Source organism: Pimephales promelas, chromosome 1, assembly GCF_988280905.1.
Source record: "Pimephales promelas chromosome 1, fPimPro1.hap1.1, whole genome shotgun sequence".
In the NCBI taxonomy this organism is placed as follows: domain Eukaryota; kingdom Metazoa; phylum Chordata; class Actinopteri; order Cypriniformes; family Leuciscidae; genus Pimephales; species Pimephales promelas.
This window is the reverse complement of record NC_142769.1, coordinates 19,459,019-19,531,107: the sequence shown is the minus strand read 5'-3', so window position 1 is coordinate 19,531,107 and position 72,089 is coordinate 19,459,019. Positions and strand designations below refer to the sequence as shown.

Below are 72,089 nucleotides of genomic sequence, written 5' to 3'. Positions count from 1 at the left end.
AGTTCTAGCACTGCTAGATTTGACATTAGAAGTCGTCTCAGGTTACGTATGTAACCCTGGTTCCCTGAGAGGGAACGAGACGCTGCGTTTAAGAGGTGGTGGGAACGCTCTGCATGATTGCATCGTGAAGCATCTAATCAGTCCAATGGAAGAGCGAGACCTCATAGGCGGGTAACGTCATAGACCAAGAAACTATAAAGCACCCCCGAAAACAGACCGTAACAGCTTCTGAAGAAGCCCGAAGCAAGTCGATCAGGGCATGCAGGAAGTATGGCAGGCGAACGCAGCGTCTCATTACCTCTCAGGGAACCAGGGTTACATACGTAACCTGAGACATTGCCTTTCAAGGGAACTTGAGCTGCGTTTGAGACGCGGTGGGAACCCCATACCCACTACGCAATAATGAGAAATGCCCATTCTGTGCGAAGTCCTTGTGCACACTAAGAAACAAGAAACCTAGCCCCAGAAGTTGAGAGGTCTAGGTCATAAAATCTGACAAATGTATGAGATGAGGACCAACCTGCTGCATTACAAATGTCCTGAAGGGCAACACCTGAAATTAAAGCCATACTCCTAGTAGAATGGGCACATACGCCCATAGGCGAGGACCGTCCACCGCCTCATAAGCAATAGAGATAGTCTCAACTATCCACTTGCTCATTACTTGTTTCGATGCAGGGCAACCTTTCTTGGTCGAACCAAAACAGAAAAATAACTGCTCTCATCTATGCCACAGGGGAGCTATGTGAATGTAGGCATCCAATGCCTGAACTGGACATAACAGATTGAGACTTTCCTGATCTGTAGTATTAAAAGGTGGAGGACAGAAAGCCTGCAGCAAAATAGGACCCATCACATAAGTGGGGACCTTAGGAATGTGACCCTGCCTAGGGTATAAAAATGCCTTAACCATTGCAGGTGCAAATTCCAGGCATGAAGGAGCAACCGACAGGGCTTTCAAATCTCCAATTCTCTTAATGGAAGAAATAGGGAGAAGAAATAAAGTTTTTAAAGTGAGGTTTTTCTGAAACCTCTTCGATGGGCTCGAATGGAGCCAAAGCCAGACCCTCAAGTACAATGGCCAAATCCCAAATTCCTCGCCTGCTTTGGTCTGGAGTGCAAAGCAGGCGAGGGTCAAATATCGTGCCCCCCGCCTGGGATAGCAAGTCCCTCCTGACCGGAATCTCCATTGGAAAGACATCCAGTAGGGACACTAGGTCCGTGAACCACACTCTGGCCGGCCAGTGCGGGCTACTAATAACAGATGACCCCTTCCTGGCGAACCCTTTCCAGAACTCCCGGGAGCATCAATGTCGGGGGGAAAGCGTACAGGGGCAGCCTCAGCCACACCTGCACCATAGGGTCCAGTCCAAGAGGAGCTGGATATGTGAGGGAGAACCAAAGTGGACAATGGGTGGTATCGTAAGATGCGAACAGATCAACCTGGGCTTGACCGAAGTTCTCCCATAGCAGCTCCACCACCTTGGGGTGAAGTCTCCACTCCCTGCAATTACTATATGCCCCTTTTTACAAGATGTAATATTGGTCTCGGGTGTCCCCAGAATGTTTTTTTTTTTTTTTTTTTTTGTAATTCAACTTTTTTAATGTTCAACAGTCAAAACATCAGAGTACATCACAATATTCAGCACAAAATACCCCACAGTTAATTTATTATTACTATTTTAAAATGTCATTTTTGGGGCCTGTTTTAGAATTAGCTTTTTTGGTGTATACGACCTTAAATGCATATGAGCGGCATATCCCCACCCTGCAGTGCAGTCGGTAAGCAGAAGGGCTGAGAGAGTGAGAGACCCGCTGTTTTGAATGTCATTCAGCCGTACATGTTTGAATCAGAATATATAAATAGTCTCTGATCAGACCCAGATGACGAAGAGACTCCGGCAGAATAAAAACAAATGAGAATGGACCAGTACGTCTCGGTATGGTTATTTGATACATTTATGTACTTATAGAGTTGTAATCGCATCCCCTTTGAAATTTTGGATGTGCAACACTCACACACAGAGACACACAAACACTAACTATGGTGGAATTGTTTTTAACTACATACACATACTGTGATATAGTTTGCTACGTAAAAGCGAAATTACATTTATGCAAGGGAACAATTGCGTCATGTTTACATTACTTGTCATATAGGTGCTTCTGTGGCAAATGTGAGAAGATGGCTAACTAACAAGAACATATATGCAGTTTTAAAATTCAATATCTTAATATATATATATATATATATAAACGTGTGGTTGCACACTATACAAACAAGGTTTGAATTATATACAAAGGCATCCTACGACGACAACAACTTGCCGCAATTGTTGTTGAATTGGCTGACATCGACTGAAATGACTATTTGCTCAAAAATCATAAAATACATTTACTGGAGGTGACGTTGGATCGCAAACAGTAGACGACGATCCACAGTTGAGGATTAACGTTGAAGCAAGACCTGCTTTGAATTGACCCTCGTTTACAAAACAGTCAGTCAGAAAATGATTTGCTCAAACATAAACTTATCTACGAAGGAAAGGCGCCACTTATACTTCCAAAATACAATACATCCACTGTGTTGTCAGTGGCTCTGATATCGGAAATAAGTGAAAACGTGTGTCATTATTACATCCCATCCCACAACAGAACACTTATGATTCTAGGAGACATTACCGGCTGTCGTTGAAACAATGGAGGATGGTGTACAGATCACAGAGGGCGGGGTCTATGCCACAACCACACTGTCAATCAAACCCCTTGCTCAATTCTACGTCACAAAGCGCTGAATCTTAGAACAGCTCGTTCTGAGACAGTGAGATTGTAAAAAAAAAAACTCACACACTGCCAACACACATTTATGTTCAAACACCATATAAAAGTGAATTTAAGTGAATTTTGCATAATAGGCCTTGCCTTGCCTTGCCTATATATGTACAGTATGTATATGTATATGTATGAATAGTATATGTAATGCATTCATTGATATTTCACAGACATTTTGGATTTACCATTAATTATTTAAAATAATAATAATTAATCATGTATTAATAATAATAATAACAGTTTAGAATTAAATTTTAGTATTTGTTCAAGTAATACAAATGAATTGCATATTTATTGTAAATGCTATGCACTCATCTGTCAGACATTTTTCGGAGAAGATTGGATTCACAGCTGCTGCAGTGGAATGCTCCATATTCATCACACTCATAATTGCTCTCTGCATCAATTTTTCACCTCACTCACACTCTACAAAGCCTTTCACTGGATCAAATTTCAAGTCTCCTGAATCTAGACAGATCCAGCCCCCCCACTCCCTGTTCTTCAGTGTGTGATTTCAATGCCACCTCATTGCATGATCAGTCAAACAGAGAAGTGCCTTGTACATTAACCATATGCATGTGTGAACGTGTAAGTTGCATGATGCGTTCGCTACCTTCTATTCACAGTTCCACTGCAGGGCTTTTGTGCGACACACAGTAAAAGGTGTTGTGTTGCCTGAACAGCGACACTGCTGCAAGTGAGAGAGATTCACAGCCAGCCACTCCCTTCAGATAAGCTGCCGGGAACGCTAGAGAGAAGGATTTCCATTAAAATAATCAATGGGAGAGCAAAATATCTCTCTGTGTGCTGATGTCAGACATATGCATATCAGTAACACATTCTGATCTAGTCAAACTCAGACACACAGTGGGATAGATGGGAAATTCTTTGGGAGAATGAATGTAATCAATTCTAACACATTTTAGTTACATACTGAAAGATCTTGAGTTGGTCGTTTTAACAAAAAGCAATACGTTTGCATACTTCTGTGAACAGTTAAGTAAATTAATCAAATTTTAAATCAGAACATTAATCCAAATATAAGCGAAGTTGACAATAACAGGGTTCACAATTGTACAATATAGTCTACCAGCATTTTGCTGAATGAAGTCATGAAACTTAGAATTGAATGTCGATGTCCTCATTGTTACAGTTTTTCTGAATTGCTAAAACACATTTCTTGAAACCATCTGTCATTTTCTCAAAACCTTAAAACACAAAACCAAATTTTCAAACCACATTCAGGGAACCTCTGGACCTTCTAGAAAAATCAAACATTTGGCCTCAAAACCATTTGGTCTGTGCTCAAAATCAAACAACAATTCCAGATCATACACACAAGAAAACAGTCATTCATTAGACACTACATAAAAAAGGAGAACACATAATCCTAAGCATGCAGCTACAGAAAAAAAAGTATATTGTAACAAAGAAAACTCTATTTTGCATGTGTGTAAAAAAGTACAGTAATGACAACTTAACGAATACTGTATGCACTGCAAGTATAGTATTTTACTGTATGTTGTATAGTATTGAAAGTCTATTCAGCACTTGCTGTAATGAGGCTGTTCTATGTGGGGATTGAAACCGTGTTTCTCGTGTTGTAGATCTTCAACAAAAGACAATCTTTACTGATGAAAAGTACAACAAAACAAAGGAAGGCTTAAAACTATCCACAGACTTAAACTTCAACAGACTTAGCTTGCAACAGGTAGCATAGGTACAAGGCTAAACAATAAAGCATGGCACAAACCCACTTAAAGCAACACTAACTAAGATTTTTTACCTTAAAATAATGTTTTCAAAATCATTTCAGTGGTTCATCAAGTCATGACATGGTGAAATACACCACTTTGCGGTCCTTCATCTGATATATCCATGCTATGTAAAATTGGCAGATCGGGTCACATTTCTTTGGTGCGAATGAGACCTAAGAAAACTACAAATTTGACTTGCTTCATGGCAAGCGTTACAATTGCTGATAGGTGGAGCGTACTCGACAGTAGACTACAACTACACTTTTTATAAAATCATTCATCATGTCTGTGACAATTGTTGATTCCAAAGCCGGTGCCGGATAAACAGAGATCGTGTGTACGTGCAACAGTAGGATACAGTAGGCTAAATTATTTACGACAGCAGTAACAGACAATTCTGCTTCCAACCTGTAGGGCGGCCGCTGAGGAAAAGTCTCTCAATACCAAGTACGCAAACTTCGGACTTGCGTCCTTGGTAGTTCGGACTTGACAAGTTCGACTCAGGAGAACGAACTCACAAGGACGAGAGGACGCAAGTCTGGTTCTTCTGCAAATGGAACAGAGCGTACTTGATCGCGTCACTCAGCAGGCTCTGGCTACTCCGGTTATCTCTTTATATATATTTTAGGCAACAATAAAATGAAATATGATACAACTCTGCCTCTTTTCGTCAACAATAAAATGAAATATGTTATAAAACACCACTCTGCCTCTTTTCATTTAAAAAAAAATCAACATATGTGCCTAATGGTCATGTGGTTCAGGCAACACGATTATCTAAACTGCATATATTTATAACAAAATGAACATTATCTTTTTATTTTCATTTTAAAAATATGAAACATTGATATTTTTTTTTTACATTTATCAAACAGAAACAGGGTTGTGTCATTTTATTTTATTGTTCATATTGTGAAGATAATGTAAAAAAAAAAATGTTAAAGTTAAATAGCCTAAATATAAAGTTATGAAACTTCAAAAAACGATTTTTTATTATTTTTACTATTTTTTTTTTGCCATGGAACAAACTATAGTTTAATGAGACCAAAGATAGACTTATACACAAGACGACTTTTATGTTAAGTTTATCCACTAGACTCCACAGCGGCAAACGTCAGAGCACTAGCCGAGGATAAGCTGTTCCAGTCGGGGTTGATCTCGCTGAGTGTCCGCTGAAGGCTTTGATCAGAACTCCGAAAACTTCAGATGCATTTTTCAAATAGGTGCTATCTTTATAAATAAACTACAGATTTGAGATTTAAACAACCACATTTTCGCCTGAAACACTCTTAAAAGTACATTTAATGATGCAATAACAGTAGTATTTTGATATTTCACAGATTTTCTCCTTTCCTCTCAACGCTTGCTGGCTGACACGAGATGCATTCTGGGATACCTGGCTATCTTAAGTCCACACAAGTCACCTCTCAATGCATCCTCGGTAAACGGGGTGGATCAAGAACACATCTGGGGATTTGAAGTGGACTTGGTTAGATGTGAACTTGAATTGGAACAGTACTTGGGCAGTGACTGATGACGTTTCACAAGTCCACAAGAACAGACAAGAACACAAATTGAGAAACAGCTTTGGTGTTGCTTTAAATTGGGCAAGGCACAGGTGTGACACATTAAGCATAATGAGTGGTAGTGTTCAGCAGGAGCCTGGTGAGAGGCACCACCTGCCGACCAGGAGGAAAATAGCAGTCCAGTTCCTTACACTTGCATACAGATATAGTGACCCAACTGCAAAAGCTAAAAAGGTTACAGTAAAAAAAAAAAAAAAAAAAAAACTCTAAACGAAAATCATGTTACAGTACACTCAGAAGAGTTGTGAAACTGAAAATTTAAGGTCAGTTAGAGAGATTGTATTCAGCTTCAGCATCATGTCTTCATTTTGGGTCCAGTCGGAGATCTCTGCAGGCAAAGGGAAAAACCCTAAAGCCAGATCTATCCTTGACAACATTCTCCACACCTTGCTCTTTCTCGTCCTCTTTATCCTTGTTCACCGCCTATTCCAGATTTTATTTGTAAAGTATGCAAGTGCTGAATATACAGAAATTCAGTACTATACAATATTCAGTACAATACTATACTTGTGGTGCATACAGTATATAATTGATTCACCTTACCTTAAATTGTAATGACTATATATATGTATTTATTTTTTTTACGTAATTGAAAAATGTGTTTCCTTTGTCACAATATACTTTTTTTTCTGTAACTGCATTCTTTGGATTGTGTGTTCTCCGTTTTTGATGTATTGTCTAATGAATGATCTATAATGTTTTTAATATTGACTCATGTGTGTACCTGAAAGCACTGTTTGATTTTGCTAAAAGAGTCAGAGTCCTCTGAATGTGGTGTGAAAATCTGTTTTTTGTGTTTAAGGTATTGAGAAATGAGTGATGGTTTCAAGAAATGTGTTTACATCCATTGTTGGAATCAATATTCAGTGCAACATTTTGAGTAAAATTTGTCCATCGGTGTCTGTCGGTGCAGTGTCAACACTGCATTGGCTCCGTATTAAAAATTGTATCATTTTTTTTAAACATAACTGATTACTTACAAAGCACTAAATGGTTTAGCTCCCCTGTACTATAATGGATTAAGAGCAAGCTCTTAATGCATTATAGTCCTTCATGTCTATTGCAAACTTTTTCTATTTAGCACCAAAAATTTGGAAAAAAAAAATATTACTAACATTGTCTGGGAAGCAGACACCGTTTGTCAGTTCAAATCCAGACTAAAAACACATCTCTTTAGCCTGGCATACACATAACACATTGTGGACTTTTATAATTTAATGTCAGGCTGCATAGTTTAGCTTAGCCGGAACCGGGAACACTTCCCATAAATCCTGATGTACCTTGTACATCATAAGAAGGATGGCGTCTACTCTAATATTAGTCTCTCTGTTTATCCCGAGGTTTACCTCAGTCCACCGGATCCAGGCCATATCCAGATTTGATGAAGGACCATCGCCTGGACACGATGACAACGCAGTCCTGAAGTGTCAACTAGTATCTCTCCTGTGAAGGCCTTCCTCCCTTTACCTCTATACAGATAAAACCTTGTTGGAATAATTCTGTTTTGCGGTGGCTACGCAGACGCAACAAATATGTCTGTATTATACATTTTTAAGACCAGACAAGTTGTTGAGGGTTGATTTGTGAAGGACTACTTCTGCACACATACAGTATATATTCAAAACTCGCATCCCTATGGACTGAACAGGTGATGCGCATGTGTGTACTGTCTGCTTTTTCGTGGGTTTGCTTTTATTAAGGTATTAAGGTATTAATCACAGATATTAAGGGATAATCGTTTGCACCCTCTAACTTATTTCGGGGAGTGTGTTCTCGAGACAACAAGCACTGTTTTGTGGAGATGGGTGGCCGAAGCGCTTTAAGAGTTTTTCTGTTAGAATGGTGTGTCGCATTAGCTAGCGGCCCCTAAGTTAGTAACTAATGATCTTCGCAACGGAAGTGAATCAATCAAAACTAACTTCATTTGGACCATAACTTTATCCTAATGCTGTTGTAAAGCCTAAACAATCTGTTACAGTCATTTTAATTGTAAATCTGCTTTGAAACAATCCATACCGTCTCTTTATAAATGACGGTGACTTGACTTGACTAGGCCAGTAAGAGCGTGCATATAAACTTCACTCCCCTGGCCTCAATAAGCATGCTAGCGACTGACACTTGAGGCTGTAGTCTTAAGTGTCCTTGTTAGCGTACCTGCGTGCTATGCTAAAGACCCAGGTTCGATTGCTGCATGGAGAGAGTCAAGTAGGACTGGTCACACAGGGATATTTCCTAATATATGGCTCAATACAAAACAATGCATTAAAACTTCAAACTAACTCCCAACTTGATGATGGGAGAAGTTCAGAGAGTTCATGCATGAAAAGTTTCTAACACAGTTTTTTAAATCAGAAAAACTAATGCTTATAAAAAAAAGGGCTGACAAACGTCACTAAGCAAAGCAAACAACACTCATAACACGTCTGCACAATCTCTTTTGAAGGTTCACATTCCTGGAGATTCATCCACTGCCACCCCCCTCCTCCCTCCAGTTTGCCACTTCAAAAGAAGGAAGCTCAAGAATATGGTGTTCGGTTGCACAACATGGAGATGCGGCAAACAGACAGCTACTCTGTCATTCCTTCCTCTCACGTATACCATATATTCATTACTGTTGGAAAAGTCGAACAAGAGTGATTTTGTTAGTCTTACATATCAGAACAAATCTTCCAAGAACAATTCAGCTCTATTGAAGTATCATGACATATATGGGAAGTAAAATACACTCAATCCTCAATAGTTTCGGGGGAGAGGAAAATGAGTGTATGTTTCTTATAACTTTCATAAAGTACAACTACGATAAAAGGATTATCTTCCAACATATCCCTAGGGCTCCATTGTAGGCTCACTTTAAATCAGTTACATCTACAAGATTGTATAGACCAGTTTTTCCTTTAAATCTAAACCTTATACTATATTAAAAAACGAGTTGGATATTTTGAAAGACGTATCATCTTGGCTGCATAGTCAGAATATGACGTTGTAAAAGGTTTTCAAATAGCATGGAAGAAAGAGTTAGGCCATTTATGGCGGTTTGGATTCCAACACAATTCTGAAAATACATCCCAGCTGCAGTATTCTGTATCATCTTTGACCCATCAAAACTCTCACTGGTTTCCAAGACCCCACGGATATAAGAGGCCAAGGCATGAAGGGAGCCATGCATGTGAAGAGGGATTTTAGTTTACCACAGCTGGTGAAGTGCAAATTAAGGGCAAATCAGCTTAGAGTAATCCGCAGGACTGTTGTGTTGGATCATTCGATGCAACTTGACACCACTGATGCGCTTGTTAGTTTGATGTGAGCGGCTCGATTTTCAGCTGTCTAGAGAGAAGAATGAGTCTGCAGTATTTTAAGGCTGAGGTAATTGCGGCATTTTGAATATCTAGGACAAAAGTTCAGGTCGGACTCATCAGAGCCTTTGGGATTCATTTCATCTTTCTAACAATAGCAGTTTTACAAATTGTGTGCCAGTAAGGTGACTCGTCTCTTGACCGTTCATTCACTATGCTTAATCTTTCCATTATTAGGTACACAGAGGGGAGATTGTAGCTGTGTCGTGCTCTGGAGCTGAACATAAATATTTTATGGCCATCGAGCCTGATAAATATTTGTCTTGTGATGGCAGATACCGTGTGCGTTTTATAATCAGCATATATAAAGCACCGGGACTCTCTAATGTTTTACTCTTATGGTCAAACACAAGGCTATGTTTACATGAAACAGAAGGGAATTCCATCAGGCCCAATTTCCTGTGCATTTTGGATGAGCTATAAATGCACTCCTTTTTGCTTTTCTCTGATCCTTACATTTGAAGATTATTAATATGAGAAGCCTCTTACATTGATATTTGAGAGGGTTGAAAAGGGATATTTTGAAAGACATAAGTGCCCCGCTAATTTTCTTGCCTATGAAACACAATAAATTAAACATAACAGATGTATTGCTCACCAATTGTTTCTGATTAAAACCTCATGTACTGTATGCATGCCCCGAATTAATATATCTTGTTGAAAGACTCAAAACTAATTGAATGATAATTCTCTCAGTTAATTGAATATGGAAATGATCTTTTATTTGATTCTTATTTTTATTAAACATTGACATGTAGTTGTGCACAACACAATATTAATAAGCAAACCTGAATGAGGATGCAATCATGAATCATGGACAACTGCGCATTGAATTTTGCCACATTTAAGATGATAATGAAAATTAGGCGAGAGATAAATCAGATCTATTTGTAGTGTACATTTATTAAAGCAAACAAAAATAACTAAATAAAAACTAGAAAGGAAATGAAGGAACCTGAAACAGTGTGGTAATCCACTAACAACACATAGGCCTAACCTTGAACATACTGTAGCGAAATGAAGGCCCTATAAATACACAAGATAATGGACTCAATACAAAACAGTTGTGCACTAATCAATCGAACAGTTCTCACCAGACGAAAATTGGAAGAAAACAAGAAATACTGGAAACAAATGAAGAGTATGTGAAAATGAAACCAAAACACTGAAAAAATGTGACAGATTTTTTAAAGGGATAGTTCACTTTGAAATACATTTTTGATATGTTTTAGCTTACCTCAAGGGCATCAGCCTAAGACACAGTCACGTCCAAGTGATCTGAAGGCATGGGCACCGGAAGTGATCTCTTGCGTGGTCGCAAAAAAAAAAAAAAAAAAAAAAAAAAAAAATCAACGTTGTCTGTTGATATATCGAAATAGTCTTCCATTGCAATTTCCTGTATATCTAAATTTGTTTAGATCTTCACAGTGAAGGGTAACACTTCTAAAATCTTTGTGTAAACAATGAGTGACGCACACGCGCGAGAGATCACTTCCGGGGCTTTCCGGTGCTTGCGCAGAGAGAAGCGCCCTCGCCCTCAGAGTACTTGGACGTGACTACAATTACAAGAGGTAAAAACGATATAAATACTGTTCGTTTTCTCACACAAACCGCTCGTTTCGTGCCTTGGGCCATCAATGTGTACTTACAGACCTGAATAAAATACAAATATCATGTGAGCTTACCCAAGGGAAAAAAAAACCAGCTTTTATTTAGCCCGAGGTGTCTTGCTCAAGATAGAAAAGTAGTCAAATTTAAATTTTGAAGATTTACTTGAGCTTTCCCATTCACACTGGCATCTGAAATACGGTGTAATTAGATTCACTGAGAATCTGACATTGCTGTGAATTTCTGCACCTTTTTCCATCCTCCACTTATTTCAGCACACTCAAAAAGAGCAAAACTGAAGCTAGATCTAAAAATGATAGAACCATCCACAAGCAAATAAACTAAAGCACATAAACCAGTATGAAAAAGGGGAATTCTAGAGCTCATTTAGAGCTGCATAAAAATCCTAAACACGATGTAGAACAAATTAGCTTAGTGAGGTGGAAATATTAAAGCAGTTTCACACAAGCATATCAACTCTTTGACAGAACCTGGTACCAAAGCAGCCAGGATGAATATGCAATTTACTGCAGCTCACAAGACTCCATAAACAGCTTATGATGATACCAACTGAGCACTAGACATTCTTAAAAGTTTGCACAACTTGACAACTTAAGAATAACTCCAATAGCTTTTACACTCACTTCCAAAAGACATGAGAACAGATTTATTTTGAGGCACATAACAAATATATCTGCTTGCCTGCTTATCGGCAACCTCCAAAATCCCTACTCGCATTGCTGAACATCATCTGTCACTTAATGAATGTGCAATAATTAACAAATATAATGGAGAACAGCAATAATTTAATAAAATATCAGCTGGCAGATGACCTTCTGCCTAGCCCCAAATTGTGGAGCAGAAAGTGGTTACAAACATGTAATAACAAACAAATCACAAAGGCATCAGCTGGCATAGAGATTTGGAGGCTCAGGGGATGTGTGCCACAGATTTCCAGGTTAATAATCACTTGTTTGTGTGGATGTTAATGAACTCAACAGGGTTTACACCAATAAATGCCTCCAAGCCCCCACGGCACTTTATAGTTAGAGTCACAGCCTGGCGCCCTTCATGAATATACAGTGTACGGCTCCAAAAATGAGCCCTCTCCTCATTTAACTAATTAAACAGGGGAGAGAAAACAGTAAACAAAGCTCTCTGACCCTGTTATCTTTGAGGGGAAAGGGGAAAAAGAGGCTTTGAGGGAAAGGGTAGAAAGGGCTAAGGCCTCTGTGGAAATCTGAGAAGGCTTTCAGTCGACTGTTCTTGTTTGGTTCAAACCCTGGAGTACTATGTGACTTTGGGACGGTGCCCTCTTTGCTCGCATAGCTGCATACATCAGCATTGTTGGTGATTGTGTTTCGGGTCTGACTTGATTCGATAATGGTTTATTTTGATGACTTTGTTTATATATATATATATATATATATATATATATAAACATTTAAATTATTGCATGATTGTTTGTGGGGGGGCTTTACCCAGCCATGAATATATTGTTTTACCTGAAATGCTGCAGTCTTTCAAAGCTTATTAGTCAAGTGGTGTTACAAAAGTGCTGATATTACAGTCCAAGAACACTCTTCACTGTTTTTATCACTTCACTTGTCTATGTTGTACGTCTATGTGCATTCCAGACAGACTGTCAATTGTGGTGGGGATTGTTCAGTGGCTTTGTCCAAAATCACATACTCACTAATACTTTTTTTTTTTTAATGACTTCACAACCAGCAAAAAAAGTGTTGCAGTATGAATATGAGTAGTGTGATATAATCCGGACATGACGTTGTCATTGTCATGTGACCTACCAGCGTCAGTTACGTCACTTCACCTCTCCTGTGGGCTCATGGGATAGTAATCTGCCTTTTTATGAATACTGTGATTTCGTCATATACTCTTTTCACATACTATTTTTCGCCTACTATTTATATGAGGACTTAACAAATGTTATTTTTTAGTTTTATTTTTCTTTATTCATTTTCATAATAATTTCATAATGTATTTTGTGAAGTCAGACTATGTTTGTAAATATGTGCTGAGCAGAGTAAAGTGCAGTAAAGTAAATAAGTAAAGTGCAATGTTCGCTTAGCAGAAATGTTCCAATGATGATAATACTTGTATACAAATGTGTACAGTTGGTATGTACTTTGCAAAAAAAAAAAAAAACAATGTTTCAACTGATGCAAATGTACCATTTGTTTACCACTAATGGACTGTATACCATAGACTGAAAAAGATGGATGACACCCCTTTGCTCTTTTCCATCAGAGAGAACTGAAACCGCCGATGTCCCGATATTGGCGCTGAAATCTTGGAACTTGAGTCTGCGCACTTGCGTTTTTGGGAACAGTCATGCGCAGTCGTGAGCAGGAAGTAAAGCCATGAAATCAAGGCCGCGCCCTCGTTCTCGTTGAATCAAACGCAAGCACACGCCCCACACTTTTATTAAGTGGCCTCTGTCTACTCCGTTCTTCTCCAATGATGTCTGCTGATTTCAGTACCTCGTTAAAATAAGGTAAATTCAACTACCAACCACATAGTCAACATTATAAAAAAATGTCTGTTGGTGCTTCACTGACTACTTCGCACAGAGAACCTGTCAATCACAGCCAACGCATTCTCACCCCAAGGCGTCACCTTTGACCATGCTTCAATATTTGACGTTTTAGGTGCCCTTTAGCGTCACTTACAGTACATGACGCGATCCTACGGCGTCAGGTAGATGACGCGGTTAGGTTTAGGTCTGGGGTGGGGGTAGGGTTACACGCGATCCTAGGGGCGTCATCTAACTGACGCTAAAGGGCACCTAAAGCGTCAGATATTGAAGCATGGTCAAATGCTTCCCAAGGTCAGTTAGGTGACGCCTAGGGGGTGAGAATGGGCTGTCACAGCTGTCAATCATGATGTCACAGCACCGTTTTTATAGCATCACATAACGAACTAAAAACAAACTTATTTTAAGGACAAACTCTTGAAATTATATCAAAGTGATAGAAACTACAATAAATGACAGAAACTATCTTTGGAAAAAGGATATGTGAAGTGTATAAAGTGTATAAACATAAAGGCATGATGGGGTGAGAGGAAGGAGGAACATAGAGATGATAGGGGGGAAGGAAGGAGAAACCCAGAGAAACCCTTTACAGCAAGCATGATGGGATGAGAAGAAATCTGGAATGACCTCCCCTCACCCCTTATGCCTGTATGTGTTTCTCTCTGTCTGACACATGACACATGATACATAATACATATAAATATCTTGGTAAAGGTAACTAGCTTCCGTGATTCAACAATAATATGGGGGAAGCAGGATTTTTCAAATCTACAGAAGGGAAGTCCTATTCTGCCCAGATCAAAATATTGGAAGTTCCCTATTCAGTAGGTGAACAGTATGTGAAAATATGTGGAGCTGTTTTGGAGTGAAAATAGTGCTTTCCCTTGGGAGTGTTTCTGGTGTCTGCAAAGTCTTCACACAAAAAAAGGATGTGAAAAATACCAACTAGTTCCGCTGAGATTCCATCACATCTGATGGACACTTGGGGACTATTTTAAGAGGCCATGGGAGAGGAGTCATGGCACCCTAAGCCTACACAGTCTTCTTCTGTGTCCACACTTTCGTGATGTATTGCTTTTACTGTCGAGTAAAAGTATGCTGCAGAGCTTGCTCACATTTGAAAACAACTGAAAAACAGTGTGAGCTCACTCAAAAATTGCTTACGGCTAATTATTCAGATGACACAGCAGTGGCCTGTTGCATGAAGCCAGTTTCAGTTGTTACTCAGGTAAGTTTGAGATTAGTTTGAGCAAAGTCAGTTTTTTTTCAGGCTCAAGCTGGTTTTTAGCTGGTAACGTCACCATGGTAATTTACGCTAGACAGATTACCCACTCCGAAGTATCTTTTATTCTGGGTTTGAGATTGCAGAACAAAAACTGAACCTATCAGCTCAGAGTAAAGTGACATGTATCTGATGCAATAAAGCCAACTCTGTATCTGCTCCAAATTAAAGCAGTTTAGAGTAAAATAATTTTAGAGACCTTTGCTTCTAATCATTCATTATATTTATATTATATAAATTGGAATTATGTATTCACACATTTACATATTATTATAACAATTAAATTTACATATTCAAGCTTTAATACAGTATATAAGCTTATAAACAGATTAAGCTTAAGTGTATTCTTTTGAGACCTTTGAATATCAATTATAAGGCCTACAGTATTTATTTGATTCACTTGCATTGATATAGTGTTTAATCCTGCTATGTAAATGCATTTCATTTCATGATATTTTTCCATAATGATCTCTTAATCTTCATCAGAGAAGTGAGTTGTGTCAGCTCTCTTGCGAGAAGTGAATCAAACTGACGCTTTCCATGTTCCATGTGAATGGCTATTTGCCACACGTGTCAGACTCTCAGGAGTACACACTTCAGAGTTCATCACAAACTCTGGATTAAATCAGAGTTGACAAAGAACATTTACACTGAGCGTTGGGATCACATTGAACCTGATCTAAACCAGGTTGGATTTAAATGTATTTGTCAACTTTAAACCAACTCTGAAACTCTGAGAGTTTGTCCAACTAGCTTCATGAAACAGGCCTTAGGAGTTGAATAATCTCAACCTCTCAAAAAAAAATTATCCTTTTTCATTGTTTGTTCTCTGTGTTTTTAAGTAAAATATCTTGATACAGACTGAGAAACTGACTCAGAGAGAGCAGTCTAAATGATTGTGAAGCGATTGGAGTGTTATGCAAACCACTTTGACAGATTCACTGAAAAGAAAGAACCAACTTAAAAGAATTATCAATTCACAAATGATTGGCATTTGCTGGTTCAGTTGACAGAAACACAAGACACACATAATAATAGCGGCTGAAATATTTAAACATTTCATCGGTCAGAAGTATCATGGTGTGCACAGTGCATTCAGCCTCACAGCTGTAGGAGCCACTGGCAAAGTGAGTTCCTTATCAAATGTAGCCTACCTATCTGTGATTTCGGATGCAGCTACAGTCTTCATGAGTGGGTCAGTAGCTATGTAAATTCCTCAATGTGCAAAAACAGAAAAAAGAAAAGAAATAGAAGAACAGTGAACCCATTTCATTGCACAGCATCTCAAATGTTGTTTTGATCAGTCTGAAATGCCTGAGCTAAAGTTTGTCGCAAAAATGGTTTGGTATAATTCCCTACCAGAACTGTCTCACATGACTGCATTCTCAAACAACTGAATGGAAGATAACAGGACAGCATTTATTGCGTTTCGTCATCACACTTTAAGCTGTTTGCAGCAACTTCCATTTTTATCAGAGAGAATTTACGCCAATTTCCCAGAAAGTGACAATTTTGTTCTGGGAACGCATGGGATTTATTGGCAAATGTTTGGTCCCACTTTATATTAAGTGGCTTTAAATACTATGTACTTACATTGAAGTTACTACTTTGATACATTGGACTCATTGTGTACATACATGTTTTTACATTGTACTTATATTTTGAAAATACCTGCATGTAATTACAACTGTAATTAATTGATGTAATTACACAGTTGACCCTTCCCTTACACCTTAACTCACACTGATACCTACCCATACCACCACACCTGTCCAATCTTGCACATCAAATTTGCAACATTGGATGGAAGGTAGTGAAGCTTTTTTTTTTTTTTTTTTTTACGGATTCTTTCAAAACATGTAATCATTAAGGACAAAATTTTTCCCATTATTCAATAACACAGTGGAAGTTATTTTATTAACATCCTCGTGGCGAACAAATACCATCACGCATGACTTGCCAATGCCATTTTAATTGTAACACCACTTGCATCCAACTTGCATCACTTATCATATCAAAACAACAAATAATAGCTTAATAATGAAGTAAACTATGATATTAAACCATTTTACACACCCTTTTCACAACATGTTTATTACGGTCACAGGTGTGGTACGGGTAGTAACAGGCTGAGGTAAAAGCTCCAAATCAAAGATTTAATATTTCAAAAATAAAACAAACTGGTAGAGGTACAGATAAGCAGGAAAATGGGAATGAACACTCAAAAAAACTCCAAAACATACATACAAGAACGAGTGTGCCACCATTTATACTGATTCTATTAGACAGAATTGAACCGTTTCAGATAAACAGGCCATCGTTAGTCTATAAAACTTCAGCATCCCATCCATAAATGCAAGTTTGTTCTTTTTGTATCCTAATTTAATATCTCATTCCACTCTCACTCGGATAATCTCAATACTTGAAATCTCATATCCGGTGGCGCAGCACTGCTTGCGACACGGGCACGGGATAACAGGTGCATGCGGTCGTCTAAGTTGTCTAAGTTGAGTTCGTCAATTTGTCAAGTCTATGTCATGAGTGTTTAAGTGATGTTGTGGTCTGCCGTATGAGGAAGAAGTGAATAAGGAATCGAAGTTATGATGGGGAAGAAAGTCAACGGAACGTGGCTGCTGTTGCTGCTGTTAATTACAGCCACCTTTTGCACCCGCTTACAATTTGATGGCACCACACTCGCTGAAGGAAATGAGCAGACGCTGCGGGAATACGGCAGGGACTGGCTGTTGTCACTGAGGAGGAAAGTGACACCAGAACCGGGCTTGTTAGATCATGTTCCGGAGGAGCTGCTACGACAGCACGGAGGTAACCGGCCGCGTAAACGAGGGAGAAGGGGAGGCATTAAACTACGTCTTCGCCGGAGGGCAACAAGGCCGCCGCTGCCATCTATACTTTTCGGCAATGTTCGCTCCCTAAGGAATAAAATGGAGGAACTTAGGCTTAATACAAAGGCCTGTAACGAATATCGCGAATCCTGCCTAATGATTTACACAGAGACCTGGCTGCAAGAGGATTTTCCAGACTCATTGGTGCAGGTACGAGGCTTCTCATGTGTGCGTATGGACAGAAACAATGACTCCGGGAAGCTGAGGGGGGGTGGGATTTGTGTTTATATCAATGACTCATGGTGCAATAATTATACGATAAAAGATAGGGTATGCAGTCCTGATCTCGAACTTATTTGCATTAGTTTGAGACCTTTTTATCTACCTAGAGACTATGGGAACATTTTTGTATGCTCAGTATATATTCCGCCTAGTGGCAACGCATCTAAAGCAGCTTCACGTGTGGCAGATTGTGTCCACCAGCAGCTTAATGATAAACCAGATTCCCCTATATTTGTTCTTGGAGACTTCAACCATTGTAAATTAGAGTTGTCTCTTCCTGGATTTCAGCAATATGTTAAAGACAACACACGTAAGAATAGGACACTAGACAAATGCTATGGCAACATTAAAGATGCATATGCTGCCAGAATCAAACCCCCCCTCTCAAACTCAGATCATAACATCATCCATCTGATCCCCACATTTAAGTGTGCCATTAAAAAGAGCAGACCCATCTCAAAAACCGTCAGCGTGTGGCAGGATGAGACCAAGGAGACGTTGAGTGGATGCTTTCTGGCCACAGACTGGGATGTCTTTTACCAGGACAACGATATTGACAGAATTGCGGAAACAATAACGGGGTATATCCAATTTTGTGTTGATACTGTTGTGCCGAAAAAAACGATCACTATATATCCTAACAACAAAGACTATATAACACCGGAAATTAAACAACTGATCAGGAGGAAAAAGCAAGCATTCCGGAATAATGATTTGATGGAACTGAGATCAATACAAAAAGACCTGAGGGGGAAACTGAAGAAGGCACGAGAGGAACACAGTAAACAAGTTAGGGAAGCCTTTTTAAGGAATAACCCCCAAAAAATGTGGGACACGGTGAAAGAAATGACTAATATGAACTCTGGGCAGAAGGAATTAAGTGTGGAGAATGAATTTGATAAGGCAAATGATCTTAACATCTTTTATAAACGTTTTGATTTGAATGGTGAAACAAATGTGACTTGCTGCAAAGAGCTGTCTATGTCAATACCATGTGATCCAATACTAGATAGAATAATAATTAAACCTAAAGATGTCACTGCAGTCTTTAAAAAGTTGAATAGCAAGAAGGCCAGCGGACCTGATGGTATCTCATCTTTTATTTTAAAAACATTCTCGGATGAGCTAACCCCAGCTTGGTGCACCTTATTTCAACTTTCTGTGGATACATGTACTATTCCCACTATTTGGAAGACATCAGTTGTCATCCCGTTGGCCAAAAAATCATGCCCCAAGCAAAATGATGACTATAGACCAGTAGCGCTGACTTCTATAGTGATGAAGTCACTGGAACGTATAATGGTTGGTAAATTAAGAAGTGAGGTACAGCATCTCTTGGACCCATACCAATTTGCCTATAATAATGGCAGGGGTACTGAGGATGCTTTAATTACAACTGTACACTCCATCTTAAAGCACTTGGAAAATCCATTAGGTTATGTTCGCTTATTATTTATGGATTTCAGTTCTGCTTTTAATTGTATTCTTCCGCAGAAAATGTTAAGTAAACTACATCAGATGAAAGTGAATCCCTTCATTATTAAATGGTATGGTTCTTTTCTGACAGAAAGGAAGCAGCAGGTGAGAGTTAACTCCACCCTTTCTGATATGATTAACATTAGTACAGGTGCCCCGCAAGGTTGTGTAAGTTCGCCCTTACTTTTTATATTATATACAAATGAGTGCAGAAATAATGATGAGAGTAATAATTTTATTATTAAATTTTCAGATGATACGGCCATCCTTAGTTTACTTTACAAAAATTCAGATATTGGTATGTATACACAGGAGATAGAGGAGATGGTGAAGTGGTGCAATAAGCATAACTTGCTCCTTAATGTTAATAAAACTAAGGAAATGATTTTTGATCCTAAGTCTATAGGTGACCTAAGCCCTATTCTAATTGAAGGAGTTCCGATTGAACAAGTAACATCGTATAAATATTTAGGAATTCAATTAGATAAACAGTTACAATGGTCACATCAAGTGGAATATGTTTCCTCAAAAATATGTCAGCGTCTTCACTTTCTAAGAAGATTAAGAGTGCACGGAGTTGACAAGGATATTATGATACTGTTTTATAAGGCAGCTATTGAGTCAATTGTTCGATATGGTATGGTAGTTTGGTTTGGTAACCTGTCAGTTAAATTAAAATCATCACTCCAAACATTGATTAAAAGGGCAGGGAAAATAATCGGGCAAGTGCAATCGACTACTCTTAATGAGCTTTTTGTGGAGGCGGTAAAGAAACATAGTTTTAAAATAATCAACGATCCGAATCATGTCCTATGCAGTGAGTATGAGATGATGCCCTCAGGCAGAAGGTACAGGTTACCAAACTGCAGATTAAATAGGTTTAAATTTTCATTTGTACCGCTCTCTATTAAAATACTGAACGATCAACTAGGGTGTGTGGGTTAGAATTTAAGTGTGACATTAATTATGTTTAATCATGTCTGGTGTGACATTCATTTTTAACATTAATATAATCTGTAATTCATGTTTGTGTGTTATGTGTTATGTATAATGTATACTGTGTTGCATCTGTTTCCTGAAGGCCAAAGATGAATTTCTCCATTAGGAGACAATAAAGGCTAATCCAATCCAATCCAATCCAATCCAATACTTCTCCACTGCCTGTAAAGCTGTCGGAGTCAAACTGACTTCTTTAAATGTATTAAATTTGGATGTGTCATAAACCTAATTATCACCAGAGAGCATGAATCACATGACCCATCCCTTTGTATGACCCACCTTTTACATTTTTTGTGTCTCACAAAAATAGATTCATATCAGCCTTCATTAATAACATTTTTTTTTACCCTGTCCCTGTTCCTCAGCCTTCATCTGTAATCAGTTTAACAATGATGAGAATGTTTGAAGCTGGACAATGAGAGACGAGTAGTGGAGGACACATGCTTATTGTTTTATTATTATTATTTTTAATCCCACAAAACAACCACAATCAATGAATATAATCAGTTAATATGCACATAGTACTCAATCTGAACACTTGAATGTCACTGTGATTTTATGGGCCAGCTTTTCTTTCACTTATTCAGCAGGAAGAAGTCTGTTAATTTTTAATCCTAACATTTATTATTAAACCAATTCACATTAAAAATTCAGAAACTAATCATATTAAACAGGATTGAATGATGAGATTTTTTTTTTTTTTTTTTTTTTTACTTTAAGGACAAGCTTGTAACAATCTCAGTCTGTTTAGTTTCATTGTGTTTTGGTTTTGTCTTCATTGTGTTCCCTGTCCGGGGCCTATACCATGAAGCTGGTTTAGGTGGCTAGCCCGATATGTTTTTTTTTTCTGTTTACTTTGTGCCAACTCTGGGTTTTAGGCACCATTAAAGTGGTTTGGCTTTTAGCAGTGTTCATCGCTGTAGTAAATTTCGCTTCATGGCTAATCTGGCGTGTGTTTCCCTTACAACTATAGCTCGCTGCTTCACTACCATACATAATACGATGCACCGTTGGTGAAATCAACTAGCTAGTCACGACTGTTTTCCGAAACCTATTGTCGCAAAGTAACGTTCAACCACATTGGTTATAATGACGTCTCACACGTGGTGGAGTAATAACTACTTTTAATGAAACTGTTTGAGATCCAATTAATGCTATAGATTTTTTAATATAAATTACAGACATGTCATCTGAAGACAATTTCTAATCGTTCTCAGTTATTTTGCTTTATTATCAGACTCAATATTTGGTTCTTACATAGTAGAGCACGTTCACACATGCACACTCTTCAAACATGGTACTTTAAATCTTTTGACAAAGTAAAAGACGTAAATTACATTTGTATTTATTCTAAATAAAAGGCACTGGTTCCTATTTCCATCTATCCATCCTTCCACAACACAGAAGTTCCTGGGGATCACTTTCAAGGGCAAAGTGTACCAATATAGGGTTCTTCCTTTCAGCCTAGCTTTATCACCCAGCACTTTTATCAAATGCGTGGATGGAGCACTGGCACTATTATGCCTCCAGGGTATTCGCGTTCTGGACTACCTCTGCAATTGGTTGATTTTAGCTCAGTCGGAAGAAATGGCAGTTCACCATCGAGATGTCATCATATGAAAAAGTTGGGTTAAGGTTAAACACAGAAGAGTGTGCTTTCTCTAGTACAGGGGACCACCTTTCTAGGCGTGGTGTGGGATTCCGTCACAATGCAAGCATGTCTCATTTCATTGGCAAATTCTCACCACAGATGCTTCCCTCATGGGCTGGGAGAGATACTAGACGGCTGCTTAACTCAAGGGGCCCTATCCGGCGCAAATGACTTTATACACAAAGGCATGGCTCATTCCTATTTTGCACGCGCGCAAAGCAGGATTTTCCCCTCCACAGACGCACGTCGGTAAACTAGGGAATGAACTTGCGCTCCCTGGGCGGATCGGCGCAAAAAGGAGGCGTGTTTTTCGTCGCAAACATTCTGGTGCTATTTTACACTTCCAGAAAACAATTGCGCCACGAAAAAACCTGGTCAAAAGTCGGTGGCGCGTTGCGCGTTTTTAAGGGCACATGCTTGGCCATAATGTAGCGGGTGCACAGCACGCATACACTCATCAACACAGATGCAGTAGTTTTTATTTTTGCGAATCATACATTATAACAAGGAAACATATTAACACATGAGGGAAATCATTGTGGTTTACATGAAGATGAAAAAACCTATAGATTTTTATAACTATGGTTAACCATTTTTTTAAGGCTAATTGTACTGAAGGATCAGACCTGTTTGCCCAATAGTGGCAAGAAACATACGTATATAATGTTTAACCGACGCTGATGTGCGAGGGTTTCTCCCATCCCCATACAACGTCACCTCTCTGTCTTTCACTGTCCTGACGAGAGTGTCGGTCTCCTCGGCTGTGAACGCTCCTGGCGCGCGCCTGGTAAACCCGCCGTTATAATAACAATCCGTCATGCAACATGCGCACCTGATCTTAAAGGGTATGTTAGATGGCGCTCGGATTGGTTTATTTCATGTTACGCCCAAACCACACCTATGAATAATGAAGCTACTTCAGACCAACCTCTTTTAGATTTGCGCCAGGTGCAAGAGGCATTTATCGGGAAAATAGCAACAGCGCCGGGACCCGCCCACAAAGTTACTTGTGCCATGCACTTTGACACTTGCGTTTCAGATCGTTAAAATAGACCCAAGATCTGTGAAGGGGTCATCCACAATCCAAGGTGGTGTAGTAGTTTTGGAGAGTGTTCGGCCAGGCGGAAGTAGATCTGTTTGCGTTTCATGAGACAACACACTGTCCGCTATAGATTTTCTTCATGCATCCAGCTCATCTGGGCCTCTGGCCAAGACTCTGGCCCGAAGTTCTGGCGAGAGTTTGCTGGGACAAAGTCCGTCTTCTCTCAGAAGCCTCTCTTTGGCTGGGCCCAGTATGATTCTTGGATCTTTTGTCTTCAACGGTTCTCCTTTGGATATTCCGGTCAGGAGAAACCTTCTTTCCCAGGCAGGTGGTGCAGTTCATCACCCCCGTCCAGACTTGTGGAAACTGTGGGCTTGGAAACTGTATGCCCTGAAGTTGAGAGTTTTCACTTCATGGTGCAGTGGGTCTTCAGCTGGACCCAGTTAACTGCCCTGTCAAATTAAACCAGGAACTTGAACTCTGTGTCTTCTGTGTCCAGTTCGGGCTTTAGATCATTGCGTCCACAGAGCTGCACTGTGGCATAAATCTTAACCACTCTTCATCTGTTTTGGGTCCCCTAGCAAAGGGTCCCTAGCATCTATACAGCGAATGAGCAAGTGGATAGTTCACCTAAGTATTGTTCACGTGGATAGACAGGTGGTTGATACAGTGGATGAACACGTGAATAGTATCATTCACCTAAGTTAGTCTGGGCCCACTCTACCAGGAGAATAGTTGCCTCTAAGACTATATTATCATGAGTTTAACTTCAAGATGTTTGTGATGTGGCGGGCTGGTCTTCAATGGACACATTTGATGGACACACAATGCTCACATTTGGTTTTAACTAGACTCTATACCTGGGTCCCAGGTGCTCTTGTCTTAGTGATGCTCGTCACTTCCACAGAAGAGAGACACTGTTCATTATGGCAGCGTTGTTCTAGAGGCAGCGTGAGCTCCCTTGAAAGGTAACATCTCGATTATGACTGTAAACTTTGTTTCCTGAAAAGGGAACGAGACACTGATTTGCCCTGCCATATTTCCTGTGCGCCTGTGAGTTACTCACTTCATCCTAATAGAAGTTAAGAGCTGCTTGGTTTGAGAATGCTTTATAGTTTCTTGGTTGTGACGTCAACCACCTCTGATTTTCCCGTCACACCACTTTTCAACACTGTTCACTGTTGAAATCTCACCACTTATTTCAAACGTGCTTCAAGACTCAATCATGCAGAGCGTTCCCACAGCGTCATTCTTCAAACAGGGTCTCGTTCCCTTTTCAGGGAACCAAGGTTACAGTCTTTTCTTTACACTTCTTTGCACTTCAAGGTTTCATTACACTTCTGGAAAGTGATCTTACAGCAGATGAAAAGCACTAGAAATGTAAAGTTAAAACACCAAAGGTTTGAACATGAACTCAGTACGCAACATAATACAGTATACTGTCAATTGCGATACGATAAAAGTAAATAAATTCAGCATCCTCTCCACCTTCAGACAAATTTACATTACGGTACTTGAATAGTACTATAGCAGTTTCTTGGTCCTCTGACAAAAGACTTTCAACCTACCTTAGGTAGTCATTTCTCAGTTCTGCAAAAATACGGCACATGTAAAAAATTGGCTACAAATAAATTTGACAATCATGAGTTTGAGGGTGTACAACGTGCTACAGTTTACAGTGAAATCTCTCTTATCTAAAGTACTGTAACTGTACCGTATATGTGTAAGAAGTATACAAAACCTTGTAGATGGTTCTTTCAGCTCTCACTAGGATCCATTATTTAAAGCACACAATCACTTGTCCTACTCTTTATATTAGCCTGAGATTCTGATTGGTGTCATCAGTTTTGCTATTTAATGTCTACTCGTGGATAAATGTGTGCTATTTGATTTCTCATTGTGATGCTTGAGTTAATTATTGTGTTTGTGTTTTATGAATGCAAAAAAAAAAAACCTTTGTAAAATGAGGGCTTTTTGTGTAGAGTTTTCCTGGAGACTGACGAGGGCGAGGCCGATCCAGAACAGGAAGCCTCCAGGGTGGAGCAGGCTGAGGGCGTGGCCATGATGGTGAAGACACTTCAGGCGGCCGCGGCTGTGAAGACCCCTCAGGCGGCCGTGGCGGTGAAGACCCTTCAGGCGGCCGCGGCAGTGAAGACCCCTCAGGCGGCCGTGGCGGTGAAGACCCTTCAGGCGGCCGGCGGTGAAGACCCTTCAGGCGGCCGTGGCTGGGACATTGGGCCCCCCCAAAAAAAATATTTGTCCTGGATAAAAATAATCCCTGGATTAGGGACAGTTGTGACCCGAACAGTCTCAGGCTGAGCAGACGGGGCGTAAGCATTTACTCAAAATCAAACAATAAACAGATACAGGCTGGCAGGATACTAACACACTCTAACATACTCACCATGAAACATAGACGAGAACCAACAAAGACTGAAAGAAGTGAGGGAACTAAATACAGATACAAATGAACACTAATGAGGTGAGGACAGGTGACACAGATGATAATGACGATGAACAGGTTAATGATTGAGGGAGTGAGTTCAGGTGTAGAGACAAGAGGATCCTGGGAAGTGTAGTGAAGACTAAGACAGACAGGTGCAGACGAAGACTGTGACAGTGATACTGGATATCTTACATCACTCTGTTGTGATGGTGTGATAGATGTGACCAGTAGAGGATAAATGAACACGGAGGCAGCAGGCTACTGCAAACGTTTAGGGGTTTATTACCATAGGATGGGGTTACAAAAATCAAGCCAATGCTAACCCAATGGTGGTAAAGCAAACATAACAAAAATCAAATAAAAAAAAAACAAAAGAAAAGAAAAAATACAATAACGATGGGTTACTGCATTGCCTCTCAAATATTTACTGAGATCCAGGCCAGGGCCCACAGACCCTGTTCTCTCACGGAACACCCCACATACAGAAACAATTCACAAATTTATACCTTGGTGGCCAGCACCAATCAACACACAAAGGGGGATACACAGACACATAATGGCCATTACACACAATAACGCATATGAAAAACACCCAATATACATAAACAAACACCTCAAATAATACTGTCAAATGAATTCACTTAATAAATGTACTCCTTATAAACAAACAAGAGAAAAGCAAGCAAAATAGTCTTTGGAGTTCCCCCGCAGTGGAAACCGGAATGGTTGTGGCCCAATTGTCGGCCGGAACCATATATATGTCCGCTGTTTCCACTCGAACCCCTTTTGACGGTGCACCAGCTCACGGGACTCAGCCATAACAAACAAACAAACAGAAAGAACGGTAAGAATAAACTCAAACTAAACGTTAAAGAGTGTGCGCACTTAACTCCAAACGAAAGCCTAAATAAAGTTTATTAAACCGAAATACTGTTGTTATGTATTCTTTACTGTAATTAAATTCCATTTAATAAAAACTCAAACTGACCTGTCCCATGCTCACCCACATCCGCCACACACTCCCCCACTTCTGGTTTCACACCGGCAGGCGAGAAAGGAAGTCAGCCAGCACGTTATCTCGACCAGGGACATGCTGGATGGTGAATCGATAGGGCTGGATCGACAGGTACCATCGTGTAATTCTGGCGTTTGAATCCTTCATACGGTTCATCCATTGTAGAGCTTTATGGTCCGTCTCAAGCACAAACTCACGCCCAAGCAAATAATACCTGAGTGTATCAAGGGCCCATTTTACTCCCAAACACTCCTTTTCCACAGTGGAGTATCGAACCTCCCTGGGAAACAACTTGCGACTGATGTAGGCTACAGGGTGTCGATCTTCTTGCGTCCCCTGGAGAAGTACTGCTCCTACTCCATTATCTGAAGCATCAGTTTGCAGTATAAATTGTTCATCAAAATTTGGACAACATAGTACTGGCCCCTGACACAGTGCATTCTTAAGATCCTGAAAAGCCTGTTCCGCCTCCCCAGTCCATCGAATCTGGTTTGGGCAGTTTTTTCGAGTTAAATCTGTAAGGACAGCTGCTCTCACTGAAAAGTTGGGTACAAACCTCCTGTACCAATTAGCCATTCCAAGAAAGGATCTTACCTGAGACTTTGTCTGAGGTACGGGACAATTCCTTATTGCCTGGATTCTTTGAACTTGAGGTTTAATCACTCCATGTCCGATCACATACCCCAAGTACTCGGTTTCTGCCTTTGCCATGGAACACTTGGAAGGATTAATGGTGAGCCCAGCCGATCTAATGTGGTTAATAACAACTCCCAGATGTTGCAGGTGCTCTTCCCAAGTCGAACTGTAAATGACAATGTCATCCAAGTAAGCAGATGTAAATCCAGTCAAATTTGAAAGTACCTGATCGATGAGCCGTTGGAAGGTCGCAGCAGCTCCATGAAGGCCAAAGGGCATCTTGCAGAAATGATAAAGGCCCCAAGGGGTCCGGAATGCTGTCAGTTCCCGGGACCTCACACTCAACGGGACCTGCCAATAACCTTTAGCCAAATCAATTGTGGTCAAATAATTGGCTTTACCCAAACGGTCAATGAGATCTTCGATTCTGGGAGCCGGATAAGAATCAAATTTTGACACGGAGTTGAGATATCTGAAGTCAATGCAAAACCGTAGGCTGCCATCTTTTTTGGGCACCAAAACAACTGGGCTGCACCATTCACTTTTTGATGGTTCCACAATCTTCATTGCTAACATTTCATCCAATTCCACCCGCAAAGCTTCTAGTAGCCGCTCAGGTATTCTATAGCTCATACGTTTTGGGCAAGCTCCTTCCCTGAGCACTATGTCATGCTCAACTAAGTTGGTATGTCCTGGTCCTTTCTGAAAAACCAGGGGATCACACAACCTCTGAATTTCAAGTTGTTGACTTTGAGACAGGTGACTCAGTGATAGGCTGGAAGGAGCTGAAACTGGAAGATACTGGGACTCTACCTCTTCCTCATCCTCCACCTTCCGAATCATGAATGCCCCTGCATCCCTTGATCTGGGAAACCACTCTTTGAGCAAGTTAACATGCAAAGTCCATTTCGACCGTTTCTGACCCGGAGTGGCAACTTCATATGTAACCGGCCCCAACTTCCTCAGAACTTCAAAGGGACCCTGCCATTTGGCAGTCAGCTTACTCGCATCTGTGGGCAACATGACCAATACCCGAGTACCTGGTTCAAAGTTTCTCATCCTGGCTTTCTGGTCATACCAGGTCTTCTGCAGTTTTTGTGCTTCAGCCATATGCTTTTGAGCCAATATACCCATGGCTTCCAGCTTCTCACGCATCTGAACCACATAGTCAACAATCGGAGTGCCACTTACACTGTCTTGTTCTCCTTTCCACATGTCCTTCAGCAGTACCAGCGGTCCCCGCACTTCCCGTCCGTATAGTAACTCAAACGGGGAAAATCCAGTCGAGGCCTGGGGAACTTCTCTGTAGGCAAAAAGCAGATATGGGAGCCACTGATCCCAATCATCACTTTTGTCCACAACAAACTTGTGAAGCATTTGTTTCAGAGTTTGATTGAAGCGTTCTGTTAACCCATCAGTTTGTGGGTGATAAGGGGTGGTTCTTACTCCCGTTATCCCCAACAATTTATACACTTGTTTTAATAGCTCAGACATAAAGTTAGATCCTTGATCTGTGACTATACTTTTAGGGAAACCTACTCTAGAGAACAGTTGTATAAGGGAGGCAGCTACCGCTCTAGCCTTAATGGACTTTAGGGGGAAAACCTCGGGATACCTTGTGGCATAGTCTGTAATGACCAACATATAGCGGTTCCCTGCCTTGGTCTTCTCTAATGGCCCAACAATGTCCATACCTAACTGATCAAATGGTACACCAACAATGGGCATAGACTTAAGAGGTGCCCTCGGAGGAACCCGTAGAGAAGTCTGTTGACACTGTGGACAAGTTCTACAGTACGTGGCTATGTCCTTCCTCATACCTGGCCAATAAAAGTAGCGCATGATTCGTGCTGTTGACTTATGTCTACCTAAATGACCCGCCCAGGGTATCGAATGACCCAAGGAAAGGACTAATTCTCGACCTTCCCTGGGGACTACCAACTGTGGCTCAGGACTCCTTTTACGCAACAAGACCCCATTACGGATGCAAAAGACTCCCTGTCTTCCTTCCACCTCTGGCTGACCTGCTAGTGACCTCTCATCCACCCACTTATACAATGGACCAACAACTTTGTCATTTTTCTGCAGTTCTACTATGTCTCTAGGTATTTTATAACCCAATGTGTTCTCAGGGACAGGTTCCCCTTCACTCACCACTGCATGTCGAAACTTTTCACGCTTCCTCTGACTCCTGGACTTCCGCGTCTTTCCTGGCTCTACTTCCAGTTCTGCCTCAAAAAAAGGTAAAGCTCCCAGTAATCCTACCTCCTCTTCACTACTCTTGGCCATGGCCCGGGTTATAGCTGCATTGCAACTCTGCAACGGAAGAAGCTCAAACAAAACAGGCAGATCTTGACCCAGCACCATAGGGTATGGCAACTCAGGTGAAAGGCCTACTTCCAACAGAAAAGATTGTCCCTGCACCTTTACGTAAACACTAGCTGTAGGATAGTATCTTTCGTCACCATGAACACATTTAATTGCCACTGGAGATCTTAGGTTCCACAGATGGACTGGAACTAACTCCGCTTTGACCAATGTTTGCATACTTCCTGTGTCCACCATTGCACTTATTTCCTGACCATTCAACCCCACAGTCACATGATGCAAGGAACTCTTAACTTTACAAGTAGGGCCATCAGGTCTAGATAGTCCACACAAATTTGCCGGTGTGGAAGATCTATTAGGACACCTAGGCTTAGTATGCCCCTCTTGTCCACACTGATAGCACACAATCGTCTTAATGTTAGCACTCAGTTTCCCGCTAAGACCACCATTATCACCCACAAACTTACCACTCGTCATACTTGTCTTTGGGGGTGTTACTGATCTCTTACTGGGTCTTTTTGGGTCTTTGAATGTCTTCCATTGATTGTAAGACCAGGGTTGACCTCGTCTTCGTGCTGCGACAAACACATCTGCGAGCTCTGCAGCTTGTGCTGCTGTGTCTGGGTTATGTTCTTTTACCCATGTTTGAAGCTCTGGAGAAAGCACCCGAAGATATTGTTCCAAGATAATCACCTCCGCAACCTCCTCCTTACTCCGATTCTGTGGCTGAATCCACTTATTAAAAGTGTCCTTTAGACGCCCATAAAGCTCCTTAGGGGTCTCATCCGCTCTTACATCTGTGGACCGAAATCTCAAACGATAGGACTCAGGATTAATATCGTATTTCCTTAAAACTGCCACTTTCACTTCATCATAGACAAGAGATTCATTAATATCCATGTTCACATAAGCACTTCGAGCTTTGCCTGTAAGTAATGGCACTAACCTCACTGCCCAGTCAGTTCTTGGCCATCGGCATGCAGTGGCTATCCGCTCAAAAGTTGTAAGAAAATGCTCCACATCGTCGTCTTCATTAAGTGGCTGTAGACGCGGCTCGGTCATAGCCCTTGGCTGTTCTACGACTTGACCAACAACAGATGGTGAGCCCCGAGCATCTACCTGTTCAGTACCTTGATTCGAAGGGGTATATTGAAGCCCAGACAAATGAACATTAGTCGGTGTAATTCTCGTATGTACCTCTTCCTGAAGGAGCGTGAACTGATGTTGAAGAGCCTTCCATCTATTCTCCTGCCGCACTGACTCCTGGTCAAGTCGTCTATCTCTCTCTTGCTGCATTTTCATATGTGCCCCGAACATGTCCCGTAACTCTTCGACTGTCAAATTATGTGAGTCACCGGTAACTAGTGGATCCTCAGCCGCAGCTCCTCCTGTAGCTGACGTCACCATCTCATCACCCTTTATCGCTCTCTTCGGTCCCATTTTGACCAATGAAGTAGAAAAAAAAACGTTCACTGCTGCCCCCTACTGGCACAATCCCACCGCTGCCACCAATTGTGATAGATGTGACCAGTAGAGGATAAATGAACACGGAGGCAGCAGGCTACTGCAAACGTTTAGGGGTTTATTACCATAGGATGGGGTTACAAAAATCAAACCAATGCTAACCCAATGGTGGTAAAGCAAACATAACAAAAATCAAATAAAAAAAAAACAAAAGAAAAGAAAAAATACAATAACGATGGGTTACTGCATTGCCTCTCAAATATTTACTGAGATCCAGGCCAGGGCCCACAGACCCTGTTCTCTCACGGAACACCCCACATACAGAAACAATTCACAAATTTATACCTTGGTGGCCAGCACCAATCAACACACAAAGGGGGATACACAGACACATAATGGCCATTACACACAATAACGCATATGAAAAACACCCAATATACATAAACAAACACCTCAAATAATACTGTCAAATGAATTCACTTAATAAATGTACTCCTTATAAACAAACAAGAGAAAAGCAAGCAAAATAGTCTTTGGAGTTCCCCCGCAGTGGAAACCGGAATGGTTGTGGCCCAATCGTCGGCCGGAACCATATATATGTCCGCTGTTTCCACTCGAACCCCTTTTGACGGTGCACCAGCTCACGGGACTCAGCCATAACAAACAAACAAACAGAAAGAACGGTAAGAATAAACTCAAACTAAACGTTAAAGAGTGTGCGCACTTAACTCCAAACGAAAGCCTAAATAAAGTTTATTAAACCGAAATACTGTTGTTATGTATTCTTTACTGTAATTAAATTCCATTTAATAAAAACTCAAACTGACCTGTCCCATGCTCACCCACATCCGCCACAGATGGTTCATGGTGATGATACCAGCCTTGAAAGAACATAGTTTGTCTTCTTCTCTCTGTCCTGAAAATTATGCTTTGGAAATTATATTTTGGTTCCATTTGAAAAGTATATCTTACCATGATACTCTGAGAAGAGTTGCTTATTTACAGTAAGGGGAAAAGTAGCTGGAATATGTCATCTCTGCATATGTATAGCATATAACTGCGGAATTCCCTTTTCATGACTTTTACTAATTCATAGGAGTCTTTGGAATTTATTTAGAAGATTTTTTGGAATATTATTTTGCCATAACGACGGATGGGAATCTTCTAGTTCCTCCAGGTTATGATTGTCTTTCACCTCTAAGCAACCCTGGGATCAAACCTCCCATCTCTCACAATGCAAGATTACCATCCTGCAGAGGCAACAAAAATCACACACACAACACAAAAAAAAAGCCTCAGGTGCAAAGTTGATCTATTTGTTTTACTTTGTTCCTTTGACTGTGTCAAAGCTTTGAAGTCATCTTTTATTCCAACAGGGTTGATTTTCATTTTTTGCAAGCAATGGCAGGACCACATCATTATTTTCTTACAATGAAAGCAGAAGAAAACAAGATCTTGACAATAACACATCTCTCACTCACTTTTCCTCTCTCACTGTCCTTCTTCTGCTTTTCTCTCTGTCAGTTCTGACTGCTCTGGAAACTCAGTTATACTTTCAATTATCCTCAACAACAGAGACCTCACAAGTGAGACCAAAAACTGTCAAAGCTGTGGCACTGCGGCTGTCAACTTGAAAATCATTTACTGTCACTCTCTCTCTCTCGGCTCTCTGACATTAGCTGGGCTTTTCTGGGTGTCCGATCTGTGAAGGGTAGCAATGTGCGCTAAGAGACGAGAGGAACGAGAAGAATGTTGCTGTTGTTCGTTCTTTGAGCTGTCGCTCTCTGCTAATTAACGGCATTCACAATGAGCGCACAATGACGCTCACTTTTATTGTCTGTGTTTGATTACAGTGAACATGCTTTTCGGGTCTTCCGGTTCACCTGTTCAGCACTGCGATTAAAACTCATTCTCTCTTCGCAAATGGAAGGGTCTATGTCATTTTACTGTCAGCTAGACAAGAAATATTTCAGCCCACAATCAGCCCCGGCATTGTTTCCAAGAGTTTGTACTGTGCAAATTGTTACTAAAACAGAGTTACAAAAACTCAAACACAGTGGAAAGTAGAAATAAACCAATGTATACACTTGTGACTAATCAGACTAGAAGATATGCCTGGCACATATTGAAAAAAAAAAAAAAACATAAAATGTTATAACTAGGTACATATAAGGGCTACAAATAGTTTTTCACCTTAGCATGAAGCACTTTATGAAGTTCAAAATATAACTGTGTAAAAAAAAGTATTGCTTTTAAACGTTTATTTTTATTCAGAGTGCAACAAATTAATAACATTTTAAAAATGGTAGCTTGCTACACCTGCTTAGAATTGTACATGTAGTAAAAATACAACAAAAACAAATTGACAAATCAGATACAGTATTATCATAGCCACGCATTTGCTGGCTTCAAACTTTCCCTGTAAAAACAGAACTAATGGTACTCTTGTCAGCTCTCTGCAATGATTTTAGAAGTGCAAGGGTGATTGTCGTGATGATTCTCCCTAAGAATTTCACTTCCTTAGTAAGAAACCCATAATTTCGGTTTTTGAAGTAGGGGATTGACAAGTGACGGCCATTCTATAAAGAATAAGCTTTCTAAAAATTACCTATCTCTGCTTACAGCTGTAAGATGAGTAATGACTTGAGAGACTGGGAGAGTCAGTTGTAACACCATGGCTGTATCACAGTTTATTAAGATTTTAATTTTATTATGTATGTATGTAACTATAACTGTTCTTGTAATGCAGTAGGTCTAAATGAGTCAGTATAAATTTATTTAAAGAATAGTAATAATTAATATTTAACTCAACTTTGATTTGCTTAGTAGCACATGGCTCACCTCAAGGCCTGATGAATATTTTGTTTTAGCTCATTAAACACTAGCATATGTAGAGCAGTTTGTGCAAGGTGACTCTTCTCTTGTAGCGTTGTGCAGGTGGGATCATTTTATAGCAATTTCAAATAATTTTGGATCATTTGCAAAATCTCTTTAATGTCAGGCACAAGACGTATAGTTCTCCCATGAGCTGACACTGTCTCTTTTGAATTCTTTTGAATATATATAATCCCCAGATTGATGTATTGATGCTACTTGAGTCATGGGAAAGGATGTGAGGAGAGGAAAGCATTGATTGGGAATGGGGGACAGAATGTGAAATGGAGATTGATCAGCACTGTTGGATTTACAATAGAGAACTGAGATATCCTCTTTGAATATGAGAAATAAAGAAAAAGCAGTAGAGTTGGTGAGCATTTCAAAATAAATTTGATCCACAAATCACATTTTTTAATAAGGTTAAATGGGTTAGTCACATGGTTAAGAACAGTATTGATGAACCGGCGGAGCCTAGATGACATCACAATACCTGCTTAATAAGAAGGATGTGTGTGTTCTTCAGTATTTGACTAAACTTAATCTTACATCCTGTATTACCATGAATGGTATTGCTTTGTGTTAATAATATTGTGTACGCCATCATTTTTACCACCACTACTGAAACAAAATATCTGATTATATCAATGCAAGTTAATCTGAAATTAAATAATTTATATAGGTTCACAAAGAGCTCAAAATGCACGTAAGCTTTGTCATTTTAAAAGCTTTATATAAATTTGTACTTATGCTTTCAATTTGTTTTAATGCTTTCAATACAAGAGCATTCAATGCTTTTTAATGTTAATTGTAAATTAATATAATACTTATTTGATTATATTATTTATAAATAATTATAATGCATTCAATATAAATATATTAAATTATTAAAGGTGAAATATGGTTAATTTGGTATTTATTTATTTATTTATTTATTTTTACAATAAACTGCTTTAATTTGGAGCAAGAGATTGAGAGAACCACTGACAACTCCTAAATATTGTTTTGTAAAACATGCAATTCTTCATTTTGAAATAATAAACTGATCATTAATTAATTATTAAACACATTCTAGATATGCTTATAAATCAAGAATGAAGCATTTATAGCTGTATTAACTGTTTGTTGATGTATATTAACGCTTTATAAATTCTGAACTAGTTATTTACTAATGTTTAACTAATGAGTAGTGTGCACTTATTATAAAGTGTTACCAAATGTGTATATGTAATTCATTGATATTATACCATACAACTGACAAATATTTAATTGCACATTGTCAAATGAAGATCCAGTCAGATTCAGTTTAGTTTCACAAATCTTTAGCACAACATACAACCACAAACACATTAACAATTCTGGTTTATGGAGTCAGATAAGACAAAATTAGAATTTTGGTTGAAAAAATACATTAGTTTTTTTTTTTTTACTTAATCACAAACAGATTCTGTAAGAACTTACTTGCAAATGTAATTTTCTCAAAATTTTTATTCAGGAAAACTAAACACCTCGAAACTTCATTAGCTCACAACTAAACTTCTCTAGTTACGCTATATATATTTTTTTTTTCTTTAAATTCACTGAGGGCACGTTTACACAACAATGATGTAACAAAAACGGAAAACTTTTTCAGACGACCACATCAAGATGATCCTGTTCACATGGCCTGGTGATCTCACTTTGTAAAGAAACATGATGGTTTGTGTGTGTCATTTGAAAACAAAAATACCAATTTGAGAATATATTTCATTGTTTTGAATGTAAAGTTTCATTTTGCACTAGAATTGAGTGGTTTTACCCATTGTGTGAGAGTTTAAAGTTCTGAGAGTATGAGCCACGCTTGCAGGAAATGTGTGTAAACAATCGAGAAAAACTGTAATATGCACAATGTCACCATTTTCACAAATTTGCATTGTTGTAGAGACAATAACAATATCGTTTTCAAAAACGATCACTTTGGATCCCATTTCAGGCCCCCAAAATGCTGTTGTCATAAATGAACAGCCAAAACGCAGACAAAGTTTTTAATATTTAGTTGTTTAGTTGGTGTTTAAACAAAATGGTGTTGTTTAAACAGCCCCTGACACGAAAAGAATTTGGACTTCACTGGTTGAGCTGCATGTTACAATCTGAACAATGGATTTTCAATAGGGGTGTAACAATCGTGTCACAACATATCGCAATACAGAAAATGCAACAATATGTATCGTGTAACGTTCACCCAAAATGAAAATTGCTGTGCGTGGAAAAATTCAGGTGTAAAAAGTGTCACAAGTTTTAGTGTCAGTACTACATTAAAAGTTATTTCATGGCTTGGTTGAATTCTAATGTAGAATGCAGTCTTTTATTTCTTGATAACAGACCGCCGTTTCCATGAAAAACAGAGCGTTGCCATGGACACAGTTCTGTTCACTCTGGAGGATTGAACTCTGGAGTGAACTCTGTTCACTCTGTTCTCCTTTAAATTAATAAAATCTCTTTTAAATCAATACTTTGTGTCAAATTATTGATTTATTAGGTATCCATGTACTAAGAGGGATGAGGCTGTTGTTATAGCATATACAACCCCTTCAGGGTGATTCAAGACCTGATCCTGATCAGCCTGTCGGGGTTGTATTCGCTATAATAACCCCCTCGGCCTACATTATCCCTAACATATTTAATGTTGAATATAATGTACAGTATAATAATGCAATAGTGGGTATATTTTTGGGTCCTGATAATGCCAAATGTCTTATGTTACCAGTAAAAAGTGGCCAGTAAATTAATTTACACACTCAATGTAATACCAAATTTGGCATTTTAATCAACAGTTCGTCTTTTGCTAACCTTTTACCATATGTGTTGGAGTATCGAAATAATATAGAATCGTGATACAGGGGTTGGACAATGAAACTGAAACACCTGGTTTTACAACACAATAATTTGTTAGTATGGTGAGGGCCTCATTTTGCATCCAAATACAGCACCAATTCATCTTGGGAATGACAGATAGAAGTCCTTCACAGTGACCAGAGGGATTATGAGCCGTTCCTCTTCCAGAACAGTGTCCAGGTCACTATATGATGCTGGTGGACTCGCTCCTCCAAAACACCTCAATAATATTTAGATCTGGTGACTGTGCATGTTCAACGTCACTTTCATCTTCGTCAAACCCTTCTGTCACAAGTCTTGCTGTGTGTGTTGGTGCGTGATCATGCTGATACACGGTTTGAGCATCAGGTGTTCATGATCCTCCAGAAGGGTTTGGTAGTCCTCGGCAGTGTCGTGTCCATCAAATACAATCAGGATTGTCATGATATTGGAGCTCAAACCATCACTGATCCACCCGTGCTTCACTCTGAAGATTGGCCGCCAGGCATATAGATGTGAAACCTCCAACATTGGCCAGTGTTTCAGTTTCATTGTCCAACCCCTGTATGTATCGAATTGCGACATGAAGGTATTGTTACAACCCTACTTTTCTATGTATTTTAGTTTGGTGTTCCAGCAGAAAAATGCACATGAAAAAAAAATAAATAAATGAAAATATTGTTAGCAGTTAAGAGGAAAATATGCACACTGAAAGGTAGAATGGATTTAGAATTTTCAGAATGGATTTTTAACTGTGACTTTTGACTGAAAGGCAACAAATAACAAACAAAATTAAAATTGAGGGCTGTAGAAAATGCAGTCTGGTTGTATTTCTTGCAAGTGGTCGGAGCTCAGGTGCAGCAGTTGCACACGTGTTTGCAACAAATTTGTGCTGTGGTGCTCCTAGGAATTCAAATTCAAGTCTAACTTAAAAGGTGCCATCTCTCACAAAAACTTCCTGTTTCGCTGAACACAAGTCCATAAATAATTCATAAAAAAATAAAGTTCATACAAGAGTGAATAGTACAGGAACGAGGCCCGAACACGGACTTCATTATTTATTACCTTGAAGGAGCATTTATTTTTAAATACAAAAAGGTGAAAGTGGGCAGTCGCTGCTTGTGGAAAGATTTTCGCAGTGTTTTGAGTGTCATCGATGGGCGAGGAAGTGTCGTAGTACCATGAAGTGAGCTGTTCTGCCTGGTCTAGACACTCTGCGAAAGAGAAAAGAGAAATCAATGGTAGAATCATCCTCTACTCGTTCCTCAAATGACTGGGATTCCAACACTTCATATGTGCTCTGTGCTGATGATCATGCGGCTTATTTGCGCTTCTGATCATGGAGCGGTAGACCAAGCGACAAGGGACATGTTCACTGAGGATTCACTCGGAAGCAAGCACAGAAATAAAACCAAATGTCCTCGATTGTTCTCTAATGAATAATACACCTCAGTCGAGTTTACTTTTTCCAACTCCCGCTTTTTCTCTCACGCAAACGTACGCGAACGGCATCCTCATATCTGGGGCAGCTTGTTTAGCAGAGTGGAAGTGTTGTGGCTCATTTCTTGCGAGGCTTTATCTCTTTGACAAACACATGCCGCAACATTTCACTGATGAAATAAAGCGTATCAGAATAAACAACAAAGAATAAACGTCTCTACCCAGGTTTGTTCTATAGCGCACTCAGTCAAGCCAAAGAAATGCAGACATGCATTTTTTTGTGTGCAGATGAATTGTGTGGTTTGACAAAGAAGAGCAGTGAAAGAATAAATAAATGAACGGGGAGAAAACAGAAAGATGAGAGAAGCGGCTGGCAGCAGAGCTCTATGTTTTCAGGCTGTGCGCCTATTGAAAATAAACCACAGTCTAATTTCCACAGTGATATACACAGGTTTCATTCTTTTAGCCACAATCGAACGAAAAAAGCTTCCACAAGGCCGCTGAAATTAAGAGGCAAACCTTTTATTCATTTTATTCATTCTTTTTTTTTTTTTTAATTTAGAGTGCATGAATTAATTCCAATTGACTACATTTCCAAGCCTCATCATGCACACCATTGTGGTGACCAGAGATATCAGCTTGGCCTTCCTGTCTAACACAGCACTGTGTCTTCAAGAGATTGCACAGGTGTTCTGAGGTCTCTATAGTATATGCTGACAGTGACAGATCAGCTTTGGGTCTTCGCACGGCCTTCCTCCCTCAGCTCTCTGGTTCCCAGCCCCAATAGAGAACATATTTCATTCGTTTGCATTCAAACTTATCTAGGTCACAGGCATACTCTGCATATCGGCCTGATGAATGGGTTGTGTCCAGGGCATTTATGCAAGTAACACATCACACCCACTTTTCCATATTGGAGCAAGCCACCATCACCGTTTACAGGTTTTAATTTTTCTCCTCCGTGAATGTAAACATACATACTTTGCATGTTAGATGTCACAGGGGCGGTTTGGAATTAATTACTTTAATGTGTTTGTGTATAAAAGTAGCTGGTAAAAGGCAAAGGACAGAGTTTTACATCTGGTCTAGAGGCCCATTCCCTTTCAGTCTCTGTTCAGGGTCTCAGAAAGTCCAAGGTCATTTTGATAGCATGATAGATAAAGCTTAAAGATGCAGTCATGTTTACAGAAAGCTGCTTAGTTTTGAAAGTGACTTCTATGTGAGCTGTGCTTCAAGCATATTGACAATAGAAATGTTTTACTTACAGTGAAGTTTTCTTGTGAGAACTGATTATACACAAAAACAAGGGGATATATACATTTTAGACGACACAGATAAGCTGATAAATATTGACAATAGTCAATATTGAAATTCAAGGGAATTGAACCATGTACAGTCCAAAAATGGATTTTCATTTTTTAAACGTTATCAATTACATTGAATAGAGTCAGTTTATTTATTTTTTTCTAAATGAAAAAGAGATGGAAATTAATGGCCGCAATTACATATCCAATATTGCCTGATAACGATAAATTAAACAAAATGCCATAAGTCGATCTCTTTCGTCATAATAGAACATTTATGTCAATGTTGAACTAATCAAAATAACCACTGCACTGCCTTTAGCTTAGCAAAAGCAAATTGTTATAGCACGAAGCCTTATCTGAGTTTTTTCCACAACAATACAGCCATTTTACAGCTGTCAGGTTCAAAGTACCATCCAGACGCTTTTTTGAGAATTGTTACTGACAGGTGACAACAGCGTTTTCATAACTAGTGTGTTTGTTGTTGTTGTTTTTTACCATTTGTCTTTTCTTGAGAGATATTTTCACCTCCAGTGTCACCTTTCAACTGCCATACAAACCTCCGGCACCTCAACTGTGCCTCTTTAAAACACACAAAAGTCGGTAAACATTTGTCTGTCTGTGAAGGCATTCTGACTGAAAAAACTATACACACATTCAGGGTGCCTTGGGGGGAAACATGCTGAGCTTGATTGGCAAATAGGAAAAGCTTTTTTTCTACTCTCAAACAAGAATGAAATAGAAACGTGTTTATGAGAACCCCATCTGTTTAATGTCCCCTTGTGTGTATTTCACGGTTGCAATAGAAGGAAGGAAGTGTTTGATAAAACGTTTTCGCTTATCATTTTGCCAAAGCAGAGTGATTTGCAATGTGGCCTAACACCACGGTAAATGTTTTCACAAAGAAACTTTATTCCAATGACCTTGCTTTACTAATGCATTTTCCCCTAACATTTAAGCTAATCTGGATGCATTTTTCCAAGCTGTTACCTCGTTTATGTGGTTCATTTGCTCTGTTTAATTTGATTCAAAAAGGAGGAGACTTAACTCTCCGAAACAACTGTGGAGGCAGTTATGTAACTGCAGAGAGCATTTGTTGTTTACGTCTGGTGCTCTTTTAGCATAACAATAGCAGTATTCCGTTTTCTGACAGCACTACAACCAAACATTGCAACATGGAAATAAAAACCCTGCTCCTCTAATAAACGACATCAGTTCATAATTAGAGCCAGGTTAGGCTCTAAGCCTACTTATTTTCTGGTGTTAAGACCACAAAACTAAATCAATGTAAACTGTCTTAAAACATTTAACCAACGTTTAAAGTCTCAAACCTAAATAAGACATTACTCTATTGAAGTAAAATACTGCCAAATGTCTTTGAAACAAAATTCCTGTTGAAAATATGCATTGCATTAACCCTGCTTGTATTTTAATGCATTGTATTTTTAGGGCTTGCATTTTTATGGGCTGAAATTGAGTATTTAAGCTGTGAATATTTAAAGTCAAAACATTTCAAAGTCATTTTCATTAGTAAAATTCCAATAATCCATTATTCACCTTTCATATTTTACTTCCAAAATATTCAAACTGATTAAAAATACAACCTATGATATTCAACAGGCAGTTTTCGGTCCATTTTATTTTGCTTTGAAAATTCACTTCCACAAATTCAGTAGTTCAAATTCGACAGTAAATTCAACGTTGACATCCAGGAACTGCAGAAAACACTGTAGATTACCGAGCGTACTCTCCATCTGCTGTTAGTCAACCTCACCAGCAGGTGATGCAAGACCAGAGCAACAGTTAGAGCAAGCCATTCATTCATAAAAACTCATTTACAAAAATGTAAATGTATCTTTGATTTATTATATTTCTTTGTGAAATTCAGTGTCTTCACGATTACTTTTCCTGTATAGCCGATCCTAGGGCGTCATCTAACTGATGCTAAAGGGCGCCTAAAGCGTCAGATATTGAAGCATGGTCAAAATGTCAGTTAGGTGACGCCTTGGGGGTGAGAATGGGCTGGTGTAGCCTATGCATTTACATTTGCATTTAGTCATTTAGCAAACGCTTTTATCCAAAGCGACTTAACATATCTGAGGACTAAACCAAACAAGTCATCGTGAAGATGCAATAACAATCGCCGCAATATAAGGTTGAGGACACTAAACAACCAATAGATATGTCAAACTCAAATGTATCATTGGATCTGTAGGCCTAATACATCCACATCGGGGGAATAGCATTATAATCTCATTCATGGTAGAGATGAACTTTGTATTTTGAGCACTTCTTGTGTTACATGCTGTAGGCCATTGGTTTCCCTCAATACGTCATGATTCCCCTGCTGGAAACATATAAAATGCTTAATGTAGCTTAATGGACTAATACAGTGATATAAAAGACCAAACTCGCAGGTAAGCAGAAGGACTCAGAATATGAACGCGCAAAGTTTAAAGCGGAGCATTTCTCAGTGATATTGTCATAAATTGGCTTGACATAGGACGTTTGCACATTTAGGGACCGTCTCTAAAGTTACATACGACATTGGTATACACATTTCTAACTTCAATAGCATTTGAAGAGAATGACTTGCAGTCATAAAACCAACTGTAAAGTGTTCATGTACAGTAGGTGATGTCAGGCATAATGCACAATTTTTTTTCAAATAAATTTAAGTTAGAATTGTTTAGGCCTATAAGACTACCAATGTTACTTTAGAGACGGTCCCTAAATGTGCAATTTTACATTTAGTTATTTAGCACATGCTTTTATCCAAAGCAACTTAAGTTCCAGTTAAACTAACAATATAGGATATCAATATGAAAGTGCTATGACCCTTCCCAGATTAATCATGTATGTAGGAATATTAACATGCATGTAGGCATACTTCCCCAATAAGGGGCGAGTTTGGTCTTTTTAATCACCGTATTAGCCCATTAAGCTACGTTAAGCGTTTTGTCCTGATGGAAGGGGAATCCTTGAGTATGATGCGGCATTGAGGGAAACCGATTATAATCCCGTTCATGGTAGAAAAAGACAATAACATGTAAGGCTACACAGGGAAAGTAACAATGAAGTTAATGAATTAAACATAAACAGCTTTTGTACCTTTATCATCTTTTCCGCATATATACTGACCCAGAAAATCATCATCATCATCAGCATGCTCAATTGTTGTAAATATGTTTTTATGAATCAATGGCTTTCTCTAACTGTTGCTCTGGTCTTCATCAACAACACACACATGCACCCACTGCTGGTGAGATTGACTAACAGCAGATGGAGATCATGATTGGTAATCTACTGCTTTTCCTGCATGGCAACGTTGAATTTACTGTTTGAACACTGAATTTGTGGAAGTGAATTGGCTTTATTCACAGCTCCATTACTTCCTGAAGTTCAGCCAGCTCCTTTGTTTCTTGTCCTCCATTATTGGACAAACTGATTCATCCAGGTAGAGCAGCTGTGCATAAAGCCAATTTGAAAAGTGAATTAAAATGCACCGAAAACCGTCTGTTGAATATTATTGTTACGAAACTGCTCTGAGAAGAGGGTTGAGATCCAAACGCAGCTTTATTTGAGGGAAATCCAGTGTACTGGCAGTGTACTGGCAACTAAGGGTCATACACAGATAGGCAGTCCAAAACAGAGAAACAAAGAAACAAACAAAACAGGCAGGGACCAGAGGCAAGAGAGAAATCCAGGGAACAGGGCACGATATCAAAAACCAGGAGACAAGAAAACCATGAGACCGCTCAGAAATGCAGTGTAACACGCACAAGACTTCACAGGGAATGATGAGGTGAACCAGGCTTATATGGGTGAACTAAACAAGACACAGGTGAATGTGATAATCATGAATGGGATGATGAGTTCGGGCAGTGAATTATGGGAAAAGTAGTTGTGAGTGAACAATGATATAGAGGCCTGCATTTCAGCCCGACGGGCCCCGACTTATTTACACTCCTCGGGCCGGGCTTCGGGCCAATTTTAACGTCATAGTTCACACGCGGGCCGGGCCTCGGGCCTGTTTTAGGCTTATCTTTTTTATAGCCTATTTTAGATATTACTTAAAATAAAATACGAGAAGATGACTATTGAAAAGCAAACATAGAAAGACGTTTTATAACCTATCATACTGACATATATGACTGACAGTCTGCTCACGGCACGCATACGCGCACACAGGTTTCCCGGCAACGCGATCCGCGCGACCGGCTCGTTCTATGTTTAGTGTCCCGCCAGCAGCAGAAGTGAGTGTGACTTCAGCGCAGCTGGAAAAAGTACGACTGGATTAAAACTTTCTACTGTGGATGGTGCTTTTTCTGCACGATGCTCTGTAAGAGACTGTTTAGGAGGTTGTCTTGTTGTTTTTTGTTTGATTGAGTCTGTTGGAAACTTTTGGAAATACGAATGGCCATGTTCTGTAGTGAAGACTTGATTTTTGAGGTAAGATAACCTTTATGTTTGTTTTTAATGTAATTTATTTGATTTGTTTAGATTGCATTCTCTGTATATTGTATTGTATTGTATTGTAAATGCATTTACGAGCGCTGTTGCGAGCAGCAGAGCAGTTTCCCTCAGCTTTTCAAAAATGACAATAAACATTTAACGAATGTTTAAACTAACGTTAACTGTCTGTGTGAATATGCTTAAGTTGTTTTATATCTATGGATTTTATTGTAGCCAAGTAAAGTGTTGAATTGAGAGGCTATAAATAGATCAAACATGTTTAACTCGCTGTCGGGTGCTTGGTCGTCATAAAAAAAATAAAAAGAAACATTTGTCTTAATTAACTTTATAAAGAATTTAAAATAATCTAAACGGTTACTACTTTGCCATTGAGGACAAAACATATCTGTTTAAATGACTGCTGCAACAGGGCAGGCTGTGTGAGGTGTTTTTTTTTTTTTTTTTTTTAAATAACGGGCTCGGGTCGGACTCGGGCTGATCATTCTGATGAGCTGTCGGACACGGGCCGTGCTAGGGCCTGGACGTCTCGGGCGAGGGCCGGGCTAGGGCCTAGATTTGAGGCCCGTGCAGGGCTCTACAATGATAGTCTGATGAGTGCCCTCAGGTGGCTCTCAAGGGCACTCCAGCTGATAACCGTTAAAATTATAGGTTATTTAATCAGTTTGAATAGTTTGGAAGTGAAATATGAAAGGTGAATAAGGATTATTAAAATTTTACTAATGAAAACGAGTTCGAAATGTTTTGAATTTAAATATTCACAGCTTAAATATTCCATTTCAGCCCATAGAAATACAAACCCTAAAACGCAAAGCAGTAAAGTACAAGCAGGGTTAATGCATGCATATATATTTTTTTCAATTAGTACAATTCAACAGGCTTTTTATTTCTAAAAAACATTTGACATTAATTTACTTCCATAACTCTCTGGAAATAAACTCCCAACCCCAAACTGAGTCTCAGTCTGAGAAAACTCACCAATAGCATATTATCTTTAATTATATGAATCATTCCTCAATAAATAGCAGTTATTTAATGCTTGAGCTCATGCAGTTGGAATTTTAATGTTGTACCCGTTACACTTTAAATGCTAAAATTTAAATGCTCATCATTTTAGCTGCTGCAATATTCTAAGCAGAAACTGAGAGCAGTCGACCAGGCAGAGAAAATGTCCCAGAAGGCATTACTTTTTTTTCTTCTTCTTTTTTTTTCATAGACAGCACACAAAAACACAACATTTAAAGACATCAATTCAAATCTAGATTCATAGATTTGAATTGATGTCTTAAAATTGTTTATTTTAACCTTAACATTTTAAAATATGCCTAACACCATAGTTGATAACAAAGTAAAATATACTTAGCATATCTGTCATCTATGTAAACTCATAAAACCTTGATTTGATCATACAACCCACAACACATTTGTTAGCTATCATAAATCATGAGACTTAAGGTAGCTTTAAACATTCTAATTATATATGGATGTAATGCTTTGATTGAAAATAATTGTACAAGACAACTGTGATAGAAGATGAACATGTCCATATCTGGCATGAAAACATTTAACAAAGAGGATATGGGCGCACTTACAGTCATCAAAGCTGCACAAATGACACTTACTGAATCATCTCCACATTAAATGAAGACATCTTCCCATTTCACATTTTTCTCACATAATTAAAAACCACTTGTGAAGAGTAGCACCATTCAGAACATGTCAACGACTTTTGCCCCAAAGTGGATTCGACTGCAAATAATTGTGTTATAATTTGGTTATCATTTTATTTACTCACTTTGAATATTTTTTCTTGAATTCATATTGTGGAGAAAACATGATTCATTTCTCCGACATTACACTGCGTAAATAATGTAAAGTGTAAGTAAAACTGCTGATCGTAGTACTCTTTTAACAAATTTCATTTACTGAGCTGTAGCATTTTATTTTGTTACAGAACACCATTTTGGAAAAAAAAAAAAGAGAAAAATCCTTTTACATTAGTGTACCACTTTGTTTTTTGGGAAAATGTTTGATTCCAAAGATTATTTCACTTGATGCTAGAGTTGGCAATATGGGAGAGGCACGCAATACCAAGCTAGCTTTGAAAGCATAAGATCCCAGACTCCCTTCAGCAAGCTCTTCAAAGCCACATCTCCTCCAAAACTCACAGCAACAGCAGAATCTGCAAAGCGCCATGAGAGATGACGTTAAATTACAGTATCTTGTGTCTCAAAGCACATACATTAGCATTACAAGAATAATTAACGTAAACAACTTAAACTTGTACTTGTAATAATTAACGTAAACAAGAGCTCTGACTTGTACCAACTGACTGGTGCAGATCAACAGCTACCAGTAGAACTACGAGTAGGGCTGCCATCTCGTAACCCCTTGATCGTCATGGGATCACCATGTGATCCCGAATTATGGTTGTTCAAAATGCATTACTTGTAAAAACCCACACTCTTACTTGATCTGGGCAAACTCAGCATCATAAGAAAGGTTTAAGTCTCCAGCTTCGATATTTGAACACTGTTTATGATTTAACTGGTTTGCAATGATATTAATTACGGCAATTATGACATGGAGTGAAAGCAGCATAAGCTTGTTGTTTTGGTTCTGAAAAAGTTGGCTGCTGTTTGTTTGCGGCACTCGTGACTGTCTACAACAGGGGTGGGGATTCGAATGTTGGTCCTGGAGGGCCACAGTCCTACAGAGTTTAGTTCCAACCCTAAACAAAAACGCCTGAACAAGCTAATCAGTGTGTACGTTTACAGTATGTACAGCCAATTTTTGGGTTATGGCCGGGTTAAGGTCACTATTCGGGTTTCTGAAACATTAGGAATAACCCATTTACATGCGTGAGGAGGGAGAGTTTCTCCTGTATACATGGAATTGCAATATCCCAATGTAAACGGCGACCTTAAGACGCAATATGCGTCATTTCTGATTCTTCTTCCTGTCTCCAAAGACAACAACAACAGCAGCATGCAAATAATGAATAGTTCGGTGGAGATATTGATCGCCTTTGTTTGCACTTTGATGCTGGTAATGTTACTGAGCTAAGCTTGCTCTAAAAGTATGCTTTGCTGCATCTCGCCTGGTCTTGCCATGTTTACCTCTAGTATACTGCACGTGGATTTCTGTATGCGCCGAGAAGTTTCTCTACTCAAAAGAACAACATGCGCAGAACACAAATCACTATGGGGACATGCCGATACTCGTTTACATGACCAAAAATTGGGGTTAGAAAAGGGGTACCCCAGGTATAATATCCCGGTTTTTAAAATCCGGGATATGAGCATATTCGGGTTATTGCTGATATCCCGGTTTTGAATGGGTTATTGGCTGCAGGTAAACATAGTCAGTGTCTTCAGGTTCACTAAGGCTACAGTCAGGTGAGTTTCTTTCAGGGTTGGAGGTAAACTCTGCAGTACAGCGGCCCTCCTGGACCAATGTTCCCCACCCCTGGTCTACAACTCTGCAAAGCCTTACAGAATGAGCTGATGACGTGATGTCTGTGCAAACAGGATGTGTGGAGGTATGGAAATACGTGATTTCACCAAGTGCAACATTCCTGGATCAACATTTTGTTCCTTTTGTTCCTCGATCAGCAACCAGACAGGTAGGTAGGACATCTTATCATTCCATTTGGACCTAATGCAATGTTTGGACAAACATTATTTATTTATTTATTTATTTTTGTTTTGGTCCAGAGACTTTCACTGAAGATATATATCTTTATATATATCGTGAGTTTAGAATTATAAGGTTCTATCTCTACTTTTGGTCGAAATTGAGTTTTTGACATATTCTGATCCATTAGGTGTTTATTAATGTCTGTGTGGTGTTATTTTTGTAAAAAAAAGATTAAAAGATAAAGCTATAATAGAAGATTATACTACATAACAGTTTTGCCAGCTGGGATGTAAAAACTTTGATGCTCAATATCTCAGAACTACCCTAAACGGAGATAGAACCTTATAATTCTAAGCTCACGATATATCTTTATATTCTTATAGCAATCACTATATATATATATATATATGTAATGGGACAAGGTTGGGGAACTACAAGTCCCATCAGCCCCAGCGCTATATAAGGAAGTAGTGAGGTTTGTTTGTCCTCTCACTTCCTTTCCGTGATCGTGTGTTGTGGATGTCGTGTGTGTTGTGGAGGCGGCACACTTAAAGCTTCAAAGGTTAGTAAGTAGAGAGATTAGTTTGCTCTTATTTCTTTTTGCAGCGATTGAGTTGTGTGCATGTCACGACAGATTGAGCCCTTCAGAAGGATAGTAGCAGATAAGCAGCTATGTTAACGTCATGGAGAGCTGAGTACTTGTTGCACACCATTTAGGAGGTAGTAGTTTTATTATTTTATCTAATTGTTTTTAGGATTTTGTTTTAATCATTTTATTGTTCTTTGGTTTTTAGTGTTTTTGCCGGATTATTGCCTGACTGATTGTTGCCTGAGTGCCAGTCAGAAATATCGGATGTTTGAGGTATTGTTTTATTAAAGGGAACTTTTAATAATGTTTTTCCATCTGTGCATAATTTATATTGGGTTTTATTTTGTGTTTTTTGTACTTTGTATATAATTCCCTGTTGTAATTAATTGTGTTTTCCCTTACAGGGATGCACGGTTACCGTTTACTTTAGATTGAATTTTCTTTGGTTTATTTATTATTTTGTCTTATGTTGGACCAAGTGGGAGAACCCCAGACCATAAACTAAGTGTGATGGTTCAATGGTGCTGCTGACTTGTTTGTCCTACTGGCATTACCCACGGTTAATCTGTTTTTTCTTTCCTTTTTGTAGATTTCTTTTTTCCCAACGATGGCTGCGTGGTTACCCTCACTGTATGGATGGCGGTGGTGAGGTGGCTGGGATCGTGTGGTGTTGGTCACTTTATTCGTATTTTTGCCTTTAGGGATGCAGTGTGATTGCTGTGAGTTTTGCTGTGGTGAGAGCACTTTTCAGGACTACTGCCTTCGATATAGGTAACCTGTGGCCATCTGTGGGTTGTTGTTTTTGTTTCTTATTTTTTTATTTGTTATTTTGTGGGTATTTGCTTTTAAGGATTTATTTTCTTTAACTGCTGAATTATTTGAATAAAAATGTGCCTATTGATGGAAACTGCACAACCGCCTTGCGCCTGATTATTTACCCCTTGGGTCATGTTACAATTGGCGTAGTCGGCAGGGTACTTTTGTTTGGCGAAGGTGGTTGTGTTTTCTGGCATATTTGTGTTTTTTTCTTGTTTTTTACATATATCATTCAAGTAAACGGTAATCGTGTGCGAAGACGAGCATCGCAGTCTTCGTGGGACCATTTTCACCTTTCTTCGTTTTGAACTTTCTCCATTCATCAACAGACATGGAACAGGAAATAATAGACTTGCGGGAGCAGATACGGACTCTGCAGGCACAAAATGAGCAGCTGACGAGAGAGCGCCCCCCGGCCAGTAGCAATGCTTCTAACCAACCGCATTCTTCTGTGGCTAATCCCAATGCTTCATCTCCTTCATCTTTTAGTAGGGTACTTTATGTCCCCCGGGAGCGGAAGTGCCCACGTTTTTATGGGAACATGGACTCTACTCTGAGTATTGAAGACTGGATTGAGGAGGCTGAGGTGTGTATTGAGGGCAGGGGTTGGTCTGATAAAGAAAAGGTGGTGTTTTTGCTTGACCATCTGGGGGGGGAAGCCAGAATGGAGATAAAACTCCGCCCACCAGCTACTAGAGAATCTCCAAAGTCTGTTTTTGATATTTTGAGAGACTTGTATGGGGGGAGACAGACATTTGTGCAATTACAACAAAGATTTTATGAACGTAAACAAAAAGAAGGTGAATCTTTTACTGAATTTTCTCATGCTTTAATGTCCTTGATGGACTTGATTCTCAATAGCAACCCAGGCAGTGTTCCAAATTCTGATAGAGTGCTTCGTGATCAGTTTGTTGAACATGTTCGAGATGTGACGCTGAAGCGCGAATTAAAGCGATTGGTAAGGGAGAAGCCAACTTCTACTCTGCTAGAGGTTCGAAGTGAAGCTCTTAGGTGGGTGGAAGAGGGGAATAAGGAAGCAGCAGCCTCATATGTTCAGCCATGGTGTAACGTTACTCAAGGCCGGGTAGTTGAGCTTGAACCTAAGGTTAGATTTCATGAGTCTATAGAGTTAAAAGAGATTAAAGACATGCTGAGACAGCAACAAACCCAAATCACTGAACTGACCCAGCGTCTTGATAGCCTTATGTCTCAAAAGAATGAACCTTTTGTTAATGCAACTCGGCAAAATAACTCACGACGGTGCCTTCGCTGTAATAGAGTTGGGCATATAGCCAGATATTGTCGACAACCATGGCCCATAGAGTCAAACCCTAGATCCCCTCAGGTGAATGTAAATGAGACATCTGTGGGGGAGCCTGACAGTGTAGCACCTGCAGTCTTGAGCCAGGTTATAGGAGATAGTGAAACTTCACCATCACCTTGTTGCCCTACCATCTTACAGCGTCTTGTGGGCAGATGCCCTGTTGTAAATGTCAAGATAGGGGGGGTAGAGATTTCATGTCTACTAGATACAGGGTCAATGGTGACCACGATAACCCAGTCATTTTTTGAGAAGCATTTCCGACAAGGAGTAGATGCACTTAAAGAATGTAGTTGGCTTCAATTAAAAGCAGCTAATGGTCTTGAGATTCCATATGTGGGATATTTTGAAACAGATGTGACTGTGTTGGGGCAAACCCTTTTGGGGCAGGGTATTTTGGTTGTTAAAGATTCTATCGATACTTTTTTCCATCAGAGGAAAGAACTGACTCCTGGCCTTTTAGGCATGAATGTGATTGGACAGTGTTATAATGACCTGTTTGAAAAGCATGGCCCAGCACTATTTTCAGCTCCACAGGTCAGGCAGGCTGAGTTAGGATGGAGAGACGCCTTTTCACAGTGTCACCGGGCAGATGGTTCCCCATTTCCTGGATTCATTGGTTATGTGAAAGTGCAGTCGTGCCATCCTGTGCAGATTCCAGCTGGCACCATGAGGTTAGTACCAGCATTGTGCCCTAAGAACATTAAAAGTTGTACAGTGTGTTTTTTAGAACCCCAGGATTTCAGTGAGGGGGGACTGCCTGCTGGAGTGTTAATATCACCTTCCTTATTGCAATGTAGACAAGGGGTAGTGCATGTACCGGTAGTTAATGTTGGTACAGAACCTTTATATTTGCCACCAAGAATTAGACTGGGTAGTTTGGTTGGGGCTGAGGTGGTCATAAGATCAGATCAAGACATTGTGTTCAAGGAAGATCTACCATGTGACCCTAATACTGTGACTGTTCAGTGTCAAGCTATTACATCAGTGTCAAACATTGAGGTCCAAGGTTTAGAATTGCCTGGGCTTACAGAGGCTGAGAAAGAGGAAGTGGTGAGATTGCTAACAAGATACTCTGACGTTTTTGCCAAGCATGATGGTGACCTGGGGTGCACAAATTTAATAGAACATCAGATTCCTTTAATAGATGAAACACCGGTGCGCCAGCGATATCGTAGAATTCCTCCTAGTCAGTTTGAGGCAGTGAAGGCACACATAAGACAATTGTTGGACAGTCAAGTCATTAGGGAGAGTTGTAGCCCATATGCCTCACCAATTGTATTGGTGCAGAAGAAGGATGGCTCTCTGAGGATGTGTGTCGACTATCGCCAACTCAATGTCAGAACTCGCAAGGATGCCTATCCCCTACCAAGGATAGAGGAGTCACTGGATGCCTTGACTGGAGCAAAGTGGTTTTCGACTTTAGACCTGGCTAGTGGATATAACCAGGTGCCAGTAGCTGACAACGACCGTGCTAAAACTGCCTTCTGCACCCCATTTGGGCTCTTTGAATTTAATAGGATGCCTTTTGGGTTGTGCAATGCCCCAAGCACATTTCAAAGGTTAATGGAGCGAATTTTTGGGGATCAAAGTTTTCAGTCTTTATTGCTCTATTTGGATGACGTGATTGTCTTCTCAACCACCATTGAGCAACATCTTCAGCGACTTGAGCTGGTGTTGGATCGTCTGAGACAACAGAACCTGAAGATAAAACTCAGTAAATGCTGCTTCTTTCAGCCAGAGGTACGTTATTTGGGGCATGTGGTCTCTTCTACAGGGGTCAGTACAGACCCAGAAAAGATCTCGGCTGTAGCTAAATGGAATCGTCCGCAAAGCCTTCAAGAACTTCGATCCTTCCTTGGCTTCGCTAGTTATTATCGGCGGTTTGTTAAAAACTTTTCACATATTGCGGGACCTTTGAACACATTGGTGGCAGAAATGATTAGGGGACAGAAAAGTAAACGACCAAAGATTAATCTGGAGACCAGTTGGACCGACCCATGTGAAAATGCTTTTCAGGCGCTTAAAACGGCTCTAATAAATGCTCCAGTCCTTGCCTATGCTGATTTCAGTAAGCCCTTCATCTTGGATGTTGATGCAAGCCATCAAGGTCTGGGCGCAGTCTTATCTCAAGAACATGGAGGCAAATGCCGACCAGTCGCGTTTGCAAGTCGAGGTCTGCGACCATCTGAACGCAACATGCAGAATTACAGCTCAATGAAGTTGGAGTTTTTGGCTCTTAAATGGGCCGTTTCCGAAAAATTCCGAGAGTATTTGCTGGGTCAGAAATGCCTGGTGTTTACAGACAATAATCCACTCAGTCATTTGCAGACAGCGAAATTGGGAGCGTTGGAACAACGATGGGCTAACCAGCTTGCAGACTTCGATTTAGAGATTAGGTATAAGCCTGGACGTTCTCATGTTAATGCTGATGCCTTGTCTCGGAAGAATGTTGCATCTGTAGCTGCATTGGCTATGACTACTGTTTTTCCAAAGGAACTGCATCAGCATGTTCATGACGGTCAACGCATAGTCGTAAGCGAATCAATTTCTGCCCTCCCCGAACAGCCTAGAGAAAATCTTAGCGTTCTGCAAGCAACTGACCCCATTATTGGGCAATTCCTTGTCTATTGGGATCGTCAAAGGCCACCAGATGCACAGGAGAAGGGATCAGAACCACCAGAAGTGCTGGAATTGGTGAGACAGTGGGAGAAGTTGGTCAAGATCGAGGGCATACTGTATCGGAGGTTCTGTCCCCAAGAGGAACATCGTGAAATTCGTCAGGTTGTGTTACCAGCTGTTCTCAGGGAAAGAGTCCTTATTGGTTTGCATGATGACCATGGTCACCAGGGAATCGAGCGGACCGCAAGTTTAGTGAGATCTCGATGTTACTGGCCTGGTATGTTCAAATTCATTGAGGAATGGTGTAAGAAATGTCAGCGCTGCACCCTGGCCAAGGTAGTACGACCAAAAGTACGAAGTTTTATGGGGCACCTGATGGCAGAGAGGCCATTAGATATTCTGGCTATTGATTTCACGCTGCTCGAACCTGCATCAAATGGACTTGAAAATGTATTGGTGATGACTGATGTTTTTTCAAAGTTTACACAAGCCATCCCAACTAGAGACCAAACGGCATCAACAGTGGCACGTGTTTTAGTGGAACGTTGGTTCTACCTATTCGGGGTCCCACGACAAATTCATTCGGATCAAGGTCGGTGTTTTGAAAGTAGGCTGATCCAAGAATTATGCCGGCTGTATGGGATTTCAAAATCTCGTACCACGCCCTACCGACCGCAAGGGAACGGTCAATGCGAACGTTTTAACAGAACCATGCATGATTTGCTGCGTACTTTGCCTCCGGAGAAAAAATGTCATTGGCCAGACCATCTTGCTCAGGTGGTATATGCTTACAATACCACAGGTCACCAGTCTACTGGATATTCCCCTTATGTCCTGATGTTTGGACAGGAGCCCCATTTGCCTGTTGACTTTCTGTTGGGATTAGATAACCATGTCCAGAGTGAAGTAGGCTGGGTGGTGGACCATAGAGATAATTTGGAACAAATATTTAGTAAGGCCCGAGCCCGCCTTCAATGTGCCACAGAACACCGTGCCCGATCAAACGACCTTAAGGTGCGTCATGGACAATTAAGGGAAGGTCAAGTTGTGTATCAGAGAGCCCATAACATAAAAGGCAGGAATAAGATCCAGGATGCCTGGGATCCAACCCCCTATAAAGTGGTCCGGTGTCCCGACGGACCGGGAGCTGTGTATGCTATTGCCCCGGCAGATGGAGGTGGTAATATTAGACACATTCATCGTTGTGAGTTGCGTCCTGCTTATACTCCCTCAAACGATCCTGGACTTCTAGATCTATTTGACCATCAGGACACTTTAAGAGACGAAGGCATGGTAGTTTTGTCTCTAATCCCTGAGGATGTATCTGCCCGGGACCAAGTTAATACGTCTCCACCTTTACAGGAAGAAAATACCAACTTCTGCACTTCAGTAAATCATGCAGAGAACCATCAGCCTCAACAACAGGAGGAAGCTGTAGTAAGGCGTACAAGGAGGACAACAGCTGGATGTCATCCTAACCCATATCGTCTACCTCGGTCAGCCCCTACTACCAAAGTCCAGATTAATGACCAGGTTGCTCTCCCTATGATGCGGCTGTCCAGCAATGGTTTGAACGTAATGTTTCGCCCCTGGTTGTAGTATTGACGTAATCGACGGGACGTCGATTTTTTTAATCTGGGGGGTAGATTGTAATGGGACAAGGTTGGGGAACTACAAGTCCCATCAGCCCCAGCGCTATATAAGGAAGTAGTGAGGTTTGTTTGTCCTCTCACTTCCTTTCCGTGATCGTGTGTTGTGGATGTCGTGTGTGTTGTGGAGGCGGCACACTTAAAGCTTCAAAGGTTAGTAAGTAGAGAGATTAGTTTGCTCTTATTTCTTTTTGCAGCGATTGAGTTGTGTGCATGTCACGACAGATTGAGCCCTTCAGAAGGATAGTAGCAGATAAGCAGCTATGTTAACGTCATGGAGAGCTGAGTACTTGTTGCACACCATTTAGGAGGTAGTAGTTTTATTATTTTATCTAATTGTTTTTAGGATTTTGTTTTAATCATTTTATTGTTCTTTGGTTTTTAGTGTTTTTGCCGGATTATTGCCTGACTGATTGTTGCCTGAGTGCCAGTCAGAAATATCGGATGTTTGAGGTATTGTTTTATTAAAGGGAACTTTTAATAATGTTTTTCCATCTGTGCATAATTTATATTGGGTTTTATTTTGTGTTTTTTGTACTTTGTATATAATTCCCTGTTGTAATTAATTGTGTTTTCCCTTACAGGGATGCACGGTTACCGTTTACTTTAGATTGAATTTTCTTTGGTTTATTTATTATTTTGTCTTATGTTGGACCAAGTGGGAGAACCCCAGACCATAAACTAAGTGTGATGGTTCAATGGTGCTGCTGACTTGTTTGTCCTACTGGCATTACCCACGGTTAATCTGTTTTTTCTTTCCTTTTTGTAGATTTCTTTTTTCCCAACGATGGCTGCGTGGTTACCCTCACTGTATGGATGGCGGTGGTGAGGTGGCTGGGATCGTGTGGTGTTGGTCACTTTATTCGTATTTTTGCCTTTAGGGATGCAGTGTGATTGCTGTGAGTTTTGCTGTGGTGAGAGCACTTTTCAGGACTACTGCCTTCGATATAGGTAACCTGTGGCCATCTGTGGGTTGTTGTTTTTGTTTCTTATTTTTTTATTTGTTATTTTGTGGGTATTTGCTTTTAAGGATTTATTTTCTTTAACTGCTGAATTATTTGAATAAAAATGTGCCTATTGATGGAAACTGCACAACCGCCTTGCGCCTGATTATTTACCCCTTGGGTCATGTTACATATATAGTGATTGCTATAAGAATGTAAAGACAGTCTCAACAAGTATAACAAAAAAGTGTTTATGAAAAACATTCTGTGTTCTACCTTTAAATAAATAATCACTTAGAAAATTTGACAGGATATTTGTTTTCATTCATATGAAATGTCTACTGTTGCTTCAAGGTTTAAAAATTTGGCTCAAGAATTGTATAAAAATCACAAAGCCAGCTAAAACATGCTGCATCTTCTTATACCACCAGATTATTTAGATGATGAATTTTAAACTCGGGCTTTTGCAACAAAGCAATTCTTACACCCCTTTATGGAATCCTGCTTGCCACTTTACCAGAGTTCATCCCACTCACACATGAAGTGTGAAGTCCCATTACTATCGCTAGTTAGGCTTTTGGAAAACTCTCTGTCGTGGGCAGAGCTGCTTTGAATGGTTTTATGTCTGCATATTTTGCCGGTACCTGCAAAGTTTCAAGCACTAGGTTTTTTTTTTTTTTTTTTTTTTTTTTTTTTGAGTAAAAAGACCCAAGGTCATGCAGAAGAGAGCCTGAACCCTGATGTGAAGGATCATGATGGACCTGTGAAGTTGTGGGGCTTTTTATCTTCTGAAGGCCCAGGTAATATTTCTGAGAAGCTGTGTGCCATAGACATAGGTTTCAGATCAAAATATGTCTCTGTCATGGGGGTTTAGATTTTTTTTTTTTTCACAAAACCAAGTTCTTGCCACATCCAGACCTAAACCCCATTGAAAATGTGTCCTGTGAAAATGTGAAAAGGAGATATTTTCATGGTCTGATGGTCTTAGATCCCTTAATTTGTCTCTCTTCTCATCCATTATACTATATAATTGAGACTGTAATCTATAAAGCTAAGGTCTTGACACCAAATGCTTTTTTTTTTTTGCTGTTTGACCTGATTCATTATGATTCCAATTTCCATTTTATTCCAATTTATGAGAATTATGTTTTTCTACTTATTGAAAAAATGAAAAAATATATCTCAGATCACCATGGCAACAAAACTGCTGTGAATTCTAGTTCTGTGAATGTCTATAAAGTATGCGCCACTTTTGTGATCCGTTAGCATAGATTGGTTATTGATGAACGGTGAAGCATGTAATTGACTATAATAAGTGAAAAATAGAATGCCTCCATTAATGAGACATGGTCATTAATGAAGATTTCAGGATATCATTCTTCTTAGTGTGTAATACCTCATTGGAAATACATTAGCACAGTGGAAGAATGTATTACATAAAATGTAATCTAGTACACAAGCTATTATTTTCCATGGGCTTCTTTGTGTGTTTATGAGTATGGTTTCTTATGTGCAAGTGGAAAAAGAACCAGACAGACAGGAAATGGATCTGTGACAAAATGCTGCAGCTTGGAGCTAAGATTAGAAATTCATCTGTCTACAATGAAATATTCAAGCACACATGGCCCAGTCAGTGGCATTACTGAAATGATGGCTGTCTGAAATACACTGAACAATATTGGGGCCATACATCCAAAAGTTTAGTCCAACCACAAGTCCTAGGTAAGAGTGAAACTTTGCTATTAAATCCGTGCCAAGGGCACAAAGCGTTTGCACATGTAAACAACTTCTGAGTAGTTTACAGGGTTCTGGCTTGGGTCAGCATATACTGCTCATAACAAGTGATATATGAAGGCACACACAGGCCTTCCTGACAACTGCATGAAATGTTCAAGAATCAGTAGCATCCTTTCACAATCCCCGCAAACCAAAAGGGGGAAATAAAAAGCCAGCAGATGCTTAAGGGTCAATTTTCCAAGGCTTTAAAATCAGAGGAAGGGACAGTCCAATTTGCATGCTTTAAGATAATTTAGTAGTGACCTTCAAAGTGTAGAAAAAACCCTGCGCAACAAATATGGAATGTGAAATGTCAGAGTGATTACAGAAGATGGCTCCTTAGTTGCACACAAAGCTGGTGCTGTTCCCAAAAATTAGACCATTTTTAGCAGCTCCTGTACTTTATAATGTCTAAAATCAGCTGCCATGGCCCCAGACTAAACAATGATTCTAGAAAAGAACAGAAATAAAAAGAAAAGAAGTGAACTTGAACTATAGGAATGACTCACTAAAAGACAAAAGACAAACATTAAAAGTTTGAAATGTGCATTCGAAACATATATTTTTTAGACGTTATGAAAGTTTAAAGGGTGGGGTTAAAAATCGTGGTGTAATATCTAACCATTTACACATCATTGGATGGATAAAAGTCTACTTCAGAGGCAATACAGTATTATTAACTAGTTTAACCGTAGGGTTTAAAAAAAGAAATAACAATAGTATTTTAACCCTGCGGTTAACGCTAGAACACCCAAGGCAGTCATTTTGACTGTTTTAAAACTTTGCGATGTAATAACTTTGTTGAAATAAAACCCATGTTACTATTAGGACCCTGACTTTTCCTAAATGTGTCTATATTTTATTTTATCATTGGTATTGTATTAAAATTACAAGACACAAAAGAGTTTTGAGTATTTCTACCTAGAACTACAGTACCAAAGGCAGTCATTTTGACTGCTTTACAAATTTGCAATGAATAACATAATGTTGTTATTCAAATCACAGGGGGGGGGGGGCAATTAGGGAGGACGAACCCAATAGTTTCAGTCAAAATCCAAAACAAGTTATTTGGGCCGCCTGGTTTCAATAAAAGCTGTTTTTGTACTACAAGCAGTGGAGATTTCTTTAAGACTGCAAGGGAAGCTCAGCTTCCCCTATAATGTCAAACAAATAATGATCAAATGTGTACTATTGTGTTAACATTTTAATGAGTAAAAATGCGTTAGAACACGGTAATCTCGAAGACGAGTTCGTTCAGAATAAGCAACAAATAGCAGGTCGGCTGACTTGATCTCCTTCTCATGCATACCTGTAGCGCGTCACAGTGCATGCGTTTTCCTATGGCATTTCCCCGTTGAAGCTCGGCGTCCATTGACTTCAATGGGGCTGCTTTGAACAGTTTTTTTCAGTGCTGTTAAACTAGACGGTCATTGGATAAATGCTGCGATTATGTCCCGCCCACGGACGCCAGGTGTCTCTGGGTTTAATAGGGAAGTGGGCTGGCCTGGCGTCCGGGCGTCCGCGTGATGATTGGAGGATTGCATCTCCTTTTGATTGACAGTGATTTCACCCAATAAAAAAATCGCTGACGCGGAAGCTAGTTTAAAGACTTCGTGCTCAGTCTCGTCGCGAATTTTGTGTGTATTTTACTCGAAAGACGAACTACTGTAACATCCCAGATAGCAAACTGACATTGAATCAACGTGGAAACGATGTCTCTCATGACATTGAAACAACGTTGATTTGCTCATCGAATTAACGTTGAACCAACGTCAGACGCGGCATTCTTCAAAGCTAAATGAAATCGAAAATTGGTTTGCTTTCATAACGTTGAAACAACGCGTTGATTTCAAGTTGATTTTCCGTTAGTTTTGAAAGAATGACGCGTCTGACGTTGGTTCAACGTTAATTCGATGAGCAAAACAATGTCAGATCAACGTTGTTTCGATGTCATATTTCCACGTTGATTCAATGTCAGTTTGCTATCTGGGATATTTCTTAGTATTTGCAATTTTCATCAGATATTTCACAGTTCAACCTAATTCCCACATTTCTTCCGTCGATGTCCGGTGTCTTGTTACATGTGCGGGCGTGGTGTTTGAATCACGGCACATCTGTCTAGTTTGGTTTCACTTTTGTGTTGGGATTCGGACATGCATTCTCCGCGTGTTTGTTTTCGGTTGTGAGTGCACAGGATGACCTTATGGTCGTACTCATGCGTAACGTTAGCGTTCTGTCTTGTCGTGTTCGCTCTGTTCAGTGTGTTGTGTATTGTGTGGCACATGGTTTGTGTTTACATCGGCCGCGTGCTTTCATGTCATGTTTTGTCTTGTGCTGTGTAGCACACAGCTTGTGTTTTAAACTAGCTGTGTGCTTTCATGTTGTCATGTTCTGTGTGAACACGTGTCTTATGAGTGTTCTCATCGTTCTTCAGGTCTCATTTTGTGTGAGCACAATTGCTTTTTAATTTGTTTTATTGGTCATGTGTTTTTGTCATGTTTGGTATGAGCACATGGCTTGTGCTTGTCATGTGTTTGTTGTGCCATATGTGCTTTCCTGTCATTGTGACTCCCATCTTGTTTCCTGATTATTAGTTATTTTGCCCTACCTGTCCTCCCTCGTTACCTGCCTTTTTTGCTCCCAATTTATTCCCCTTGTTTGTTTTTTGTTTGTTTTTATCAATAAAATAAAGCCCATCAACTCTGCATCGAGTCCTCGCTCTTTTCACCATCCCCACACCTGACAGTCGAGTTTAAAAAAGAAGAAGAAGGAAAAAGAGCTTTCCCTCTTTGAAAGACCAGCAGCCGCCACTGACTACAAGGAACCTTTGACTTCTATTTTGTATAGTACAATGACCCCTTATATGTCAAAGGATCAAGGAAAATTTGATTTCTCAATTCGTGATCCCAATAAAGTGTAACTGTCAATTCAGTCTGATGTTGTTAAAATGGGAGCTGATTCCCTCTGCACTAAGTTTGAGTACTGCTGCTGTCTTGGAAGCAGGTTCCTTATTTATGCACACCTTCCAAATCCCCCTCACACCCCACCAATAAAGAAACACAACCCCACAGCCAAGAAAACACAACAGCATAACTGAATCACAGACTGCTTTCTGATCCAAATCTCATTGTAAATAACATTAAGGAATTTAAATAGACATTTATGATCTTGTTAGAGTTAATTCACAGAGACAAATAATGTCACAAACAGATTGGTTAGACCATTAATTGCTTTGATTTTTTTTTTAATGACAACTTGGCAGCTGAAACTAACAAAAGGTAACAAGCTAACAAACTTGAACTTTATCTTTTTTTTCAAATTTTGTCAGATTGAGTTTTTTGTTGTTGTTGTTGTTGTTGTTTTCCTGGCAATTAGTTTCTAACACTGGAATAATGCAATTACAGGGTTATTTGCTGTGATGGATCGAGTACATTCAAGATGGAAAATTATCTAGTGCAATAAAGTGAGATAAATAAGTTATTGCAAACTAATTAGGAAGTTTGTATTTTGAGCTAAGAGGGAAGCGAGTTTTGTGTGTCTGGTAATCCTGATTAAGATGACAAAGGAGTTAAGACAAAGATGTCCAATTCACAGTTTTCATCTCAACATCTTTCCACAGGTTTTTGTAAAACAACAAAGCTTTGTTAAGATGTGTCCCCCAAACTATGGTGGTTGGTGGACATATACAACGCATTCTCACCCCAAGGCGTCACCTTTGACCATGCTTTAATATTTGACGTTTTAGGCGCCCTTTAGCGTCACTTACATGACGCAATCCTACGGCGTCATCTAACTGACGCTAAAGGAAAGCGTCAGTTAGAGGACGCGGTTAGGTTTAGGTGTGAGGTGGGGGTAGGGTACACGCGATCCTAGGGCGTCATCTAACTGACGCTAAAGGGCGCCTAAAGCGTCAGATATTGAAGCATGTCCAAATGCTTCCCAAGGCGTCAGTTAGGTGACGCCTTGGGGGTGAGAATGGGCTGACATATAACACACAAAAATGTTAGAAACTGACGGTCCATTTAAATGTCTAATTTATCGTTGTTCGGTTGTTCCATGGAATCATTATTTTGCTAGTGTTACAAATCAGCCTGGTCTTGTTAATACGTAGGTATTTTACGTTTTTGCAAAGATAGAAAACGTACTTTTCAGTACGTTTGGATAGATGCTAAAATGTATAATATAGACGTATCTGCAACATTTGAACGTAACATTATTACGTTTATAAATGTAAAATCCCATAACCCTAATCCCAAACCTAAACATACCCATTTTATACAGAATATAAAAAAAGGATAAAACGTAATGGACAAATGTGTTGGGAAATGGGAGTTTTATAAACAATATAGCATTAAAATATATTTTGAGCCACCAATCCTACTCCTACCCCTAAACCTACCCATACCAATTCCTCAAAACTATGTAACACACTACAATTATAAAGAAAAACATAACAAACAGATTATTAAGTATAATCACAATAATTTATTTATTGCAAAAATGTCAAAACCGATACCAAACAATAGGACAATTTCTGTACCTACATGTCTACAATGTAGGGGTGGCACGGTACATGAAAAAACACCCGAACCGTTCGGTTCGCTTGTCTCGGTTCGGAGCGCGTGTGCGTCTCACGGTTCGACGCATGCGCAATGTAACCTCGTGCCCGTATGTGACGTGAGTTTTCTTTTCGCGCGACATAAACTTGTTCGACTTGGACCGGCGCTGCACAGAGCGATCGGTGAATAACATCAATCTAGCGCGAGTCGGCTCCGTATGCATTCATCACTTTCGCGGTATTTGATGTCATTACCGATCGCTCTGTGCAGCGCCGGTTCAAGTTAATAAACAAGCCAGTAAAAGTGGAGTATGGAGCGCTGCAGGTCACGGCACGTGGAGAAATGGCAAGTGGGAGAGATGAGGGAGTTGGAGGACGCGCAACTACAGTGGCAGTTTATGTATAGATAAGAGCTTCAGTCATACGTTTCCAAACCCTGCACTTTAATTTTAAGTGGAAAAAAGTACCCTCACATTTTGGGAATAGAAGCATTGTTGATACTGTTTTTGTGTTGAGGTTGAACTTAAATTTCACTTTATGTTTATGGCCTTTGCTATTGCTATAGCTTAATTATCTATAGGCAATGAGGTTTCATGTATATTGACATTTAAAAGACCGTGTTTTAAGAGTTGCTCTCTTTTGCTTTTAAAAGATAGAATTTTGGTAAGAGCTACAAAAGTTAGCAGTTGATACATGAAAGTTAATTTCTTTGTGTAAATAAGATTTATGTGATAAAAATGCACAAGTTCTTGTTTGATAGTGATACACATTCTCCTTTTTTTGCCAAATAAACAAAAAGCATGTCAATTTCTTCTCTCTTGCTGTATCTAAATCTCACCTAGCTTTCCTCTGAGATAGTCCCAAAATGTGCTTAAAGTCAAAGAGTCAAATTCAGTTTGTGCATGATTGCATGAATATAATATATATATATATTTTAATACTGTATCCTAAAGTGTGGATAATTAAGCTATATATCACATGCTGAAGTACATTTCTGGAGTGTTAAAGATTAAAAGAAAAAATAACAAGAACCGTACAGAACCGAAAACCGTGACCCTAAAACCGTGATACAAACCGAACCGAGGGTTTTGTGAACCGTGCCACCCCTACTACAATGTAATTTGGACATCAGCTGTTTACAGAGATTTACATTGAACCTCACTGTTTATGTTTGTTTTGTTTTAATTTTTAATTTTTTTTGTTATAAAATGTAAAAACTCAATAAATATTTGAATTAAAAAAAAAACATACAAAAAGCCATTCACATGATGAAGCGTTGCAGTCGCAGTCCTCTCTGATAGTTCTGTATGAAGTACAGAGCAGAAATTAAATTACTAATCAATGAAAATGTTAATCCGGCTTCGGTTCGCGCTTCTCCATTTCAAATGAACTAAACCCACCGTTATCGAGTCCATCATGTCGCAATCTGTGACGAAGCAGGGAAGAGCCAATGAACGTTTGATATCACTGCCATAAAAAGGGTACATTTTTTGAATTTGAATTCATCACCAGCGTGGGGTTTGACATGTACGGTCCCTGCTGAGAATAGAGAGCCTAAGTCCCTCCCCTCCGGTCGACCACCTTGGGACCTTATTTCGGAAAAATATTGATTGGTAGTCAATGGCGAGAGACAACAAATATTTTGATCTCGTTTGAATTATGCCCTGAATTACACAAATGATGTTTGTCAATTTAAAAGATACATTTTAAAGTAAAGAAAGTCGCAGTTTGATGTAAAACCGTTGAGGTATAAGACTGTGAAAATACGTAATTAAAAAAACTACAAACCCCAAAGGCACACATTTTCTTTCAATTAATGAAGCTAACTTTACTGAGGCTATTGTCTGTCATTGTTTCTATAGTCTTACGTTATAATCGTAACGTAACGCCGTCATACCTGAGTGTTTTGTACCAGACTGCACACACACGAGCAGCGGTTCTCACTCGTTGTTTCGCTTCCCGGGAGATGTAGTTCATAGAGCGATTTTCACATAAAACTAAATGTTACTCTTCTGTTTTATGACAAACTGCGACGTTTTTGACTTTCAAAATTATCTTTTAAATTGACAAACATCATATGTGTAATTGAGGGCACAGTTCAGAAGGAATAAAAAGATAAGTTGTCTCTCGCCATTGACTACCATTCATATTTTTTTTTTCCAAAATAAGGTCCCATGAGCCGGAAGCGGCGGGACTTAGGCTCTCTATGGAGACGAATATCACGACTGGATAAAAGACTGAATTAGGAGTTGTTTCTTGCAAACAACTATGGATTCTAAAGATTTGGATTACATCAAACTAATAAAATTGATGTCTTTTGTGAATTTTTGTTGTGTTTTATAGGAGAAAACGCTTTATGTGTCTCAAGGTAAATAAACTATAGGCTATTACAAAATGGTTAAACGAGTAACGTTAAAGAATTTATTTTTAAGGTTTTATAATGTATTGTTTAACACCATGCAGGCGAATCGAGCAAAATGTTAGTTATGAGTATTGTATCAATAAATGCGACCGAAAACTTAATTAATAAGACTGTGGAATGCAATAGAGTCAAAACATAATGCTACGATATTAATATGCATAAATTGTGATACGTACAAATGTGTACGTCGATGGCTTTGTTCATACGTAAATAAATTACGTTTTTGTGCTGTCAATACGTAAATATTTTACGTTTTAGTACTGCAAATACGTCAGTATTATGCGTTTCTGCGCATATGAAACGTAATTATATATACGTATGATAGAACGACACTTTACATACAAATACATATGTATTCTCATGAGATCACTGCACATAGAGGTGGCTGAAGCAAGGAGGAAGCAGAATCCAAATGCAGCTTACTTTATTTAAACAAACTCAAAACTATACAAAGGAAACAGGACTTGGAAACAGCACAACCAACATCAATGTAACAATGAAAAGAACTCACAAGGACTGAACTAAAAATACAATAACAGGGATATGTCAGCCAAAAAAAAAAAAAAAAATCGGTCATTATTTGTTTTTTTCCCTAATGTTGTTTCAAACCTGTGTGATTTTCTTATGTGTAGCGCCATATTTAGAATAATATTTAAGCTTATAAGCTTATTTATATTTAATAATGTTTGTTTGTTTGTTTGTTTGTTTTTCATAAAATAAAAGTCATTTTGGGAATAAAAAAGCATTGGACTCCATCGACTTTCATTAGGCAACAAAAATCGTTTTTTTTATGAAATATCTTTAAATATCTTCAAAATATCTTCATTTTTGTTCCATAGAAGAAGAAGATGAAGAAGACGAAATGTTGATGCTGTACGGTTAGTAAAGTACACCTGATTGCAGTAGTCTGCAGTATTATCCATAAAACAAGAACTCAGAAATGATCCGTAAGCTAGGGAATTCCAAATTGCAAATTTGCTTTTCCATTATTTACATTTTAGTTATTTTTTAGTAAATCTACCTCAGTGACCAAAGCAAAAAGCAAAACATCAAACAAATACAAATAAATGTGCTTCTGAACAATGTTTGCACCTAGTTGCACCTCTATCCAGCTCACAGCATGTCCAGCTGGGTATGAAGTGCCTCCATTTCATAAATCATAACACCGAACATATGCCCGAGCTGCGTGACTGTGTGCTTTCATCTTCTTCAGACACTTTTCTTCAACATTCCTTTCCAAAATAAACGCGCAGCAGAGAAAGGTAGCCACATCTCATACTTGTTCGCTTCCAAACAGAGGGCTTAAGGTTGCATGGAGCTGGAGCTGGATAGGAAGTTGGCTAGCGGATAGATAACTGTGTGCGTGTGTTTACGTGTGTAACGACGTGGGTGGGGGCAGGTCACTCGGTCACGTCCAAACTCAAAAGAAGTTGATCACTGCCGGCTTATCGCAGGCCGAGCCAGGCCACCCCTCGCGAATTAAAGGAGAAATAGTATCTTGCTCACTCATTTTTCAACCTCCCCGAGAAGCGGGAGAGCCCTGTATCCTTTCTTTCTCATCCGCTGCTGTTCAGCAGAGATAATCCAGGGCCCATTCTAGGCTGCTGAATCCATCTTACTCCAGGAGGTGGACCAGAGTCCTTGGCTCCAGCGAGGTCATTGCTTTTACAAATCTGCCTGAGTGCACACGCATACTCTCGTATTTTCTTTTACATTTTATTTAAGAAACCTGTTTTGTTTTATAGCTTTGTTTCATTCAAGAAGATTGTACAAAGTAACATTTATGATCTATATAATTTATATAAATTATTTATGAACTGTACAAAATTGTACAAAAATGTTTATTGAAAAAAAAAAGTAAGCATGAAGGTCCATCCTTAAAGGAGTACTACACTTTCAAATTAAAATTAGCCCATGATACTCAACCTCAAGCTTCCTATAGGTGTATATGACTTTCTTCTTTCAGACAAATACAATTGGAGTTATTTTAAATACCACTGCTTATCTGAGTATTGTTTCTGACCATGTCCATCCCTTTATGGCCACCATGTACCCATCCTCTGATGGCTACTTCCAGCAGGATAATGCACCATGTCACAAAGCTCTAATCATTTCAAATTGGTTTCTTGAACATGACAATGAGTTCACTGTACTAAAATGGCCCCCACAGTCACCAGATCTCAACCCAATAGAGCATCTTTGGGATGTGGTGGAACAGAAGCTTCGTGCCCTGGATGTGCATCCCACAAATCTCCATCAACTGCAAGATGATATCCTATCAATTTCACCCAACATTTCTAAAGAATGCATCTTGTTGAATCAATGCCACGTAGAATTAAGGCAGTTATGGAGGCGGAAGTGGGACCAACAAAGTATTAGTATGGTGTTTCTAATAATCCATTAGGTGAGTGTATATGGGTGCAATATGTGTCACAAGACTAAACATGGATTAGTTAATACATCTGTTTTTACAGACCATACCACATCGCAAAAATGATGTTGTCAGAATTATCCACTTGGGAAAACAGCTTAAAAATCAGTGATCTAAAAATGAAGAAAGTTTTCTGTAGTGATTAGGTTTATGGGTAGGGTATACAATATACAGTTTGTATAGTATAGAAATCATCATGTCTATTGAAACTACAAAACCATTCTCACCAATACTTGGATGTGTACATGGAAGACAAATACCAGGTTTAGATTGCAGGGTTTCTCATTTGAATGTGTTCCTCATTTATGTATCTTTCCTGGGAATAAACGTGTATCATTATGAACACTTTACAACGCTCTCATACAAAAGGAAAGAGTGTCTCAGTTGTCTTAGTCTCAGCTGCATATACCCAAATCAGAAAAAAGTTGGGACATTTTGTAAAATACAATACAGTCAAGAATTTTAACTGACAAAAGTACAAAGAAAACATTTCCAATGTTTTCACTGACCAACATAGTTGTATTTTATAAATATAAACAAATTTTTATTTTGATGGCTGCAACACACCCCAAAAATGATGGGACAGAGACATGTTTACCACTGTGTCACATTACCTTTCCTTTTAATTACACTTTTTAATCAATTAGGAGTTAAGGATACTAATTGTGACTAATAGACTGCAGTTCATATATACTAATATATGGACTGCAGTAAACAGACAGGCATATCCCTTCTATGGTGAAGAGTGTCTAGAAACCAATCAGTGCAGAATGAGGCCTGGCATTGTCTTGCTTCCCAGAAAAGATGTCATCTTGATGGCAGTTTATGTCTCTGTACAATCCAAATATATGCCTCCATGTCAACGGTACCTTCACAATAATGCAAGTTATCCATACCGTTTGCAATGAGGTTTGCAAACCTCAACACCAGGACAGATGTCAGCTTTTGCACCTGTCGCTGGAGAAAGTCTGGTTGGTTCTTTTCATCTTTGAGACTGAGTACTCGATTCCAATTTCTCCCAAAAAAAAAAAAAGCTGAGACTTGGATCCATCTGACCACAACAGAAATTTCCACTTTCTTCTAGACCATCTGAGTGGAGCTCGGGCCCAGAAAACTCGCCAGCATCTCCAAATAGAACTGATGCAAAGAAACAGAGATTCAAGTGGCATTTGATGCAGTGCCAGACTGAGTTCAGTGAAAATGGTTTTCTAAATTACTCTAAATTAGTTGATAAAAGGCATAAATGCTTTGCAATCTTGGATTGAGAAATGTTTTTTTTTTAATTGTTTTACAATTCTCTCAAGATATTTGGCAAAAAGTGATGAGCCATGACCCATCTTTGCTTAAAAAGACATGAGAAGCACTTTTACACCCAAACATGATTACATACCCTCAACTATTACCAATTCCCCTCCTCATTGTGGAACGTTTCAGAATAGTTGGATAATCTAATTTTGATAATTGTTATACTTTCATTTGGTATCTGGCCAATCTTTTTTGTTTGTGTTACAGCCATCGAAAACTAAATTTGTTCATATTTACAAAATACAATTAAGTTGGTCAGTGTAAACATTGGAAAATGTTTGGGTCCCACTTTATATTAAGTGGCTTTAAGTACTACGTACTTACATTTAAAAATAAGTACAATGTACTTATTGTGCTCATGTTGTATTGTAAATCACTTTTGGTGCTATTGAGGTGGGATACAGGTAAGGTAAGGGACAGGTGTGGTGGTATGGGTAGGTTTAAGGGTAGGTTTAAGTGTAAGGGATGGGTCAGCTGTGTAATTACAGATGTAATTACATAAATTAATTACGGCTGTAATTACATGCTGGTATTTTTTAAATATAAGTACAATGTAAAAATATGTATGTACACAATAAGTCCATTGTATCAAATTATTAATTTCAATGTAAGTACATGGTACTTAAAGCCACTTAATATAAAGTGGGACCGTTTATTTTGTCAGCTAATAAAAGGTTAAATGAACAAATCACAGATTTTTGATTATATTGCATTTTACAAAATGTACCAACTTTTTATGATTTGGGATTTGTTGTATATAAAACATGAATATTATCCCAGTGTCTGCATGTATACATTGGACAGTTTTAAAAGATTAATAAAGAATTCATGGTAACATTGAATGTGAAGATTAACTGTAGGGTTAAACAATTATTTTAATTAAAGGGTTAGTTCACCCAAAAATGAAAATTAAGTCATTATTTACTCACCCCCATGCTGTTCCAACCCCGTAAGACCTCCGTTCATCTTCAGAACACAAATAAAGATATTTTTGATTTAATCTGAGAGCTGGATCACTCTTCCATAGACTGCCTTAGGGACTGGCTCTTGACGGCCCATAAAGTCATTAAAGAAAAGGTTTAAATATTCCATGTGCCTACAGCGGCTCAACTATAAGTTTATCAAGCGACGAGACCACTTTTTGTGCAAAAAAAAAAAACACATAAATAATGACTTTATTCGAGTATTCCATTACTTCCTTATGGGCGCATGTGCGAGAACTGAGACGAGGACGTTTTTTTTAAACGAAAGTATTTTTTTTTAGGTAAGAATACACGTCAGTGCATGTACTGTAATATAAAGCACAACAACAGAAAGCCTAAAGTAGTAATAGCATTTATTTCAGCACGGTGAAAAGCTGTTCTTCATTATTCCAAATTTCTTCTAAGCGTAGTACGTTTACATTAAGTATCCACTTGTACTCATTAAATGACTGAATTTCAGCAAATTTCTGAATTTCAAAAGAACACTTTTTGGTCTTGATATGAACCTACTTGAGGTTTCTGTAAGTAGTGTGTAGTGCTTATGAAATGTAGTACAATTGAAATGAATTCCTTCAGTGCTCTGCAATCACTTGAATGTTGTGCAAAATAAAGTCCTCTAAAGCTGGAGCCAGAGTTTTTTGCTTGGCTCGGTCCTGGCATCAGGCTGATTCTTGAACAGGACATCAATCCACACAATGTTTCACACAGCCTCCGTCTCATCACAGTGACAAATTAGGGGAGCTGCTAATATCAGACTCAGAGGAAGTGCTCTTGCCAGGCACCATTGGGAGAGAGCCTGACCGATATTAACAGAGCATCTCCCTGTTCCCTTGCACCATGACGGATGAAAAGCATTCCAAGGGGTGGCACACCATGCGTGTCCCTCTCCATCCTGCCTTCTGGCAGAAAATATCGCTTAACCAGGCATCCAGAAATCTCTGATGTTTAGCATTACACCTTACACCAGTTTATGCATCTTTGTGCTGGCCTTGGATACATGGTTTGTGAATGAAGGCCCTGTCCTTTACAGCTTTGTGAATCTGACAATATGCAGATTTTTGGTTAACATTCCACTTCATTTCTTTCATTATTTTTAAGGCTGTACAGCATTTAGGCTGTTGAGCTCCTGTCTCAGCACGTTTCCTTGTACTTTTTGGTCCAAATCTTAGTATTTTTGCTTCATAAACGTAAGCGCCTCAATGATTCAGTTGTTTCATGTTAAATATAAACAGATAACATTGTGTTATCAAAGTTTGTCCTTTGGATTTAAAGGGGCTCTTGGCAACTATTTCAACTTAATAAAATCGTATAGAAATCATTTGAATGGTTCAATAACCTGTTCTGGTGAGAATGGTGACTTTCCCCGCTCCCCCCAGCGTCACCAGACCAACCTTGAAAAACCAACCTTGCAACATGAGGACTAATGTCCCAGTAAGTTGAAAATAGAAGTCTCATGAGAAGCGAGAACGAGCGAGAAGCACGAACTGCATTATGGCAATTCGACACTCAGAAAATAACAAATGCACATGAGCAGCGGTAGATGGCACTAGTAAGTTTTCTTTTTTTTTTCTTTTTTTTTTTACAGTGTTGTGAAAATATACACCGCACAGTTGTAGGGGGAGCTTGATGAGAAAACATTCGACAACAAAAGTAAAAATCAGCAAAGAAATGACTAGAGTTGCCAAGTGCCCCGGGATTTTTTAAAAATGCATTGCAAGTTGTTTCTTCTTCAAGTTCTTCTTCCGTACATCAATAATAAAAAATAAATAAATAAATAAATAAAAACATACAACAAGGAAACAACATAAAACCACCGCATACCTAAGAATTAATAACCCGGGTAATTTAAAGACATTTTAAAGCTGCAGTCTGTAGCTTTTTTATGATTAAAAATGATCCAAAATACATATTTGTATTACATATTGAAATACATATCAGGGTGGTGATGGCACAGTGGATAAGACACATGCCTTTGGTGTGAGAGACCCAGGTTTGAATCCACTGTGAGACACCAATGTGTCCAATGTGACCTCTGACATATCGGAGTCGCTTTGGATAAAAGCGTCAGATAAATGTAAATGTAATATTTGAGATAAATGTAATATAACCAGCCAGTTTTCAAAACTCTCTGCTTGCCTTAGCTCGATTCAAAGTGGTAAGCTTGTTATAATGTGTTTTAATTCCAGTGGTACTGGTGGATTTCCGCGGGAGATTCGAGCGTGTCTTTGCGTCATTACGTCACATCTTTACACATAAAGAAGGAGTCTCAGCTAGTCGGCTATATATTGTCTGAGGATGTTGGAGGTGGAGATTTATAGCCTTTTCTCACAGCACTTCATATAATTAAACGTATCAGTTTGATGGCGGATCCAGAAAGGTTCAAACGACAAACACCAGTGACAACAGATTCACCCTCTGTAAAATGCAAAAGACCTTGTTCAGACTTCAGAGTGGCTAGAGAAAAAAAAAGAGACTGCAACCGGACCCATGCGAAAACAAGGATACATATCGGAAGGACATTACATGTAGTCACGCAATGCTGATGTTGTTAACAACAAGTTGAGAACAAAGTATAATTTGCACAGTTTTGTGTGATATAATAAGTGATTTTTAGATTTAATCAGGACGATTCACTCCAATCTCAGAACCAGAACAAAGGTGGATGTTTCTTACTCAGACATTTCCAGGTGAAAATTTTTATGTTGGTAAAACTTCCAAAAAAGAATAATCTGTGATTCTAAATGACAGTATCCACACCAGTGCGGTGACTGACAGCTTCACACTCTCCTCAAACATTGTGTTCATCCCCGCTGTGCCATTTTGAGGGTGTTGAAGTACAACTCACATAAAGTTGAATGACTGCAACTGCAACTGATCATTACTAATACCCCTTTTCCACCAAAGCATTTTGAGAGCCGATTCGGAGCTGCCAACGA

The 72,089-nt window shown here is 39.3% G+C and overlaps 1 protein-coding gene and 1 long non-coding RNA gene across 3 annotated transcripts; both read left to right on the top strand.

The window, feature by feature from the left end:
- Positions 1 to 48,147: 48,147 nt before the first annotated feature.
- LOC120470729 (uncharacterized) lies at positions 48,148 to 55,208 on the top strand. Of its 2 annotated transcripts, XR_016155142.1 has the most exons (4): positions 48,148 to 48,457; positions 48,532 to 48,599; positions 48,916 to 51,137; positions 55,120 to 55,208. It is a non-coding gene; the product is annotated as an uncharacterized LOC120470729 (long non-coding RNA). The 2 variants fall into 2 exon arrangements; XR_016155141.1 differs by having other exon boundaries at positions 48,148 to 48,599.
- LOC120478381 (retrovirus-related Pol polyprotein from transposon 412) lies at positions 51,145 to 55,829 on the top strand. The gene is made up of 2 exons (XM_089128638.1): positions 51,145 to 55,187; positions 55,504 to 55,829. The coding sequence occupies exon 1, from the start codon at positions 51,775 to 51,777 to the stop codon at positions 54,682 to 54,684; it is 2,910 nt and encodes a 969-aa protein (XP_088984764.1). The 5' UTR covers positions 51,145 to 51,774; the 3' UTR covers positions 54,685 to 55,187; positions 55,504 to 55,829.
- The last annotated feature ends 16,260 nt before the right edge of the window (positions 55,830 to 72,089 follow it).

Bases quoted from the DNA above. Each gene is read 5' to 3' on its own strand.
- LOC120478381 (XM_089128638.1), top strand. From the start codon at position 51,775: ATGTGTGTCGACTATCGCCAACTCAATGTCAGAACTCGCAAGGATGCC.